The sequence below is a fragment of the Herpailurus yagouaroundi genome, unplaced genomic scaffold, assembly GCF_014898765.1.
Source record: "Herpailurus yagouaroundi ecotype Mexico unplaced genomic scaffold, PumYag 184, whole genome shotgun sequence".
Taxonomy (NCBI): Eukaryota; Metazoa; Chordata; class Mammalia; order Carnivora; family Felidae; genus Herpailurus; species Herpailurus yagouaroundi.
In genome coordinates, this window is record NW_024412415.1 from 28,126,992 (window position 1) to 28,199,080 (window position 72,089).

The window sequence follows — 72,089 nt, forward strand, 5'->3', positions numbered from 1 at the left end:
GGAGGGTTTTAGAGACGGAGGGAATCACTTGCATTTTACCAGAGAGATCCTCGAGCAGAGCCAAGTCCCCTGAGTCCAACATGCTGGTGGCCACAGCCATCTTGCTGGGTCCTGATGGGAACTTCTTGGGAGACACTGGACTCCCCACTCGGTTCCTGACCAGCCAGCCCAGCGATGGCCCCTCCCTCTCCATGCCTGCCCAGAGGGCACCCCCTTCCCCGTCCCTAAAGTTTGTTACCCAAGGCTGAGAAAAAGGTCTGGTGGAAGAAACAACTGGCTTCAGGCTTGGCGAATCTTGGGATAAAGGGGCAAGATGAACCAGTATGAGTAAGACTCATTGAGCTAAACTTAAGGCGGAATAGAGCTCCCATAATCCAGGAAGCTTGACTCCCGTCCTGGGGTTACTTTCTTATTATAAGGACAGAGCATATTCCTCAACATCAATTTCAAACTGGGCCTGATCCCTTGGCATGGCTGCAGGATTCTTCAGGGTCTGACCCGGAACCTTCCAGACTTCATCTACTCCTACACTCTTCTTTCCTGCTGCTTCCATCACACTGGTGCCCTCGAGTTCCCAGGAGGAGCCCAGGCCCTTCCTGACCATTCCTCCTGCCAAGAAGACTCCTCTCCCAGATCTCAGGGTGCCTGTTTCTTCTCATCATCCGAGTTCCTGCTCAGATTTTACTCCCTCAGAGATGTCTTCTCTAAACACCCTGTCTAAACTACTACCAGATCCAGCCACCTCTATTCCCTTGTCTTGGTTTATGTTCTTCAAAGTGTTAAAGTATAGCCTTTAAAAGTGAAAACCATGGCTCTCACACAAAAATACAATAGACACTGGGACGCCTGAGTGGCTCCGTCGGTTAAGCGTCCGACTTCGGGTCAGGTCATGATCTCAAGGTTCCTGAATTCAAGCCCCACGTGGGGCTCTGTGCTGACAGCTCAGAGCCTGGAGCCTGCTTCAGATTCTGTGTAGTCAAAAGTTATCCTTGGAGACAAAGTAGAAGTTACTAGGGGCTGGGGCAAGGGGAATGGGGAGTTATTGTTCAATGGGACAGAGGTTCAGTGTGGGATGATGAAAAAGTTCTGGAGATGGATGGTGGCGATGGTTGCACAATGTGAGCATAGTTAATGTCACTGAGCCGTCCCTCCAAACATGGTTAAAATGGTAAATTTTATGTTATGTGTACTTTACCACAATAAAAGTCCACAATAAAAGTATATGATCATAATAGCAGCCTCTTGTCAAGGGCTTGTTCTCGGCCAATACTCCTCTGAGCACCATTGCACCTAAGTCCTGTACTTGCCCACAACTCTATGCAGTGGGCATTTTCCCCTATTTTCATATTCTATGCAAAAGAATGAGGTAAAGAGAAGTTAAACAACTTGCCCCAAGCTGCACACCTAGTTAATGGTAGAGCTGGGATTTGAGGCCAGACGGACTGTGCACCTCACTATGGGTACGTTTATGGTCCAGGTTATCCGTACTGTGTGATTTTCCAAGAAGGAGCACTCTCCTTATCTAGAGAAGTCAAGGAAGTCTTCCTGGAGGAGGTGGAATATGATCCAGAAACTATCACACAGAGGTGCCAGATGGATTTGCCCTCTGCTGTGGTTGCTATGCTGGACTCATTCCTGACTCCAGCTCACTGACACCAGGGCCCTTTCCCTGAAGCCCAGAAACTACCAAAAGTAGTGACTGTGTTGTGGTTGGGGGGGTGCGGCACGATACAGGCACAGCCTGTGCCTCCTCCTCTTGCTTCTCATTTAGGGATAACGAGCAGACCGAGCCAAACGGAGTGGCCAGCTATGCTGGTGTCACCTGCGTTCAAGACGTGGCCACCACTTCCATTCCCTACAGCTGCGTAATGAGATTGCCGGGCCCCAAGGGCCGGGGTCCGGCAGGCAGCACTTAAATACTTTATTAGTCAGACAATGCCCTGCACCTGGTCCAGCCCAGCAGCCCAGCAGCACCACACCTGCTTCCAGGGCCTGGGCGAGAAATGTAGGCGTGCGCTCATGAGCGTGGGTTTGTTCTTCTCTTTCCGACCCAAGCCAAGGAGGCGAGTTCACGACAGATGGCTCCAAGTTGGAGTTCTCAAAATATTTACGCAGCACTGCAGCTGTTGGACTTCACAGACCCGCCCCTGGAGCCTGAGGCCAACAGGTCCAGCCCATGGAGAATGCTGGCTAGTCTGAGCCTCAAGCACCCATTTTAGATCCAAAGGAAAGGAGGGTAGGAGCCTGGCTTTAATTGCAAGGTATGTGGTATTTCTATGTTCCCGAAGGGGAGGGATGTCCCATCTGAAAATATGACACCTTCTCAGCTGCTCCAACCGCCACGGGGGCAAGTCGCCTGACACAGGGGCTCCCTGAGCACCCACCATTCGCTGTAGGGCTGGAGAGGGCCTCTTTTGGCCAGGTGGACAAGGATTCTCCAGGGATTGAGAGGGACGATCTCAGAGCTCCCACAAGATCTTAAGGAAGACTGTTGACCAAGCAGTTTCCCTGAGGCAGAGTTTGTAAAATAAAATAATATTTGTGGGTCATACAATGACTCTTTCTCTCGAGTAAAAATAATGAAGCTGGCAAAGACGAACGCCATTGTCTACCAATTCTGTTTGCTTAACAGGAGGCAAATCTGCCTTTGGGGAGATTGAAAGCATTTTATTACAAGAGCAACCATGCAATCCCTCCATCTATGGCAGCCTGTGGTGGCGCTTTGTGTCCTGTACGGCCACAGTGCCCACAGGAGCCTGCAGGACACAGGACCCCTTAACAGGTGCAGGAATGGAAGCTGGTGCAGGGCTCCCACTAGGTCGTGTAGATGGTCAGTGACAGTCCCGGGGATGGGGAAGGGTGTTATGGCCATTACAAGTTAGTCCCCACGTTTTATCCCTCACTTTCTCTCCTCCGGGATAGTAAGCCATCACTTCCTCAATTTTGCACACAAGAAACTGAGTCACAAAGTCAGTGTCCTTATTGGCTTCTTTGGAACAGGAAACCAGCCCGTGTCCTTCCTCTTCACTCTCTCTTCTTTAGGGTCACAGGAGAAATGGCTATTTGCCCTGCCTGTTGTGCCCTCCCACCCCCATCAGGGACCAGCTGGTTGGTGGTTCATTGGAAAGCATGGGGCTGGGTTTGTAGTAAAATTCCCAGGAAGCACTCCAGTAAGATGGAGACAAGTGGGGAGGGGGAGAATGTCTTTTTGCCACTGGAAATCCCAAGGAGGCTGGGGCCAAGAGAGGGAGGAGTGTCTAGGGCTGGTCTCCAGACCACCAGGAGGGATTTTGGCCGAGCCGCTCTGAGCTGACAAAGCCATGGGCCTCATGCTCTGAGATGTAGCATCTCAGCCTACAGAACTCGGGGAGGTGCTTCTGGGGGAGGAGGGGCCAACCAACAAGGCACCCAGCTCTGCTCTGGGCCAAGCCCAAAGCCTATGGGTGCTTAATATTCCCTGGGGAGCTCTTGCTGGGTCACTTGCGGCCCCGAGGACAGTGACATGAGTACTTGTAGGATGCCTGTCCTTTCCGCCAAGGTGGGCGAATGATAGACCTGAAATTTCCACTCACAGCACAAGCATTCAGGGCCAGCCATCGGTCTGTCTTTGGCCAGACTCTCCTCGGTCCAGACACTATGGCCCACGAGGGAATACGTACGCTGGTCTTGTACCCCAGTCCCTCTGGCCCCACTGTCTGTGCAGAGAGGTTCCTGGGTGCACATTCCTCCACCTGCTTGGTTCCCCCTCAGCCCCAGCTTCCCTCAGTTCTTAGAGCCTTAGTCCCAGAACTCAACGTTTCCCTCCAAGAGCAAAAAGCACACACAACTGAGAAAGGGGTTTGTTGACTCTTGGGGTGAGGAGGTACATGTGCTCTAGAAGGCCAAGGTCAGAGGCAGGCAGGACCCCTCCGTTTGGTTAAATCATCTGCTGCCACTGTCCTGGCATTCTTAATCATTTTATCTTTCCATTTGTGTTTTGCAAGTGAAGCCCGGGGAGTGCTCTTGAGCGGAGATGTGCAAGCAGAGGAGAGCCTGGCAGTATGTGTGTGGCTGTTCCTTGCTGTTCCACATGCATAGAGCATTCCAGCCACCGCACCAGCACAGCATTCTGGGGGATAAAGCCTGGGAACCCAGCGAGAGTCAGTGTGAGTGCAAGGTAAGCATGTTCTGCTGATGACACTGAAAACCCCGAGAAGCCATGCTTTCCAATCGAATCAGAACTCGACTTCAGATGCAAAAAGGAGCCAGTGATGTTCTAAGAAGCAGGAACATCTAGAGAGTTCTGTCATCTCCTTTCTCACTCGTGTTACTCCCCTGTATTAGCCAACCACTTATGCTGAGAACGAGTTGGCGATTTGGCGATTCCACATACAAATTGAGTATCTTCATTTGCCTGTAAGACCGGGATTGTACTATGTAAAGACTGGTAAAATTAGCACTGATCCCTTAGTTTTTTAATTTTTCACTTAGAATGACATTAAATAGCAAATTAAAGAAACTGAAGACGGTCAAGAAGTAGACAGTGGTCGAAAGGAAAATGTTTCTATTTCTGGCCTTTTGAGAAAGGGGTCCCTTGCTTCCATTTTGCGTGAGGCTTTGCAGTTTGTGTGTCTGGCTCTGGAGGCCAAGCTGGGGTCGAAGTCTCGTTTGGCACTGAGGCAACCTTGGGCAGCTCTTCAGTTCAAGTTCCCGTTTTCTGTCTGGAAAAGGCGGATAGTACTTCAGAGTTGTTGATAGCTGGGACAGCTACACCCTGGTGATCTCTTGGACAGGACAGGGTGCTGTGCTACGTGTTTCACTGCTCTATCTTTCTTCTTCCTCAGAACACCCCCGCCAGTGGGTACGTTGTCCACTTTGCTGCCCTTCTGTGGTATTTGGGCCTAGCAGCCGCTCACATGTCCTTCTGGAACTGCATCCAGCTCTGACCTGGGGACAATCTTGGTCTTGTACAGATGGGTGGGGCTGTCTCCTATCCTTTCTTAGCCACAGGGCAGCCATGTGACCCCAAAAGCTCAGTAAGTCTGTCTCCCAGATCTATATTTTTGAGAGGGCCTCATCTACCCTCTTACTGTACGCGACCTCAATTGGTTCTAGCTTCTGGGATCTCTGAGTAACTCGGTAGCCTGAAACTTCTGAGCCCCCCTTTCTGGGACAGTTTCCTTCATTCTGTGAGCTACCTACCACCAGCCCCCAAGTCTTCCTATGTTTAAGTGAACCAGAGTCTGTTTCAGATGCCCACAACCCAAAACCCCAAAATGCTTGCTCCTCCTAAGTTTCCAGATGGGGAATCCAGGCCCAGAGAGGTAAAGTAATTTGCTCAAAGCTCCACAGCAGGTGAGTAGCAGAGCCAGCATTTGAACCCAATAATCTCAGGATCCATAACTTTTACTCTCTTCTGTCCCTACAATGAGGTGCCCAACGGATGCACTCCATTATGTTAGCTCCCTTCCACCCACCGTGAGGCACTGGCTGCTGTTCCAGGCTCAGACCACAGATCCTCACTCTGTGGACCCCTCACAGGAGAGGCAGGAAGGGAATAGGGCAGGAGGCTCCAGGCCTGCACCCACCAGGGGAGGCCTTGCCTGAACTGAGTTGAATGGTATAGGTTCAGTTCTCTCTTTAGGGCACTCGGAGCCCTGGAGGAAGACAGAGCCCCCACTCTGCCCCACCCTAGGCTGGCTTGGTGGCCCCTTGGGCTCCAGTGGGAGGTCAGGCCCTGCATGGGTAAGAAGAGAGAGTAGTCCTGTGGCTGCCTTGGATGAAGAAAGGCACAATCACCCGTCCTCCAGCCTCCCTGGCTGGGTGCAAACAGGGGGACTCATCCTGGCCATGTGTGACTGACTGCTGGCCTGGCTGGCCTCACATCTCCTGCAGGAGGAAGTCTGGTGGTTTGTCTGCTACACGGAGCAAACCCTCATTTCTGCCTCCTCCCGCTCCCCACACGTATTTCCTTTGCTGCTCTCTACTCTCCTTGCTTTTATGGTTGCAAATGCAAATGGCTAATTTCTGGACACAGGATTCCAGACACAGATTTGCAGCCTGCAGTAGGTTCCATTTTCTTTACCAGGGAAAAGTAATGCTTGAGGGAGAAAATGAGCAGAAAGAGGATAATGTGATGTTAACATACAGACAATGAGATGGTCCTGGAATGATACCATTTTCGTTATTGCTAGATGTTGCCTTTGTGTGTGTGTGTGTGTGTGTGTGTGTGTGTGTGTGTGTGTGTTGACTCAAGGAAACCTCTTGTTCTTTTATTTGATCCTCATAAAAATCCTGTGGTTGGTCAAGCCAATGATGGTCTCGTTGGAGGATGAGGCCACTGAAGTGCAGAGAACCAGGACCATCCAAGGTCACCAGGCAAAGTCATTGCAGGATCTAATGGAAACCCAGCCCTTGGCGGCCAGACCAGGCCCCAGCTCAGGGCACAGCACCACCATTGGGCTCTCGGTGAAGCAGGTGGCCAGGCACCTCCCTGCGTGGCTCCATAAGGACCCGAGGGCAATGCACTTAATTCCCCTGTGCTGCCAGCTGCTGGTGAGACAACTTTCCAGACCACACATCTCTTCTGTCTGTGGAGCCCCTATGGGCATTCTGTTGGGGGAAGCCTGAGAGCGACCATTTCACGTGGCAAGCAAACACTGGGAGCAGACTAAGACTTAAACCATGACTTAGTTCTCTCCCAGATGTCAGACAGCAATTAAAATAAGGCAGGAAGTTGTAAAATAGAGCCATGCCAACTATGCCACGTCAGAAGAACAGGGCCAAGTCCACATGCCGCATGAAACTTCAGTCCCTTGTGTCCTTGGGAAGAATCCTATGATAAAGAAGCACCGAAGCTGGAAGATGAACGTCAGGAGAGCAGGGGCCTTGCCGGTTTGCTCACAGCTCTATTCCACATCTGCAGCTGTGCCTGGCCTACAGGAGGCACACAACGAACGCTTGTAGAATGAATGAATGATGGGCTGCCACTGTTTCTAAACAAGATGAATAAGATTCCCCGGGCGGTAGACAAGGGGAGCTTTCTCTGTCTAGTGCTCCACTGTCAGAGTCTCATTTAATTCCTCGGATAGATCTCCGAGGTGGGGGAACCTTTGCAGGCAGAGAATGTGAGGCTCAGTCTTGCTGAAGGTAACACAATAAAATCCCTATCTGGAAGGGCTGGTCATCAACAGCCCGGGTCTGACTGTCTCCAGGCTTCCTGCTCCCCCTAGTGAGCCACACCAACAACCTCAAAGGCCTTTACAGGTTCCCGTGTTGACAGCACTGAACCATCCATTCTCTGCAAGGCCGCTGTCTGCGTGTCCTGCTAACTGCAATCCCAGGGGGCCTCTGTGCCCTACGCCAGGGTATCTCAGCTGCAGACAGACACAGAGTCACAACGGGGAAGGGAGTGAGGACATGTGTGTGTGTGGTTTTACATGTCAACTCTGGATTCCAAAGGTCGATGGAAGTGAAATGTCCTTTGTTTGTCAACTCCTACATCTACAGCCCATAAGTGCTTACACGGCACTTACAATGCAGTAAACTTGAAAACAGAAATCATGTGGGGGTGCCTGGGCGGCTCAGTCAGTTAAGGGTCCTATGTCGGCTCAGGTCATGATCTCATGGTTTGTGAGTTCGAGCCTGCGTCAGGCTCTGTGCTGACAGCTCGGAGCCTGGAGCCTGCTTTGGATTCTGTTTCCCCCTTTCTCTCTGCCCTTCCCCTGCTCGCGCTCTGTCTCTCTCTTTCTCAAAAATAAATAAAGTTAAAAAAAAGAAAATAGAAATCATGTAAACTTCATCTTTATATTCATCTATATATTAGCCATTACAGTGGCTAATACAATTCCTGGCACATAATAGGTTCTTAACACACATTACTAGTAGGTTGAATTTATTGGGCCCTCCATGTGTACCATGTTAAGTAGCAGAAGAGTTCACGAGACAGAATAACCTGACTTTGACCATGCAGCAGAATAACAATAATCCTACCACCTTTCAGCTTTCAAAGTGCCCTTTAACTTATCTTGACCCCAAGGGGTCAAGGCGGACATCAACCCCATGTTAACAGATAAGCTAAAGAAGAGAAATGATATGATCTGGCCAAGGACCCAAGAGGCAGAGCTGAAATCAGACACTGGCTGTCTGTCCTTCTCACCCCACACGTTGTCCCACACCCTCCTCTCTCCCACACTGGCACTCCCAGTGCACCTCTGTAGAGACTTATGGGGACATTTAAAAAGAACACCGGAAAGGGGACGCCTGGGTGGCTCAGTCCCTTAAGTATCTGGCTCTTGATTTCTGCTCAGTGAGATCAAGACCCACGTTGGGCTTTGAACTGACAACATGGAGCCTGTTTGAGATTCTCTCTCCCTCTCTCTCTCTGCCCCCCCCCCCCAGTCTCTCTGTCTCTGTCTCTCTCAAAAAAGTAAACAGCAAAGAAAATTTAAAACAAAAAACAAAAGAGCACCGGAAAGAAAGGCTTCACCTAGAGAAGAATTAGAACCTCGGAGAAATTTTTCTTTATTGCTTTGTAATCAAGAAGCAGTTTGTCGTATAAGCACGGACTATTCTGTAGTGTTGAAAACACTTAACTCCCAAAGACGTGCCTGACGGAGGAGGCCCTCAGATCTCAGGCTTGTAGGTAGGGAGAGAAGCCACAGCTGTTAATCTGCTGCCCTGCGAGAATGTGAATTGGCAACTCCACAGGGCAGGACGCAAAAGGCTGTCACCCCAGCTAATGTTACTGGGGATGACTTTGATTGCGCAACACCCCCCCCCCCCCCCGCCCCCGGCAAGGGTGGCCTGGTCTGGTTCACTCCTAGGTTTGTGTGAGCCCCGGCAGATCACAGATCGGGCCTGCTGAATTGAGTTCCTTCCTAAAATAAACCGGTTCAGATGTAATGCGCAAAGCAGCTGGGAAAAGCAGGCTGGCCCCGCCATTCCCCCAGCACAGAGGGGCAAAGGCTTCCTAGCAGGGGCCTGAGACCCACTCTCGGGCATGAAAGACCTCTGTCCGTCACACCTCCCCAAGGGAGGAGAGCTCCCTAGCCTGGACGCTTCAGTTGTCTGTACCTCTGTCCCTGGTCACTCCCCTCCCCCACTCCCGCCTGCCGCCCACCCTAGAAACCACAGGTTTCAATCATTACAAGGATTTGGCAAAATGACCTCATTTTCCTGTGAGCCTGCCAAGTCTTATGCATGCCAAAGAATTGCGGGGCTGAGAATCATTCCAGCAATTATGATGCCCTGTCAAAAAGGGGGGACTTTGGCCAAAGAAGAAGAGGAGGGAGGTGCAGGATGAAGATTTCCAGGAGGTATTGATGGAATAACTATTGGCATTTATCTCTCCCATGCCACACACACAGAGAGGCAGAAACAACTGCCCTCTCGCTTTTGTTTCTAGACCCCTGTGCACACATTTCAGTCACAGTGCTTCTCCAAGAACTACTGCATAGCCCAGCTTCGGTACAGGCATACCTCGTTTTACTGCTCTTTGCTTTGATGTGCTTTGCAGATACTGCGTGTTTTACAGATTGAACGGGTTTTTGTCGTCGTTTTGTTTAGCACAGATGATACACAATGTTACCTTAGTTTCAGGTGGACAACTTAGGGATTTGACAAATAGATACATGACGCTGTGTTCACCCCAAGTGTAGGTACTATCTGTCCCATTACATTACTATTACAATATAATATCATATCCTTATCATTATAATATCACTGACTATATTACTTATGCTGCGCTTTTATTACCGCAAGTTATTCATTCCATAACTGGAGGCCTGTATATCCCTCTCCCCTTCACCTATTTGCCCAGGCCCCCACCCTTTCCCCTCTGACAGCCGTTGGTTCTGATTCTGCTTTTTGTCTATTCATTTGGCTTTTTTTTTTTTTTTTTTAAGATTCCGCCTAGGAATGGAATCATATGGTATTTGTCTTTCTTAGTCTGACTTATTTCACTTGGCATAATACCTTCTAGGTCCATCCATGTGGTCTCAAATGGTACGATCTTATCCTTTTTATGGCTGTGTAATATTCCATTATGTATGAATATACATGTGTGTGTATATCCATAAACACACACACAGACACACACACACCCGCCACATTTTCCTTATCCAATTGTCTATTAATGGACCTTTGGGTTGTTTCCATGTCTTAGCTATTGTAAATAATGCTGCAGTAAACATACAGGTGCATTCATCTTTTCAGTTAGTGTTTTTGTTTTCCCTAGGTAAATACCCAATAGTGGAATTATTAGATCATATGGTATTTCTATTTTTTAATTTTTTGAGGAAGCGCCATACTGTTTTCCACAGTGACTACCAATTTACATTCCCACCTACGGTGCACGAGGGTTCCTTTTTCTCCACATCCCCACCAACACTTGTTTCTTGTCTTTTTGATTTTAGCCATTCTGATATCTGTGAGGTAATATCTTATTGTGGTTTTGATTAGGATTTCCCTGGTGATTAGTGATACTAAGCATCTTTTCCTGTGTCTATTGGCCATCTGTATGTCTTCTTTAGAAAAATGCCTATTCGGGTCATCTGCCCATTTTTTAATCAGATTGTTCATTGGTGTTGAGTTATATAATTTTTTTTTTTTACATATTTTGGATGTTAACCCCTTATCAGATACATCATTTGCAAATATCTTCTCCAATTTGGTAGATTATCTTTTTGTTTTGTTGATGGTTTCCTTTGCTGTGCAAACGCTTTTTATTTTGATTTAGTCCCAATGTGGTTTTTTGTTTTGTTTTGTTTTTTGCTTTTTGTTTTTTGGGGTTTTTTTTGTTTTTGTTTTTGTTTTGCTTTTGTTTCCCTTGCTTAAGAGACGTATCTAGAAACATGTTGCTATGGCTGATGTTAGAGAAATTACTGCCTGTGTTCTCCTCTAGTATTTGTATGGTTTCAGGTTTCATATTTAGGTCTTTAATCCATTTTGAGTTCATTTTTGTGTATGGTGTAAGAGAGTAGTCCACTTTTATTCTTTTGCGTGTAACTGTTCAGTTTTCCCAGCACCGTTTATTGAAAAGCCTTTCTTTTTCCCATTGTATATTCTTGTTTCCTTTATTGTAGATTAATTGACCATATAAATGTGTATTTATTTCTGGAGTCTCTATTCTCTTCTATATTTTTAATGTTTATTTGTTCATTTTTGGGAGACAAAGAGGGTAATCCTTAGGTTTGAGATGAGTCTTTTGGAGGTGCATATAGCTGGGTCTTGATTTTTCATCCTTTCTACAACTATATCTTTTGATTGGAGCATGTAAACCATATATATTTAAAGTAATTATTGATAGGAATGTACTTAATGCCATTTAAAAAATTTGTTTTCTAGTTGTTTTTGTACTTCTTTGTTCCTTATTCTCTTTCTCTCTTTCTTTATTTTCAATGAGTGTCTATAGTGTTTTGGTTGGCTTTCTTTCTCTTTATTTTTTGTGCATCTATCATAGGTTTTGGGTTTGTGGTTACTATAAGGTTCATATATAGCATCCTAATTAAATAGCATTCCATATTAATTTGATGGTCATTTAAGTTCAAGTACATTCTAAAAAGAAAAAAATCTTCTTTCTTTTTCTTTTTCCCCTCTCTTCCCTTTTTTACTCTCTTCTATATATTTTATGTATATACTGTCACATTTTACATCTTATTATTCATATTTTTCTTATGTGTAATTATGGCCATTTTTTCCACTTAAAGAAGTCCCTTTAAGATTTTTTTAAGACTGGTTTAATGCTAATAAGTTCCTTTCTCTTTTGTTTGTCTGGGAAACTCTTTATCACTTCTTCAAATCTGAATAACCATGCTGGATAGAGTATTCTTGGTTATAGTTTTATTTTGTTTTGTTTTGTTTTTCCTTTCAACACTTTGAATAGATCATGCCATTCCCTTCTGGCTTGCAAAGTTTCTCCTGAAAAATCAGCTGATTGGGGAGCCTGGGTGGCTTAGTTGGTTAAGTGCCTGACTTCAGCTCAGGTCATGATCTCACGGTTTGTGGGTTTGAGCCCCACGTTGGGTTCTGTGCTAACAGCTCAGAGCCTGGAAACCACTTCAGATTCTGTGTCTCCCTCTCTCTCTGCACCTCCCCAACTCATACTCGGTCTTTCTCTCTCTCAAAAATAAATAATAAAAAAAATTTTTTTTAATTATCTGAAAGCCTTATAGGTTTTCCTTTGTGTGCAACTTTTTGTTTCTCTCTTGCTGCTTTTAAGAGTCTCTCTTTATCTTGGGACACCTGGGTGACTCAGTCAGTTGAGCATCTGACTTCAGCCCAGGTCATCATGATCTTACACTCCATGAGTTCAAGCCCTGCATCAGGCTCTTTGCTGTCAGCACAGAGCCCACTTCAGATCCTCTGTCCCCCCTTTCTCTCTGCCCCTTACCGTCTCACATGTGCTCTCTTTGTCTCAATAATAAAAAATAAAACACTAAAAAAAAGAGTCTCTCTTTATCTTTAACCTTGACATGTTTTTAATTAAAAATTTTTAGTGTTTATTTTTGAGAGAGAGAGAGAGAGAGAGAGAGAGAGAGAGAGAGACAGAGTGTGAGCAAGGGAGGGTCAGAGTGAGAGAGGGAGTCACAGAATCCAAAGCAGGCTCCAGGCTCTGAGCTGTCAGCATAGAGCCCAACGTGGGGCTCAAACCCACGAACCGTGAGGTCATGACTTGAGCCGAAGTCAGACGCTTAACTGACTGAGCCACCCAGGTGCCCCTAACCTTGACATTTTAATTATAATGTGCTGTGGTGTGGCCCTCCTTAGGTTCATCTTGTTGGGAACTCTCTGTGTTTCTTGGACTTGGATGTTTATCTCCTTCCCTAGGTTAGGGAAGTTTTCAGTTATCTTTCTTCAAATAAGGTTTCTACACTTTTCTCTCTCCTCCTCCTCCCCCTCCTCCCCCTATGTATATAATGTGAATGCTTGTTCTCTTAATATTGTCCAAGAGGTCTCTTAATCTATCCTCATTTAAAAAATTTATTTTCGGGGCGCCTGGGTGGCGCAGTCGGTTAAGCGTCCGACTTCAACCAGGTCACGATCTCGCGGTGCGTGAGTTCGAGCCCCGCATCGGGCTCTGGGCTGATGGCTCAGAGCCTGGAGCCTGTTTCCGATTCTGTGTCTCCCTCTCTCTCTGCCCCTCGCCCGTTCATGCTCTGTCTCTCTCTGTCCCAAAAATAAATAAACGTTGAAAAAAAAAATTTAAAAAAAGTAAAATAAATAATTTATTTTCTCTTTTTGCTGTTCAGCTGTGTGCTTTCCATTACTGTGTCCTCGGGATCACTAATGCACTTCTCTGCATCCTCCGACCCACTATTGATTTCCTAGTGTGTTTTTTATTTCAGTTATTGCATTCTTCAACTCTGATTGGTTCTTTCTAACATTTTCTATCTCTTGATTGAAGGTCTCACTGAGTTCTTCCACTCTTTACTCCAGCCCAGTGAGCATCTTTATGATCATTACTTTAAATTCTTTATCAGACATGTTCCTATTTTTTTTTTTTTTTTTTTTTTTTTTTTTCTGAGGTTTTTTTTTTTTTTTTTTCTCATTCTTTCTTTTGGAGCATATTCCTCTGGCTCCTCATTTTGCTTGACTTTCTGTGTTTGTTTCCACAGAGTAGGCAAAATGCCTGCTTCTCCTAAAGTCGAAGGAGTGGTCTTGTGTATGGTGTCCCCTGTGCAGCTTTGTGTCCCTGGTGACTCTTTTTTTTTTTTTTCAACGTTTTTTTTATTTATTTTTGGGACAGAGAGAGACAGAGCATGAACGGGGGAGGGGCAGAGAGAGAGGGAGACACAGAATCGGAAACAGGCTCCAGGCTCTGAGCCATCAGCCCAGAGCCTGACGTGGGGCTCGAACTCCCGGACCGCGAGATCGTGACCTGGCTGAAGTCGGACGCTTAACCGACTGCGCCACCCAGGCGCCCCATTCTCGGTATCTTTAGTTGCTCAGTGGCTGTTCGGTCAGCCCTCAGTTCTCTTTCAGGAGAAATTATTCTATTTTAAAAGGTTTGTCCCATGGTGGGGGTGAGTTCAGAGTCTTCCTACATCACCATTGTCAGCTGGAACTCTACAGACTGGAGCTTTTATGGCAATCTTGTGTCGAGTAACTCTCTTGGTACCATTTTTCTTCTCTTTCTTTTTTTTTTTAATTTTGTTAATGTTTGTTTATTTTTGAGAGAGAGGGAGAGATAGAGTGTGAGCCGGGGAGGTACAGAGAAAGAGGGAGACACAGAATCCAAAGCGGGCTCTAGGCTCTGAGCTGTCGGCACAGAGCCCAACGTGGGGCTTGAACTGGCGAACCGCGAGATCACGACCTGAGCCAAAGTCGGACGCTCAACCGACTGAGCCAGCCAGGCGCCCCTCTTTTCTTTCAATAGGAGTATAGTTGACATACAATGTTATATTAGTTTCAGGTGTGCAACATAGTTATTTGACAATTCTGTACATTACGAAATGCTCACCACGTGAGTGTAGTTACCATCTGTCACCATATAATGTTATTAAAATATTATTGACTATATTCCCTATGCTGAAATTTTTATCCCCATGACTTACTTCCTTTATAACTGGAAGTTTGTGCTTCTTAATCCCCTTCACCTACTTTGCTCATCCCCCCCACCCTTCCCTGCTGGCAACCACAAGTTGGTTCTCTGTATTTATGATTTTCCAACAGCACTTTCCCACTTCATGTCCCTGTCAGTTTGGTAATTCTCACAATATTTCAAACCTTGTCATCATTATTATATTTGTTATGGTGATGTGTGATCAGTGATTATGACCTGCTGAAAGCTCAGATGGTGGTTAGCATTTTCTAGCAATAAAGTATTTTTAAGTTAAGGTATGTACGGGTTTTTTTCTTTTTAGACACAATGCCATTGCACACTTAATTAGTGTAAACATAGCTTTTATATGCCCAGGGAAACCAAAAACTTTACTGGTCTCCCTTTATTGCGATATTTGCTCCATTGCAGTGGTCTGGAACCAAACCCACAATATCTCTACGTTAAGCCCGTACCCATCATTCACAGGTCCGGGGGTCTGCGTGACCGGAACTTGGAGCTATGAGTAGACAGCCAACACAGTCACATCCAGTGACCTTAGTCTTACCTCATTGTACTAGCAACTGTGATCCTACCCTGACCCCAACCCCCTGGACCCCTCTTTACCCAAGACTGTCCCGCTGAGCACAGATACTATAACAATATTTCTTATTCATTTTGGAGGTCACAACATTCACATAACGCGTCTTCGTCTCTACCATAACCCAGGTTTTTGCCTGCATGTCTTACAGATTTTGCTCTACTAACCCAGATCTCTCTGTGTCACCGGGTCTGACTCCGCTGCTACAGCAGAGGTTGCAGCAGGAGGCTGGGTCCCGCCTAACTGAGCCACAAGTGTTTCTCCCCAACACACAAATCCTGATTTTCTTCCTCCTATACATTGTCCGTTTGGCTTCCCTCCATGCATAATGTGTAGATGCTTACCCTCCGTGGAGGAAGATGGATGGTGAAATGTAAGAACCCTCTGGAAGACCAGGAGCATGTATCTAGCGGCCATGGTGTTTTGCTCCAGATGAACTTGAGGCAGAAGGGATTTTTTTTTTTTTTTTTTTTTGCAGTTTGTGCTTGAAACAGGCAATATTGCATTATTTAAGCAGTCCCTATTTTGAACTAGTCCCTAGCTTAAAGTCTTTGAATATATTTTCTTACCGAATATATTTCTTATCCAACCCTATAGGATAGAAAATTATTATTCCCATCTTACGGATTAGAAAAATGGAGGCTCAGAACAGTTCGGGAACTTGCCTAAAGGCCCACAGTCAGTAAGGGAGCAAGGAAACAACTCCAGAGCCTCTGGCTCTACAGCCCAGGCCCCTTCCATCCTGTAGGTTTTAAGCTACAGCCTTCCCTTGCACACCTGTGGAGCCAGACACAGACCTGTGGGACCACAGACCCCCCTCAGCCCTGCTCCTCTGGTGAAGTGGGTCATATCTCACTCGGGTCTGATTGTCAACAGCTCAGTGTAGGGGGTGACAGACCATGTGACTCCCTAGTGAGAGGCTCAGTACCAAGCGGCCTCTCCAGGCTAATGGATAGGAAAGAGCCACTTGGACAGGGTGAGGAAGGTGGGATTCTCCGTGGAGAGAAAGAAAACTGAGTGATGGAGGTCAAGAGGCAGGAACACTGCTCCCGGGCCTACCACAGAAGGATCCACACCTGCGAGTGCCCCAGTAAGACAGTCAGGGTCTCATCCTACTCTGGGCCTGGCCCCCTCCCTTCCCTCAGCCTGTCCTGGGTCCGCACCATGCCTTCTGCTCCTTTTCCTCCAAGAGACACCAGGAACAGGCGGGAGCCATGACAGATTGGCTGCCACCTGGGCCGGGCCCCGCTGGTCCCAACACAAGCTTTCCTGTGCCTCTGTTGTCCGTCATTCAGGGAGGTCTGACATACCACCCTCTTTCCCTACTGCCATCTCTGGCCCCTGACCTTTCAAGACCACGGTTGCCAAAGTCCTCTTTCAGGCGCTCAGTGTCTGAGGTGATCCGTTCATTTTACTCCCCTACCATCGTGTTCTTTATATTATCGTTTACTGTTGTTATTCTTTAAAGCACTTGGCGATCCTAAAAGACCTATTGCTGAGACCCCCAAGTAGAGCGAGGAAACCAATTGTATTACTCTTTAGACTCCTAATGTCTTCAAGCTGAATGACTCCTCAGATGTCATTTCCCAGAGGAGGGAACGGAACCCAGAGAACTGGCTGGCTTTCTAAGGGCCCCGCGGTGTGTGCATAGCAACTCAGGACCTGTGATGGGAAATGGTCAGAAATAATTTCTGTAAACAATTTTCATAAAATACTCAACACTGCTCCTGCCCCTGACTTCTCTGTGGGGTCAGGCGCCATGGGGCAGTCACCAAAGCATTCACCCTTGGCAGACGACAGAGCTAGGTTTGGGCTCCACCTCTTTATTGACTATAGGCAGGCCCACCACCAACATTTGCGGGACCCAGGGAAGGGCCCAGATGAAGGCCCCAGGCCATATACCTCAGTACGGAAGAGTTATAAAATATACATATAGCAAACTATTAAAAACAGGATTTTTTTTTCCTCCAACCTTGACAAATAGACCTTCAGAGTGACCTGGAAGACCACCTTTGATTGAGAATTCCCAGACTACTTGGAATTTTGTTCTGACGTGATAGAATGAGAAGACCCAGCCTCGAGCTCCTACCTTCTCTGTCGCGTGACCCTCCCTTCTCTTCCTACCCTCTCCCGCTCAGCACTGTCGTGCGTCATGAGAAGCCTCACGTGTATGTGTGCAGACAACTAGCTCACACGGCCCTTTCAGCATCACCTCCTTGGTCACCCTGGGGCCTGGGATTACATATCCACATCCCAGCACCCACTCAGGAGAATGAACCCAGGAAAGAGGCCTCTGTGGTCCTTGAAAGAAGGCGGGGCCGTCTGGACAGAGAATTCCAGGGTTCCCGGTACCTGGAGCATTGTCCACTGTGGGGGGAGGCACACATCTCTTGCCCCTGGAACTTTTTACTTCATGGAGAGCATTATGGCCAGAGTAAGACCAAAGCAAAGCCTTCTAGAGCCTGAGGCCCGCAGCGGGGGCCCCACTTGCCTAGGGGAAGGGGGACTGGCCATGTGATTTTAGGCAAGCATTTATTCCTTTGCCCATAAAAATAGGGATACTATTAACCTACCTTGCAGAGTGGCTTTGAGGATCAAGTGAAACACTTTATATAAAAAACTTAGCACAGAGTAGGTGTTCAGTTTCCTCTTCCTTTCTACCAACCCCCCCTCCCCGCACCCCCATCCTCACCCCCTTTCTTTTCTCTGTAAGGCCCAACAGGACTGGGCTCGGCACAGGTGACCGCAGCCGCCCTGGGAAGGGCTCACTGTCCCCCTTTCCTGCAGGAGAGCTGTGACAGGCCACTCTGAGTTCTTTGTCCATTTAAAAAGCGGTCTTGGGTTTTTCTGATGTTAAGTAAGGGGAGATACTGCGGTTCACAGAGTGGGTTAGAAAACTCATATTACTCTCTGGCTTGCTAATGAGAAGCTTGAAAAAGTCCTTTGGGTCCTGACCAAAAACTCTTGGCTTTTCCTTGGCAGAAACTTGATTTCCTGTGAGATGTCAGAACTTGCCACTGAGCATAACTCACAGAGGTTTACATTTCGTTCTATCTGGCTTGGAAATGGACGAGAGACGCTTCCTTTGTGTTGCCCTCCTCAGAAATGCACACATCTGTGTAACTTGCTCTCTGTCGGCTTAGGCCTGAGGGTGTGTTGAGGGATTCAAGACACTGTCAAGTTCAGATTTCTTTTGAAGACTTGCCTTTCTCCAAAAAAATCCCTTTCAGGAAAAGCCTTGGCGTCTCATCTTTGTTCCCTGTGACTTAAGCCTGCCTTTGTGAATGTTGTTGCTGCATAGACAGAGAAGTTTGGCCTTATTCCTAAAAGCTGGAGCCTGGGCCAGGGGTCAAGCCCCCACTGACTTGTGTCCCTACCACCAGCCCACATCTTACCTGGAGTTTCTGAGGTCGGGTCTCTTCGAGAGATCCACTGTCTTTGGTGTTAATGAAATTTTCCAAATCTTCTCCTATGCATCTGGTTATTGAGGAATGAAGTTCAACCTTCAGTCACTCAAATTCATCCACTCTTCAGTTTTACATTGTTAGGGATCAGGAAGAGAGAGCCAGGATTTCTCTGCTTTGGGAGAAGTGGCCAGAAAATTAATAAAACACTTATGTTCCGTCCCTTACGTGAAATGTTTTCTGTGGGTTAGATTAGTGCACGTTTCCCCCACACCCCCCCGCCACCCCCGAACACTTACCCAGTCTGTATTTGCTTTCCCATATCAAAATGTACTTTCCTTGGAGCTGTACGTGACATGACCAATCTATGATCATTTCCATCTTGATTCCATTCATTTGGCAAATATTTATTGAGCACATCCTATGAGGAAGGCACTGTGTTAGGTACTGTGACTGATAGATTTATGAGCCATGATCTCCACTTTAAAACCCGTCTTGGCTTAGTTATTCTTTCTCTTGAGCTGTTTTGTCTTTCCCATGTGTGTCTGAAGTCAGTGACTCTTTCCTGGAAGCAGAACTGTGTCTATGCAGTTCTTTGTACATTTGAATAAGAAAGGATTCACGTAGCAGGTACTCTGTACCCAGCCCCAAGCCCCCAGCACCATAGAGATACAAAGCAGATGAAGTCATGAGCCACTCCTTGATGATGTAGCTGCAAAGACAATTATACAGCAATAGAAGACAAATGCCCAGATACAAACAAATACAAAATTTTGTAGTCAGGTGATTTTTTACATTTTGATCACCCGAATTCAAATACGACAATTAGATTATCTACTAATCCTTTTTCTTTTAAGTTTATTTGTTTTGAGAGAGTGCACAAAAGCAGGGGAGGGGCAGGAAAGAGAGAGAGGGAGAGAGAGAGAATCCCAAGCACGTGCTGACAGCATGGAGCCTAATGCAGGGCTCCATCCCACAAACTGTGAGATTATGGCCTGAGGTGAAATCAAGAGTCAGTTGCTCAATCGACTGAGCCAAGCAGGGACCCCTCCACTAATGCTTAGCATACACATATCCTAAAACTCAGCGATTCTAGTCCTAAATATGTATCCAGTCGAGCTGTGTACTTGTATTCATCAAAAGACACCTAAAAGAATTTCATGACAGCGTTCTTTACAAAAGCTTTGCATTAGAAACTACTCCAGGGTCCTTGGCATCTGGTAGAAGAAATAAATAAGTGGTTGTCTGATGAAATAATGGGACACGATACAGCTCTGGGGATGAATAGTCTACCTGAATATGCACGCAATGATATAGATGAAACTCACAAAAATAATGTTTAACTACAACAACCAAAAGCAAAAGAAAAATTATTTTTCCATTTCTAGAAAGTATAAAAACAGGCAAAGGTATTCCATGCTTTGGGAAGTCAGGATAGTAGTTACTTTGAGGGGATAGTGACTGGAAGGGGACAGGAGTGGACTTCCGGGGCTGAGAAGGCTCTCTTTCTTGATCTGAGCTCTAGTTATGTTGGTGTGGTCAGTGTCTGATCTTTTGTTTGTTTACTTCCCTGCCTATATATTATACTTCATTTAAAAGTTTTAAAGATCCATCAACTTAAAAAGAGCTAGAGATCTGAATTGAGGTCAAGAAACCTGAGTCTTAGACCTGATTCCGATTATCATTATTTGCTCGTATCCTTGAACAAATCATACTCTGCATGCCTTGGATTTTTCGTCAGTGAAAGGGAGAGGATCCTTTCTCCCAATGTTCCCAGCTAGATGCTTTATTACATGTGGAGAGACCTAGCATCCCAGGAGGCAGATGTGGGTTTCTTTGTGCTCTTTGTATATTTAGAAGCTTGATTTACATGGATTTCATGCAGTCTAGCCTTGTCAACGTAGACTCTAACTTGGTCTTTGAATCATGCCTTCCTTTCACTGTGTTTATTCCCTCCAGCTCCTCAGTCTCACATCTGAATGTCTCACCTAATGACATTATGGTATTTGGCCTCAAAAATATCAACTGCAATATGGCATCTGCTGGGAATACGGAAGCTGGTTTGGTTCTGTTCCGGGATAATACACATGAAGGCTGAAGGCGGAGCCTGTAAGAGGGGATTCTACAAAGAACCCTTTTGCTTCTCTTCAGTTCAGTTCTGAATCTTAGAAATTGTCGCTGTTCAAGGCGGGCTTTGGCCTCTTCCTATGTCCCCTGGCCCCGCAGAGCTGCCCAACCAGGGGGTGGTACCCACATCCTGCCCAGGTCCCTTCCCAGGAGTTCTCCTCATGGGTTGTCCTCACCTCTGTGTTCCCCACCCCATCTGTCCTTCTCTAACAGTACCAACAGAAAGCACACGGTGCCTCCTCACTTACCATGTCCTCCTCCAAGTAGAATCACACTACCTCACAGGTGCTTTGAGAACTTCACAACAGAACGGCTCCATTTCTCTCCCCCCACCCCAGCTTTGGTGCTGTTGTTACGCACATGCGTCTACATATTTTATAAACTCCACGCTGCATTGCAATGATTTTCACTCAGTCCAATGTCTTTTTTTTTTTTTTATTTTTTTTTTCAACGTTTTTATTTATTTTTGGGACAGAGAGAGACAGAGCATGAACAGGGGAGGGGCAGAGAGAGAGGGAGACACAGAATCGGAAACAGGCTCCAGGCTCCGAGCCATCAGCCCAGAGCCTGACGCGGGGCTCGAACTCACGGACCGCGAGATCGTGACCTGGCTGAAGTCGGACGCTTAACCGACTGGCGCCCCTGTCCAATGTCTTTTAAAGAGAGTTAAACAATGTTAAAATCTTACTATTTAGCCATGAAGGTAAAGTTCCTGGAACTGTCTGTTCCTTTGCTTAGGTCCATCTTTCCAGCTTGTGTCCTGTCCCTTCTACCCAAAGAACTTCCTTTGACATTGTTTATAATGCACTTCTGCTGGTGATGGATTCTTTCAACGTTTGTACATCTGAAAAGGTTTTCATGTCACCTTCAGTTTTGGAAAATATTTTTGCTAGTTATAGAATTCTAGGTTGACAGATTTGGCTCCCCCGCCCCGCCCTGCCCCTCAACCCTTAAAAGACATTGTTCCACTCTCTTCTCACATTGTTTCCAAAGAAAAATAACTGCTGTCATTCTTATCCTTGTTCCTCTGTCCATGACTTCTATTGTTCCGCTGGTTGCCTTTAAGAGCTTCTCGCTATCCCTGATTTTGAGCGAAGTGATTACGGTGTTATTTGGCATAGCTTTCTCCATGTTTCTCATGCCCGTGGTTTGTTGAGATTCTCGGACATGTGGTTTTACAGTTTTTATCAAATTTGGCACATTTTGGGCCATTATTTCTTCAAGCAATCTTTTCTGTTTCCCAGATTCCTCCCATTCTCCCTCAGAGACTTCTATTACACATATAATTAGGCTGTTTTAAATTATGTCATGGCTCACCAATGAATGCTCTGCCCGTTTTCTCCTGGTCTTTTCTCTCTCTGTCTAGTCTCTATCGGTTCATTTTGGATAGTTCCTACTGCTGCCTTCAAGTTCACTAGCCCATCTTCCACAATGTCTAGTTAATCCAACCTTGGACATGGCAGTTTTCATCTCTAGAAGTCTGATTTGCCTCTTTTTTTTTTTTAAATATATCTTCCACCCTAGCACTTGACATGTTCCTCTAGCTTCTTGAACATCTGGAAAACCGTTATCGTAACAGTTAATGTCCTTCTCTGCTGACTCTACCTTCAGTGTCAGCTCTGGGCAGTCTCGACCAGTCAACGTACCTCCTCCCTGTGGTTCTTCTTTTCCTACTTCTTTGCATGCCCAACAACTTTTTGTTTGCTGCCAGACATTGTTGGGCACTGGACCTTCCTGTATTCCTATAAATATTCTCAAGCTTTGTCCTGGGACACAGTTGAATTAGTTGGCAACAACATGGTGCTTTTAGGTCTTTCATGATTTGTTAGGTGACAGGGGAACAGTAGTCCACCTAGAATTAGCTCTTCCCCACTACTGAGGCAGAACTTTCCTGTGTATTTTGCCCAGTACCTTGTGAATTTTGAGCTTTCTCAGTCTGGCTTATGGGAATTGGTCCTATTTTCATCTCTGTGTGACCTCTGAGAATTGTTCCTCTTAATCCTTCAGGGTGGTTCTTTTTCCAGCCATGACTAGTTTGTTTGTATGAATGCACAGTTCACTACTTAGAAGACTGTTCTATAGATCTCTAGAATTTTTCTCTGAGCAGCTTGCTCCTGTCTGGTACTCGGCCCTGTGGAATCTAGTCACCTTGGCCTCCCTGAAGTTCCTGCTCCATATTTTTTTTTTCAATTTTTTAAATGTTTATTTATATTTTGAGAGAGAGAGAGTGCGAGGGAGGGAGGGGCAGAGAGAGATGGAGACCGAATCTGAAGGAGGCTTCAGGCTGTGAGCTGTCAGCACAAAGCCTGATGCGGGGCTTGAACTCACAAACCGTGAGATCATGACCTGAGCCAAAGTCGGACACCTAACCAACTGAGCCGCCCAGGTGCCCCCTTGCTCCACCTTTTCAACTCAGAGAGACCACCAGGGCTCCTCCTGGGTGCCCTCTCCCTGTGCACCTGGAAACTCCATGTAGCAAGCTGGGTAATTATAGGGCTCACCTCCACAGTGGTTTCCCAGCTCTTAGAGAACACTGACCTTCAGTGCCTATTGTCCAACGTCTTGAAAACCATTATTTCATGTATTTCACCCAGTTTTTTAGTTATTTCAAATTGGTGGGTACAGTGAGTCCCTGCGACTCCATTTTGGCCAGGACAGAAAGCATGTATAAACCTGAATGTGTTTATGACTTCAAGTATTTTCCCCATAATCCGATAGTGTTCACAAGGCGAGTGTTGCAAATATAGTGAAGAGAATTCTGGCACACCCTTCACCCAGTTTCCCCGAATGTATTTTTTATTTCTACTTCTTTTCAGTGTACAAGTAATGAATGCTAATAAATGTTATAGTTGATATTTGAGAATATAAATAATGTAATAATCACATCGTGTATTTTCTTGTCGTGTTAATATGTATCAGGGAAGACGGGACACTGTTCTCCTTCTTGTCATATTCCTACCACAGCAAATGGAGGAGGGAGCTTCTCTGCCTCCTTGGAGAGTGTTGGAGGGACCACAGCCTTCTGGGTTTTTCTCTCTATACTTACCTACTCGCATGAGCAGAAACAGCTCTTTGGGTGAGGCCCAACATTGGGCCACATTTTGCTAGTGGGCAGGGCTTAAAGTGTTAAAAGTTCAGCTCTTATGAGGTGGGCTCACTGGACTCTTCTTAGCTTCTTGTCTCTGGTTGGTGAACGCGGGGCCCCCCCCCCCCCCGCCCACCCAGGGCAAGGCCCAGCAGCTGCTTCTTTTACGCTCTCCCTTCAACCATAATTAGGCAGATGAGACAGACCAATAGTCCAGGAAGGACGCTTGCTTGGGGTCTGGATACAGAGCCAGTTCTGTGGGTCCAGCTCTCCCCATAGTCAAGCACTCGGGTCTTTATCCAGGGGAAGGAGGCTCTACCCTGGATTCACTTCCAAGACCTGTTCTCCCAGCCAGTTGACCAAGACAGTCCTGCACTCAGGGCTGTTGGTGTTTGCCTACGTAGTAATAAAGCTAATATTTCAATTCCATTTGCCCAGTGATTTTCCATTGGCCAGTATCCTAGGGAAAGAGAGTCAAGTGTATGATGGGCGTACCCAACCTCTCATCCAAACCTCCAGAAATATAATTTACATAATTATTTTTTTAACTTTCTCTTTTTTTTAATAAATTAATTTATTTTTTTTTATTTTAGAGAGAAGATGTTAGCCAGGGAGAGGGGCAAAGGGAGAGAGACAGAGAGAGAGAGAGCGAATCTCAACCATTAGCGTGGAGCCCTAAGCGGGGCTCCATACCAGGACCCTGGGATCATGAGCTGAGCCAAAATCAAGAGTCTGAGCCACCCAGGGGCCCTTATGTCATCATTTCTTAAAGTTTGTTTACTTTGAGAGAGACAGATACGGCACAAGTGGGGGAGGGGCAGAGAGAGGGAAAGAGAGAGAATCCCAAGCAGGCTCCAAGTTGCCAGTGCAGAGGGAGATGCAGGGCTCAAACTGATCTGAAACCAAGAGTCAGATGCTTAACCGACTGAGCCACCCAGGTGCCCCACGCCATCATTTTTAACAGCAATACAGAACTACTTTGAATAGTTATATCTGTGATAATTCGTTCACTTCTCTCTCGTTGTACATTTAGTGTGTTTTCATTTTCTCATTATTATAAACACTATCATGATAATAATCATTTTTATGCATATATGTTTTCATAGTTGTTTAATTATTTTCTTACACCTGCCGTTCACATAAGCTTCTGCCAACTGAGTAGTGATACCTAGAGCTAATCTTGAAATCTCACAGATAGATTTCCCTTAGGCCTGAGCAAATAATCCAAAGAGTCTACTCAGTTATGTTTTTATACAAAGATCATTTTTAAATGTCAGAATAGCAGAGAAGGAACAATTAAAAATAACTTTTTACTCTATAATATAAAAAAAACACAATTTTAAGTGAGGCTTCAACACACAACTTAGGGAAAATTAAAAGAAATACAAAATCATTGGCTCCATCTGATAAGTTTCTTGTTTAACCTTTGATTGTTTCTCCTTCACTGCAATATCTAATATCCATCGTTACTCAAACTCAAATATAATCCAAACTCTTATTACTGTAAAAATAATCTTCCCAGAGACATTCCTATTTTTAAGGTTTGGAAATTGGGGGTTTGAGGCGAGGCTGACAACCAGATTTCTTTCATATGGTGTTCTTTTTGCTGTTTTGTTTCTCTGTAATGGATTTGCCTCCCTCACTGTCCACTCGGCACTTACCTAAGATGGGCTTCCCCGGCCCGTACAGACTTCAAGTCTCTGCCATACCTCTGCTTGGAGCAGATAGAAAGAAAATGGCAGCCAGGCCACTTCCCATCCCCAGGGCGTAGCACAGCACCTGACACAGGACAGACACTTGCAAACATTTGTCCAGGTTCTTACGGTGAACACTGTGCACCCGGCCACAGGCTGGGACCTCAAGAATGTGCTCTTCCAGGAAAGACTGTTCTCTGTCGACCGGTTTCTGAGCATTACCCTGGCTCTGTTCCCATGAGGAACCTGGTCATGAGTTCTGAGGCCACACTGCAGGCACAGTGCGAAACTGTCTTTTGACGTGCATTTTGGTTTGAACAAGAGAGAGACATAAGACCCCAATTTTAGGGTAGGGCTTTTATGGGGGGAAAAACCCAAGCTGACTGCTTTGAGGCATTGAAAATTACAGATTCCCATGATGGGGGCTATTTCTTGAGAGCTGAGGGGCACAGGGATCCTTCCATGCTGTTCACCCTACAGGCCAAGAATCGCTGCTGGTTTGGCCTGTGTGTGGAGCAGGGAAGGAGCCCCAGAGCTGATCTCCCCCTCGAGAACCAGGAGTCCATGATCCACACCAGGGCAATGTGGGAAAGAACATAGAAAGGTCAGTAATGCAGAGAGATCATGGGAAAAGCGGTCACGTAGGCCACGAACCTGGGACCATGTTGCCAATAAGGGGGATTGCTTTCATTGCTAAGATGATAAGACCTGCTTTTCTAGGCGAACTAATCTCTCCACGTCTTCCACTGTCTTCCTCTGCCCTCTCATATGCTCATTCCCACTGTAAGCTTTCTCCCCAGGTGGTCCCTGTGACATTCCCACAAGGACCCCCAACATGACCAATGCCAAACCCATCTCAGGCCTGCTCCTCAGCCTGCGACCTCTGTGTCCTTGACTCACCCTCACCAGAATCGCGTGGTTCTCTCTGGCTCTCTTTTTCCATCACCCGAATGACACCAAGGTGTCAGCTCTGTCCCTAACATGCTTCTCAGACCGGCTCTTCCCTTCACCCTCCCGCCCCCACCTTGGCACAGACTCATCCTGTCTCTCCAGACAATTGCATTCTTTTCCCACCTGGCCTCCCTGACTGCAGTCCGGTCTTTCACTGCACAGGACAATGGCACCATGATTGCCTATAAAATGCCAGGTCTCACAGTACCCAGCTGGCTTCCAAATCTGCTGTGGCTAACGTCCAAAATCTTCAGTAGGCGTTCACAATGTACTCCCCAGCGTAGGGCTCACTATTGTAGTATGAATACCCTGCGTTACAGTGTTCCCGCATTGGTTACCACTTGTTCAACATTCTGTATCTGGTATTTCTTTTATTTTTTTTTATCAGCCCCATAGGATTTCAATCTTCTCAGTTTGAAAGGTTGTTTTCTCTCTTCACAATAGATAAAGAAGGTCCTTCAATTGTAGAGTTTCAGATCTGTCTTGCAGTCTATCTGTTCTCTGCTCTCATGCTTAATTAATATTTCTGCCACCATTTCTCAAAGCTCCTGTCATAGTTTATTTTTATACTTCTTAGCACGTTCAGATCCATAATTAAACAAATAAGAGTCCAGAAGGCACAAAATTCTTTGGTTAAGTAAATACACAGTCAGGAATACCTGGATTTCACACAAACACTTTCATGTGCTGTTCAAAAAAAAACAACAAAAAACAAAAAACAAAAAACAAAAAAAACCCCACGTTACGTGGAGTGGGAAATCTAGGTTTTAATTCAAGAAGGTTAACTATGTAAATTGTCAGAAATGTATACGCTGCTTATAAACAGCTCCGTACTCACCTGTCACCTCTCAGAGTCAACATTTGTAACTCAACAGACATGCTTCTTGTGTGATCACGGGACGTTTTGTATTCTTTGGCATGAGTGATCAAGGTAAAACATGTGCTCTGAGAAAAAGGACACGGTGTCTCATGTAGTCATATCACAGCATGGAGCCCATTGTGTTTCAATGATGAGTGGCTCAGCCTGTCTCCTGTCACCCAGGTACAGTCTGGGCATTAGAGGGAGCTCCGTAAATGCTGTGGGGCCCTGGAGAGGGGCAGTGTAAACATATATATTTACACATATAGCCAAGCTTGCTGTCTCTAACACAGTACTAAGACACAGCTCTTCCAAAAGGATAATTGCTCTGCCTGATATAACTTCAAAAGTTGGGGGTCTTTCCCCAAATGTCTGTGTCTTTTTTTCTAGCCCAGGCATCCAGGAATTTATGTTGTAAGCATTTACATCCCCCCACCTTCTCTAGCACTTGCCGTGACAGATCAGGTGGTATGACAGGTCAGGTGCTTCCTTTCCTTGATCCTGAAACTACATCTTTCCAAACTCAAGGAGACTCCTCTAGAACTGAGTGATATCTTGAGACTATCACTTCTACCGTATCTGCTTCTTCCTGAACAACACCTACATCAACCTTGTCTAAGACAGTGACATGACTTTCCCCTGCTGGATGCTGACCCTGGTATCAGGGTCAGGGCCTGCCCACTATTGGCCCTCAGTGCCTGCTTGTTGAGTGAATAACTGAACACTAAGTGACGATCCCTATGACTCGACGCAGACCGTTTCATGTGTGAACCCCAACTTCCTTGGGCTTTTCCTCATGGCTCAACCACGACTAGGGTTAACTTGACTCAGAATGAGTCAATGACCTGATTCCAAGCCTGTGGAGGCAGGAAGGCGGAAATGGAGACTTTCTGCCTGAACCACTAGGCCACAATTTGCCTGTGCAACAAAAGACTGTCTGACATTTCTCCTCCTCATTTCTGTGTCCCCTGGAGCCCATGGAGGAGAGACAAGCTGGTGTCATCTACCAGGCAGCTGGGATCAGTAATTTGATGTTGGGTCACAAGCAGGGAACCATAAACTGTACCCCAAACCCTGGGGCAGTTGTCATTGTTTGAAGTTTCTAGAGGTGCCTCTCTAGACCAGAGCTGGCTCCACGCAGGAACATTTCCCTGGCAGTTCCTGCCAAAGACCATCCCAGCAAAGATCGGTATGTTGAAAGCTCTAGAGAGTGGAGTTGCTTAGTCATGAGGCTGCCGACCAGCCGAGCTTGTAACTTTCAACTACAAGTTGTCTAATAGAACACAGGCGGTGAGACGAGGCCTAGCAGGGTCAACTAGATGTGTCCTCTGCCTCTGCTCCGTCTTCTGCTTTCCGCTAGTCACAGAGTCGGCATGCAGGTAAGGCTGCTGCTTGAGTCCTGTCCTGTCACTCCTGGGCAAAATGTTAAGCGAGGCTGTAAAATCAGACGCTGTTTCATAAGCCCGAGCTTAATTTTCAATAGCAGCAAGTTAATGGTTGAGCAACTACCAAGTGTTCGGCAAGGCTGCAAGGATACATTAGACGGGACTCCTGCTCTCACGTAACTTGGATTTGAAGGTAACCTGGTGATAAACACTCTGACGGAAGAAGTGCGGAATGGTATATGCTCTACCCTTTTTCCTCTTTCATCGGGTCATATTCGTATAGAAAAGTCCATCTACCATACGAACTAACAAATAATTACAGAGTAGGTGCTGATAGAACCATGACCCACGTCTAGATTGAGAATATTTGCTAATAGCCCGGATGCCGTCTGCCTGCTTCCCCGTGATCAAAAGCACATCCCACCCCCCCACCCCCCCGCCCCCATGGGAACTGCTCGGCCTGCCTTTTGAACAATCACTTTCTTGCTTTGCTTTGCTTTTACCTCCTATGTATGCATCACTGAAGAGTGTAGCTCGATTTGTTCTGGGTCTGGAGCCCTCCTCTGTATATTCCTTAGTGTCTGGCTTCTTTCAGGCAAGCTGTTTGTGAGATTCGTTCATTTTGTTTTGCAGACTTAGCGTTTGTTCATTTTTTTTTTTTTCAACGTTTATTTATTTTTGGGACAGAGAGAGACAGAGCATGAATGGGGGAGGGGCAGAGAGAGAGGGAGACACAGAATCGGAAACAGGCTCCAGGCTCTGAGCCATCAGCCCAGAGCCTGACGCGGGGCTCGAACTCACGGACCGTGAGATCGTGACCTGGCTGAAGTCGATGCTTAACCGACTGCGCCACCCAGGCGCCCCTCGTTTGTTCATTTTTAAATGCTATATAGTGTTCGATCATATGAATATACTATGGTGTATCTCTTCAGCTACTGATGCACATTTGTGTCGTTTCCTACTCTTGCTTACCTGCACACTGTGGGGTCACGTGACACGCATGTGTTTGGCTTTAGTGGCTCCTTCCAAACACTGTTCCACAGTGGATGTCCCAACTTTGTGCCTTCATCCTCAGTGTATGCGAGTTCCTGTTGTTCTACATCCTTACTCACACTTGATACTGTCTCATTTTTTAGTTTTTGCCATATTTTTGGCTGTAAAATGATATTTCATTGGGATTTTATCTAACACATCCCTGATTACTAAATGGACGGAGAGATTTTTTTTTTTCATATACTTTTGGACTGTTTGTGTTTCTTTTCCAATAATGTCTGTTATATATTGGCCCATTTTCCTATTGAGTTGTGTTTCTTTTTCTGGGTGATTCATAGTTATTTTTGTATTCTGGATACGAATCATTTAATGATGATTGTATGTGTGGCACATGTCTTTTCTTCATTTTTATTTTCTGTATAGCATCATTTCATGAAGAATTTCCTAACTCTACAATGTAATCTTATTCATTAACCTATATTTATGGTTTCTGCCTCTCAATCTTGGCTAATGGAACTCTCTTCCACCTCGAGGTCGTAAACATTTTATACTGTCTTCTAAACATTTTATAACTTTTCCTTTCTCTTTTTTATTACTTTTAATTTTGAAATAATTGTAAACTCACAGGAATTTGCAAAAACAGTGCATGGTGGCGCCCTGGTGGCTCAGTTGGTTGAGCATCCGACTCTTGGTTTCAGCTGGGGTCATGATCCCAGAGTCATAGCATTGAGCCCCCTATCAGGCTCCACACTGAGCATAGAGTCTGCTTGAGATTCTCTCTCTCCCCCTCTGCCCCTCTCCCCCGCTCCCTCCCTCTCTCTCTCTCTCTCTCTCTTTCTCTGTAAAATAAAAAATTAAAATTAAAAAAATACTGGGGCTCCTGAGTGGCTCAGTGGGTTAAGCCTCCAACTTCAGCTCAGGTCATGATCTCATGGCTCGTGAGTTCGAGCCCGGCGTCAGGCTCTGTGCTGACAGCTCAGAGCCTGGAGCCTGCTTCAGATTCTGTCTGTCTCTCTCTCTCTCCCTGCCCCTCCCTCGCTCGCACTCTGTCTCTCTGTCTAAAATAAACACTAAAAAAATATTTTTAATAAAAAAAAAATAGTGCATAGAGGTCTGTGATCCCTTTCCTCAGCATTCCCCAATGGTGCTATCTTATCAAACTATAGTACAATATAATAACCTAGAAACGGACACTGGTAAATACCATTAACTGTACTATATCCTATTTAAGTCTTCACCAGATTTTACAGGCACTTGTGTGTGTGTGTAGTTCTTATTCAATTTGATCACATGTATAGATCTGTCTTTCATTATTTAGTGCTTAATCCACATGGAATCCAAAATGGAATTCCTTTTGCACAGAGTGTGAGGTAGGGATTCTGTCCACACCTTCCCTCCGCATGGATAACCAATTGTCCTAACATCATTTATTGAATAGCCCATCCAAGTTTCCACATATGTTTAAGTCTGTTTCTTATCTCTCTCTTCTACTCCATTGGTCTATTTATCCCTGCTCCTGCCCTCTGTCTTAATTACTTTATATTAATAATGCCCTGCTCTATGGCAGTATGATTCCCAAAACTTTATTCTTCTTCAAGAGTGTCTTAGCTACTCTTGACCTTTTTCTCTTCAGTATAAATCTGGAATAGGTTTTTCAAGTTTTACAAATGATCTTGTTAGGACTTTTAGTGGCACTGCATTGCGGAGAATTGACATGTTTACAATAGTGAATCTCCCTACCAAAGAACATGATGTAGCTCTTAATTTATCTAAGTTTTCTGTAATGTCTCTTAGGAAATTATTGCAATTTTCTCCATAAAAAGCCTGCACATATTTGGTTAGATTTACTCCTAAGTAAACCTTTACTCTGTACCTTTCATTTCTCTTGTCAATCTTATCATTTTAATTACATTTCAATCTGATTGTTGGTGGTGGGTTGAAATATAATTAGACTTTGTGTATTGATTTTTTATCTGTTAATGTTGCTAAAAATCGTATTAATGCTAATAATTTGTTTATAAATTCTTTTAGGTTTTCAGAGAAGATAATCATGCAATCTGCAAATAAGGGTGGTTTTACTTCCTCCTTTCTGATCCTTCTTTCTTTTATTTTTTCTGGTTGTTTTACAATTGGCCTGAACAAAATTAACGTTTATTTATTTTTGAGACAGAGAGAGACAGAGCATGAGCAGGGGAGGGTCAGAGAGAGAGACACAGAGTCCGAAACAGGCTCCAGGCTCTGAGCGGTCAGCCCAGAACCGATGCGGGGCTCGAACTCAGGGACCGTGAGATCGTGACCTGAGCCAGAGTCGGACACCCAACCGACGGAGCCACCCAGGCGCCCCTGGCCTGAACAAAATTAAAGAGAAGTAGCGATGGGACACATCCTTGCTTGAATTTGTTTCTAAAGAGCCAACATCTGACATTTCACCATTAAGTATACTGTTTGCCATGAGCTTTTGTAGTTGCCTTGGGTCAGGTTAATAAATTGCTTTCCTGGGGTGCCTGGGTGGCTCAGTCAGTTAAGCGTTTGCCTTCAGCTCAGGTCACGGTTTGTGAGTTCAAGCCCCACATCGGTCTCTGAGCTCTCTGCTGTCAGCGCAGAGCCCACTTTGGATCCTCTATCTCCCTTTCTCTCTGCCCCTCCCCTGCATGCTCTCATTCTCTGTCTCTGTCTCTCTCTCTCTTGATCTCAAAAATAAATAAATAAACTTAAAAAATGAAACATAAATTTCTTTCCCTTCCTGGTTTATTTGCTTATCATTTCTTTTAGCATCCTCCACCTTCTCACATATTTTTTCTTCTTGATAATGTATGTCTTCAGGGTGCCTGGGTGGCTCAGTTGGTTGAGCGTCCGACTTGGGCTCAGATCACGATCTCACAGTTCACGGGTTCGAGCCCCACATCGGGCTCTGTGCTGACAGCTCAGAGCCTGGAGCCTGCTTCGGATTCTGTGTCTCCCTCTCTCTGCCCCTCCCCCACTCATGCTCTGTCTCTCTTTGTCTCTCAAAAAAAAAAATAAACATTAAAAAATTAATATATATGTATACATGTCTTCTAAAAACTCCTTTAATAAAAAAAAATCTGTTGATCATCACCTCTCCTAGTTTTTGTTTATCTGAAAACATTTTTAATTTGACTTTTGCTCTTGTTCTGAAAAGAAAGTTCAGTGCATAAAAGTCTATGTCTTTTAACCTTTATTTTTTATAGTGGGATATATTTTAATAGCAAACTTACAGGAACAGCACAGAAGACAGACAACATTAGAAACATGTGCTTGCATGTAAGATACCTCACAAAGTACAGTGAATGGATGGAATCTACTGTATGATAAAAATGCTACAAATACCATTTAGTAGCTATCCATAAGAAATTTACTTGTGTTTGAAATAAATCCAGGGGCGCCTGGGTGGCTGTCGGCTAAGCAACCGACTTCAGCTCAGGTCATGATCCCGTGGTTCACGGGTTCGAGCCCCACATGGGGCTCTGGGCTGACAGCTCAGAGCCTGGAGCCTGCTTCCGATTCTGGGTCTCCTTCTCTCTCTACCCCTCCCCCACTTGTGCTCTGTCTCTCAAAAATAAATATTTAAAAAAAGAAAATAAATCCAAATGTTGGCGTTGTCCAGAAAAATGTAACAGGTTTATTTGTCGTTGTTGTAAAGTTGAATTGCTGAGATGTGTTCACAGAAACATTTTGATTTGCATTAATGCTTTAAGTCCCTGAATTTGCATTAAAAATTCACGCATGAATGAAAATGGAAATACTGCCAGTGCCTGATTCCCACTCGCAGTCAGATACTTAGGTACCTTTTGACCCCATGGGGGAAAAAAATGTAATATTCAGAACTACCAATAACAAAAAGAAGAGAATTTCTTTTTTTTTTTATTTTTTTTTAACATTTATTTATATTTGAGAAAGAGAGAAACAGAGCATGAACGGGGGAGGGGCAGAGAGAGAGGGAGACACAGAATCGGAAGCAGGCTCCAGACTCTGAGCCATCAGCCCAGAGCCCGACGCAGGGCTCGAACTCACGGACCGCGAGATCGTGACCTGAGCTGAAGTCGGACGCTCAACCGACTGAGCCACCCAGGCGCCCCTCTTTTTTTTTTTTAAAGAATGAAATGTTTTCCATCATAGTAGATTTTTTTTTAACCTTTACTTATTTTATTTTTGAGAGAGAGAGAGAGAGAGCAAGCAGGGGAGGGACAGAGAAAGAGGGAGAGCGAATCCCAAGCAGGCTCCTCACTGTCAGTGCAGAGCCAGATGCAGCACTCACACTGCTGAACCCTGAGATCATGACCTGAGCAGAAATCAAGAGTCAGACACTTAACCAACTGAGCCACGCAGGCGCCCCATCCTAGTGGAATCTTAATCACGTTCTCCACATATGCAGTGTGCCAGCTGGATGTCTTTGGGCATAATGGTTACACGTTTGGCATGGATAGCATGCAGGTGGTGTCTTCAAAAAGGCCCATCAGATAGGCCTCACTCGCCTTCTGCAAAGCACCAATAGCTGCTCTCTGGAAGCACAGATCTGTTTTAAAGCCCTGAGCAATTTCTCGCACGAGCTGCTGGAAAGGAAGTTTGCGGGTGCGAAGTTCAGTGGACTTCTGATCACGGCTAATTTCCCAGAGGGCCAGTTACCAGGCCTGTAACGATGATGTTTCGGCACCCCTCCAGGAGAGGGCGCCCTCTTGCGAGTAGCTTTTTGTAGCAGGTGGCTTCCTCTGGGCTTTACCCTTGGTGCATTCGCAGGGTCTGGTGGATCTGCTGGATAGGAGCTGTCGTTCGTGGACACCTCTTTATTTACCTACCCTTGTGCTTCGGGCGGAGCTCGGCGAGGCATTAGAAGCCATGGCAGCCTAACAGCGGCTGCAAACGTGGATCTTTTCACTTCATTGAGATATCGTTTACATTCATAAAATTCACCCATGTTAAGTATGCAATTCAATGGTTTTTAATGAGTTCACCAAGTTTTGTAACCATCACCATAACTGAGTGTTAGAACTTCTATGTTACCCCAATAAGACCTTTTGTACCCATGTATCCTACTCTTGGGCCCAGGCAACCACTAGTCTATTTCCCGTCTCCCACAGTTTGCCTTTTACGGACATTTCCCATGCATGGAATTGCATAACATGTGGTTTTTTTCTGTGTGGCGTCTTCACTTCGCATTCCACTTGGTTCTCCATTGTATGGATGCAGTTCATTTGGCGTATCCCTCCACTAATGGCCTGTTTCTCCTTTTGGCTGTTATGATTAAGGATGCTGTGAACACTTCATAAGTCTTTGGGTGGACACATGTTTTCATTTCTCTGAGAGTGGAAATGCTGGGTCATAGGGTAAATTTAGGTTTTTAGGAGACTGACACATCGTTTTCCGAAATAGCTTCCTTCCTAATATTTGAGGATTTTGATTTCTCCACCTACTTGTCAGCATTTGTTATTATCGGTCTCTGGTGATAGCCGTGGTAGTAGGCTATTTGTGGTTTTAGTTTGTATTTCCCTAATGATTTTGAACAACTTTGCGTGTGCTCATTTGCTATGCGGTTCTCTTCTTTGGTGAAATGTCTGTCCAAACCTTTTGCCCACTTTTTAATTGGGTTGTGTATCTCATCAGTGACTTGAAAGGGTTCTTTGTATATTCCAGACACACGTCTGTTGTGGACTGAATGCTTGTGTCCCCTGAAAGTTCATACGTTGAAATCCCAACCCCCCAATGTGATGATATTAGTAAGTGGGACCTTTGGGAGGTAATAAGGCCATGAGGGTAGAGTCCTGATGAATGGAATTTACAAGTGCCCTTGTAAAAGAGACTCCAGACTGCTTTCTAGCTCTCTCTCTGCTATGTGAGGATACAAGAAACTAGCTGTCACCAGAATCGAACCCTGCTGTTTTTCCGATCTTAGATTTCCAGCTTCCAGAACTTTGAGTATAAATTTCAGTTGTTTATAAGCCACCCAATCTATGGTACTTTGTTATAACAGCCCAAACTAAGACAAAGTCCTTTGTCAGATACGTGATTTGCAAATATTTTTTTTTTTTCTCAGTCTGTGTCTTGCCTTTTACTGTGAGTATATGTGCCTTGGAACTTTGTGGAATTCATTGAGGCCTAGAGAGTCACTGCATCGTTCCAGAAATGAATTGTGTTTGCTTCCGTCAGTCACCTGGGGCACTTGTGTGATCCACAGTGAGTCGCCCACCAAGTTTGCTTTCTAGACAACAGGAAAGGGGGGAGGGCAGGACATACTTCTTCACTTTCTGGGCAGATGAGGAAGCCAAACACCTACTCTCACTCACAATCCTGGAACTTAGTCATGTGGTCATGTACAGCCATGAGGAAGGCTGAGAAACATAGCGTTTACCTTGGTGGCTATGTGCCCAGCTAAAAATCCTACGTAAAAGCAGTATCGCGCATTCCAGTAAATAATAGACTCACATTCGAACTCCAATCTGTAGGATTCCAAAGCCATGCCCTTTCCACTACGTTCTGCTGCCTTCCTCGGAGGGAGCCAACAGGAAATTATTTTTTATAGACTCCTAAGAACCCTCAGGTCCCCCAGCCAGTAAATGGCAGAACAAGAGCCAGGACTTGAAAATGGGTCTTCGGGGCGCCTGGGTGGCGCAGTCGGTTAAGCGTCCGACTTCAGCCAGGTCACGATCTCGCGGTCCGGGAGTTCGAGCCCCGCATCAGGCTCTGGGCTGACGGCTCGGAGCCTGGAGCCTGTTTCCGATTCTGTGTCTCCCTCTCTCTCTGCCCCTCCCCTGTTCATGCTCTGTCTCTCTCTGTCCCAAAAATAAATAAACGTTGAAAAAAAAATTAAAAAAAAAAAAAAAAAGAAAATGGGTCTTCTTCTCAGAGGATCATCTTCTCATTACTCCACACTGCTCTCTGGACTGTTCCTGGAAGGGGATTTGCAGGGTTATCTGGGTGACGTGGGATTCATTCTGTATTTTTCCACAGAGCTAGTAATTGTCCTCCCACACTTCATCCCTTCTCCTCTTTCCAGGCAACTCTGCCCTGCGGCCCAGCATTGGGAATTTTTCCTGCCTTGTGGCACTCATCCCAATTTTGTGGCTTCCCGAGCATCCTCTGAGCCGTGGGGCCGGGAGGCTGGGAGTCAGCCTAGAGCCTCCCTGCTAGGGACAAAATTTGGAAGTCGATGCCCCAATGGAATGTCCACGGCCACGGTCAGTCAGGAAATGCCGCTGGCCTCGAGGCTACACGTAGAAGCATCTATTTTGGCCGAGAGGATGACTGATTCTGAAAATTATTGTTTCTTTTTCTTTCCTTTGAAGATTTTTGCAGAAGTTTGAGAACCAGCTCAGTGGGAAAAATGTCTGATAATTTCTGTCCTGTTGACAGAGTTCCTATTAGCTGTATATGCATGCTTTGAGTTCGTTCCGCTTCACTCTTTTGTCTTATGTATACCCTGTCAGGTCTGTTTCATGGGTGGTTGGTGTCTCCCTAACCAGAGGTGACAAGCTCCTTTCAGGGCCCAGAAAAAACGGTTAGAGACGCTGACTTCATGTGGGATAGCTGCCACCGAGAAAATGAAGCAATTTAAGCTGCTCGAAACCAAGGAAATCACTTTGCCTCTGTACAAAATAGACATCCGTGCCTTTTCTTCCCGCCTTCATTAGGTTATTAGCATATTCCCAAAATCTGAGGCCATAATGGACTTGAATTGTCCCAGAAGGAAACTTGAAAATTTGAGGTTATTCATCTCTCACCAGGATACCAGAATCCATCCGCTAAGCCAGTTGCCAGCACTGGGGTTGGTGCTGTGGGGGGAAGCACAAAGGAATTAGAGGACTCTCTTCGGTCCAGCAAATATTTATGTGGCACCCACCGTGTGGCAGGTACCCTTCCAGGCACCATGAATAAAACAGCCATTCCCCTCCAGGGAAGCAATGGTTTCCTGTCAGAGTTGGTCATGCCAACACATACTTACAGTGAGATATGCTAACGCTCTGTGGAAGAATAAAATGCCCATTGGGGAAGCCATCTTCCTGAAGCCCCAAGAGGTCCAGAATCCAGAAAGAACATCTGTGGTCTGGGGAAAGCATTCAGAGTCCTTCACTGTGATTAAGCCCTGTGCTGGAGGAAGGTAGAGAGGGAGGGAGACACGTGTGGGAAAGCTGTGTGCTGGCTTGTCTCTGTGGCCTCTGAGGGCTCGTTCTTGGCCTTTCTCTGCCCTGCTCTTGCCCTGGAAGCTGACCTCAGGGACTGTGTTACCTGGGCTTTCACACTCCTGCCTGCCAGCTGGGTTCAGCCAATAGGGGGGTCCCAGTAGAAGGTGAGATGGAACACGGAGAGTGAGGGTGGAATACTGATTCCTGCCACCCACCGGCTCCCTCCCTGCAGGCCATGGTGGCAGCCTCCCGCCTTCCTTCCTAGGCCACAGCTTCCACCGGGTGGCCTGTCCTCTGTGGCTACAGCTCTCTCCAGGTTCCAGTAACACTGCCCTTCCCTTTTAGCCTGGAAGTGGGAACATCTCTCTGGTGAAGCCTTGGATGCTGCAGTGTTGGTTTCCTTAACTTTACCAACCCTTCGGCAAACAGTCCCTTTATTAAACTCCTTTCCGTTGACCTTCATGAGGGGTCATCTGTTTCCTGCCAGAACCCTTGTGGACACTGCTAGGCTGGGTCAAATGTAAAGAACCGTCACACTCAGGAGTTGCTTTTGGTCTTGTTTTGTTTCACTGAGAGATAATTTCGGGGCTCCTGGGTGGTCCAGTCGGTTAAGCGTCCAACTCTTGATTTCCTCTCAGGTCGTGGTCTCACAGTTCGTGGGACTGAGCCCCGTGTTGGGCTCTGCACCGGCAGGGCAGAGCCTGCTTGGGATTCTCTGTCTCTCTCTCTGTCTCTCTCTCTCTCTCTCTCTCTCTCTTTCTGCCCCTCCCTGATCATGCTTCCTCTCAAAATAAATAAATAGAACATTTAAAAATAAGGGAGATGGGGCGCCTGGGTGGCGCAGTCGGTTGAGCGTCCGACTTCAGCCAGGTCACGATCTCGCGGTCCGGGAGTTCGAGCCCCGCGTCGGGCTCTGGGCTGACGGCTCCGAGCCTGGAGCCTGTTTCCGATTCTGTGTCTCCCTCTCTCTCTGCCCCTCCCCCGTTCATGCTCTGTCTCTCTCTGTCCCAAAAATAAATAAACGTTGAAAAAAAAATAAAAAATAAATAAATAAAAATAAGGGAGAGATTTCGTTTACGTACATTGTATAGGCTTACGGTGCACAAGGTATTAGTCTGATACGTTTATATATGCCGTATGACATACTCTATCATGTCACATTATTATTTCCCTTTTGTAGGGAATATACATACTTTGTTTCTGTTTTACAACAGCTGTAGCGAGCTATTTTAACTCCTAAGATTATACATTTAAATTAACCAGATTCAAAAGACCCTATATTTTACAATTCTATTTACATGAAATATCCAGAAAAGGTGAAATCTATGAGGCAGAAAAGCAGAGCAGCTGGTGCCTGGGGCTGGGGTACAAATGAGGAGTGACCACAAAGGTGCATGAGGGACCTTTTCCTGGAGATGGATTGTGGTGATGGTCGCACAGTTCTGTCAGGGTGTTAAAAATCATTGAATGGGACTGCCTGGGTGGCTCAGTCAGTTGAGCCCCGACTTAGGCTCAGGTCATGATCTCGGGGTTGATGAGTTCAAGCCCTGCATCGGGCTTGCAGCTGTCAGCACAGAGCCCACTTTGGATCGTCTGTCCCCCTCTCTCTGCCCCTCCCCCGCTTGCTCGTGCATGTGCACTCTCTATCTCTCTCAAAACTCGATAAATATTTTTAAAAATCATTGAATGGTAGACTTCACATGGGTAAGTTTTATGACATATAAATTATACCTCAATAAAATTGATAAGATTATAAACAAAACGTAGCCACGATATATAAAGTCTGGAAAAGAGAGGAAAAGATCGCCTGTAAACCCCACCCCCCTAACAGAACTATTATTATTTTTTCATCCTCTGTTCTAGCTATTTATTATCTGCAGTTGACAATTATGAACATAACATTAGCCAACGGTTACTGCAGGCTTCCCATGGCTCATGCCAGGTTAAACACAGAGCACGGGCCATCTCGTTCAGTCCTCACAACATTTCAGGAGGAAGGTACTATTACCATCACATTCCATTAAGAAGAAACCTGAAGCTCAATTGCATAATGTGTAGAATCGTCAAATCACTATGTTGTATACCTAAAACTAATAGAACGTTGTATGTCAACTGTACTTCACTTAAAATAACAAAGTAAAAAGAAACTTGAAGCTCAAAGAGATTCACTGAATTGTTATGTAAACTTAATTTTCTACCTTATTACAGTTTTTTTTTAGTGTTTATTTATTTTTGAGAGAAAGTGAATGGGGGGGTAGGGGGGTAAGGAAGGACAGAGAGAGAGGGAGACACAGAATCCGAAGCAGGCTCCAGGCTCCGAGCTGTCAGCACAGAGCCTGACGCAGGGCTCGAACTCACAAGCCATGAGCTCGTGACCTGAGCCAAAGTCGGATGCTTAACAGACTGAACCACCCAGGTGCCCTGAGCCACCCAGGCGTCCCACCCTTGCTACAGTTGGGAATCTTTTTTTTTTCATAGTGTTCCAGAGTTCTCTATTATTTTATTTTATTGACATATAGTTGGCATGCAATCCTATGTTAGTTTCAGGTGGCCAACATTCATTCAACATTTCTATATATTACAAAGTGATTACTACAATCAATTTAGTTACCATCTATCCCCATACAGAGCTGTTTTATGTTATTAACCATATGTTATTAACCATACTCTCCATGTTACACGTTGCGTTGCGGTCTTGATTCTCTTAATGTCTGCAAAACAGTTTATTGGGTCAGTGTGCCACATAATACTTAACTCTTTCCTCTTCTGTAACACGTATGGTGTTCCATAAAAAATGTGATGAACTTCTTCATTAGAAAAAGCTTTATCTATATTGAACATTATCTTCTTAGGATGCTTTCAAGCAATTGCCCACCCCCCCCCCAAAAAAAACAAAATAATTTTAAAATTTCTTGAAGTGAAATCAGTTTCCAAAGGGTTGGGATTGATATTCACCTCTATCCTCGTCAGTACTAGACATGCTAGGATTTTCATGTTCTGCTTCAGTTAGTGGATCTCGCCCTTATTGTAATTTCCATTCATTTCACGACTAGAAGGGTTGGGCTTTTTACCATACCAGTTGAATTTTCTCTGTTGTAACTTACCTATGATTTATGCCCCTTTATTTATTGGAATCTCATGGGTTTTCTTAGTAATGGGTATGAGTTCTGTATAAATATATTAACAAAATGTTTCCCCTTTTTGCCTATTTCTTTTTTTTTTTTTTAATTTTTTTTTCAACGTTTATTTATTTTTGGGACAGAGAGAGACAGAGCATGAACGGGGGAGGAGCAGAGAGAGAGGGAAACACAGATTCAGAAACAGGCTCCAGGCTCTGAGCCATCAGCCCAGAGCCTGATGCGGGGCTCGAACTCCCGGACCGCGAGATCGTGACCTGGCTGAAGTCGGACGCTTAACCGACTGCGCCACCCAGGCGCCCCGAGCCTATTTCTTTATTTTACAAATACCTTGCCTATTTTTACATATGGAAATTATTGTTCTTTTCCTTTGTGAATTTATCTGTAGCTTCTAGACTTCACGGACACCTCTATCCGAGGCTTTGACAACATTCAGTTATATTTTCTCCCGACTTTCCTTAGTGCAATTTGTTTTAAATTTAAGAATAATCCATCACTGGGGCACCTGGGTGGCTCAGTCCGTTGGTTGACTCCTGATTTCTGGTCAGGTCATGATCGCATGGTTCATAGGATCGAGCCCTGCACTGACAGCGTAGAGCCTGCTTGGGATTCTCTCTCTCCTTCTGTGTCTCCCTCTCCCTCCCTCTCTCTCTCTCTCTGTGCTCCTCCCCCATGCCCGCTCACTCACTCGCTCTCTCTCAAAATAAATAAATAAACTTTAAAAAAAAAAAAGAATAATCCACCATTTATTTTTTGAGGTATAATTGACATACATTATATTAGTTTCAGGTGTACAACATAGTGATTCAATATTTGTGTATATAGTAGTCCCCCCATTATCTGTGGTTTTGCTTCTCATGGTTTCAGTTACCTGTGGTCAACCGTGGTCCAGAACATCTGATGTATCATTAGAAGGTCAGTGGTAGCCTAACGCTGTGTCGTGATGCACACACCATTCACCTCACTACATCTCATCATGTAGGCATTTTATCATCTCACATCATCACAAGGGTGAGTACAGTACAATAAGGTATTTTGAAAAAGAGAAATTACATCCATCGAATTTTCATTAGAGCATATTGTCATAATTGTTCTATTTTATTACTAGTTATTGCTGTTAATCTCTTACTGTGCCTAATTTGTAAATTCAACTGTATCATAGCTATATATGTATAGATAAAAACTCAAGAGAGTTTGGTATTCTCTGTGGTTTCAGGCATCCACCAGGGGTCTTAGAACATATCCTCGCAGATAAGGAGACTACTGTTTTGTGAAATGATGGCCACAATATCTCTAGTTAACATTCAGGACCATACGTAGTTACGGAATGTTTTTGCTTCTAACGAGAATTTTCTGTATCTACTCTCTTAGCAGCCTTCAAATATATAATACGGTATTATTAACGGTAGTCCCCATGTTATACACTACAGCCCATGAGCTTATTTCTTTTATACCTGGAAGTTTCTACCTTTTCACCCCCTTCACCCATTTCACCACCCTCCTCCCCCTGCCTCTGGCCACCACCAATCTGTTCTCTGTATCTATGAGCTTGTTGTTGTCATTATCATTGCTGTTGTTGTTGTTTAGATAGTTGCACATGTAAGCGAGATCATAATGCTATTTGTCTTTCTGTCTGTCTGACTTATTTTATTTAGCCTAATGCCCACAAAGATCCAACCTTGGTGTTGCAAATGGCGAGATTTCACTATTTTTTTTTACGACTGAATAATATTCCATTACATATATTATATATAATTATATAACATATATTAACATATATTACATACGTGTGTATATATTAATATATTATATGTATATATACACATACACACCACATTTTGTTTGTTCATTCATCCATTGGAGAAACTTAGGTTGTTTCCATAGTTTGGCTATTGTAAATAATCCCGCAGTGAACATAGAGGTAATATATCTTTTTGAGTTAATGTGTTAATTTTCTTTGTATAAATACCCAGCAGTGGAATTGCTGCATCCCATGATAGTTCTGTTTGTAATTTTTTTAGAAACCTCCATACTGTTTCTCATGGTGGCTACACCAATTTACGTTCCCACCAACTGAGCATGAGGGCTCCTTTTTCTCCATATCCTTACCAACACTTGTCATTTCTTGTCTTTTTAATACTAGCCATTCTGACCGGTGTAAGATGACGATACCTCATTGTGGTTTTCATTTGCATCTCCCTGATGATGAGTGATATGGAAGCTCTTTTCATGTACTGCTGGCCATCTGTATGTCTTCCTTGGAAAAATGTCTATTCATATTCTCTGCTCACTTTTAGTCAGATTATTTTTCCCCTGCTATTGGGTTGTACGAGTGGTATCCTTATATATTTTGAATATTAGCCATTGATCAGATATATGTTAAATGTTTTCTCCCATTCAGTAGGTTGCCTTTTCATTTTGTTGATGGTTTCCTTTGATGTTCAGACGTGTTTTAGTTCGATGTAGTCCCACTTGTTTATTTTTGCCTTTGTTGCTTTTGCCTTTGGCGTCAAATCCAAAAAAAAAATCACCACTCAGGATGATGTCGGAACTTATCACTATGTTTTCTTCTAAGGGTTTTATGGTTTCAGGTCTTACATTCAAGTCTTCAGTCCATTTTGAGTCAAAATTTGTGTATGCTGTAAGACAGTGGTCCAGTTTCTTTGTTTTGCATGTGGATGTTCAGTTTCCCCAATATTGTGTATTGAAGACACTGGCTTTCACTCATTGTACATTCTTGGTGCCTTTGTCATAAATTAATTGACTGTATACACATGGGTTTATTTCAGGGCTTTCTCTTTTGTTTTTTTCTTTTTAATTTTATTTATTTATTTTGAGAGAGAGAGTAGGAGTGACAGTGTGGAAGGGACAGAGAGAGGGAATCCCAATCACATTGTCAGTGTGAGCCTAATTGCGGGGGCATTGGGGGGGGGGAGCTCGATGTTTTGGGGCTTTCTATTCTGTTCATCTATGTGTCTGTTTTTTTTGCCAATGTCATACTTTGCTGATACGGTAGCTTTGTAATATAGTCTGAAATCGGGAAACATAATGCTTCCAGCTTTGTTGTTCTTGCTTAAGATTGCTTTGGCTATTCAGGGCCTTTTATGATTCTGTGCAAAATTTAGGATTATTTGTTCTATTTCTATGAAAAATGCCGTTAGAATTTTGGCAGGGATTACATTGAATCCATAGACTGCTTTGGTTAGTATGGACATTTTAACAATATTAATTCTTCAACGGGCATGCAATATCCATTTATTTGTGCTGTCTTCAATTTCTTTCCTCAGTGTCTTATAGTTTTCAGTGTATAGGTCTTTTATTCCTCGGTTAAATTTATTCCTGTGCACTTTATTCTTTTTTAATACAACTGTAAATGGAATTGTTTTCCTAATTTCTTTTTCTGATAGTTTGTTACTAGTGTATAGAAATACAACAGATTTCTGTATTCTGATTTGGCATCCTGCAACTTCACTGAATTCATTTATTCTAACAGTTTTTTAATGGAGTCTTTAGGGTTTTCTATATGTATAATATCATGTCATCTGCAAATAGTGACAGTTTTACTTCTTCCTCTCCAATTTGAATGCCTTTTATTTCTTTTTCTCGCCTCATTGGGGTGGCTAGGATTTCCAATACTTGCAGAATAGAAGTGGTAAGAGTGGGCATCTCTGTCTGGTTCCTGATGTTAGAGGAAGAGATTTGAGCTTTTCACCATTCAATATGATGGTAACTGGGGGTTTGTCGTATATGGCCTTTATTATGTTGAGGTATACATATATTTTACTGTATAGTTTGAGATATGAGTCTAAAAGACTTTTTCCCAAACTGCTACCCAACTTTTCCAGCGCTGAACGTCACTTCCTTTCCCGACTGTTTTTTTGTGATACTGCCTTTATCATATATTACAGTGTTATATGAGAGTCTGTTTGCTTCAGAACCACATGGTCTTAATTATTGTTTGAATATATACCTTTGGATTTAGTAGGTCTAAGAAATTTCATCTGTTCATCATGCTTGTACGGCATCCAAGTCAATAGCAGGAAATGTGGGTCTCCTGCTCAACCCAGGACACAGGGGAGGCTGTTGATAAACTTTGGGGGGCATGCTATGACCCTGGGGGTGACAGAGATACCCAAGGAAAAGCGTGAACAAGAAGCCTGGCCCTGAGATGTTCAGAACTAACGATAAGAGCCTCTCAAGACAGTGTCACCCAATCCCTTGGGTGATAGAGAAGAAAACCTAGGTGAGGCGATTAAGCCTTTTGTCTAAACTCACAGAGGCAGTTAGTCCACCGGTCAGGGGCCCTCTAGTGTTCCCCAGGACAGAAGGGTTTGTGAGTGGGGGAGAGGGGCATGTGGGTGCAGTATATGAATGCCACTTCACTAAAGCCTTTCACACCTGGTGTCTACACTTGATCCTCACCTCAATGATCTGTCCAGTCCTGTGCAGAGCCTCTTAACCAAACTCCCCTTAACCAACTGGTCAGATTCAGCAGCCCCCACTCCCTGGCATAAATCCACCAACCGCTGCCCCCAGCTAGGAGCTTATCTGTGATACATCCCTGTACTTCTGCTCCTATCAAATGTTTACCAAGAATCAGTTATTTTTGTTCCCAAACCTGTTTATGCCACTTACACTTGACATTTTAATTGTGCAACTTAACCCCAAGAGAGGGGTATGGAACAAAAGAAACTCATTGCTGTTTTATGACACACATGTTGCTTTGGGAAAACTTGACAAAGGTGAGTCACTAAAAATTCTTACAGAATAAAATGCAGACAAGATGACTGTAACACACACACAGAGGAGGAGCTTTGTACAAACATAGAAGGATTCTGCACTCGCATTCTTTTGCGAGTAACTTGAGTTTCTCTTCTCTTTATAAAAACAGAACATGGAAATCATGAGCTTATATGAGACAGACGGAGGAAAATGGTCATCCGAGGGCTCTTTTTTAAAAGAGAGGCCTTGGATTCACATCAAAATAAGATTATATGTGTCCTGTTTTATGATTTCCCGGAACAACCAAAATTTTTTATTAATCAACCAACTACCTGTCCCAATCACATCAGATAGAAGGCTTCCTTCCATTTGCTATTCCTATAAAAGAATCCTCATTTTCAGAAGAGTTGTCTAGGCTTCCAGCACCATGGTCAGACTTTGAGAGGGAGACATGTGACTGTGACACTGGGCATAAGGCCACAGAAGCCATTGGTGTCCAAATTCCAGCTCTACCCTAACCAACAGTGTGGCCTCGGGCAAATCACCTACGCTCTTTGAACTCAACTTTCTCATCTGCTAAACAATTTCTGTGTCTTAGGATTGCTGTCTACTTGAAAGGAAATGATGTTGTTAGCACCCAGCATAGTGTCAGACCAACTTCTGAAGTGTGAGCTTCCTTTGCTGATGCTACAAGAAGTGGAAATGAAATGAGTGAGCCTCAGTGGGTGGATTGGATGTGAGTGGCCAAGAAGGATAGGTAGCATCCCTCCTCATTGTCAGATTCCAATTCACAGAATGAGGCGGTCTTTGGAGAGGGCACCTGGTAAGTGATTCAGCCAGGTGTATGTTCAGACCCTGTACCTGAGGGTCAAGACAAGAGGACCCTGGTAACAGATCATGCAGGACCACACAGGAGCCAACTGAAGGGGTAGTTTCTGGGTCCTGTAAGAGGGGAGCAGCTACCCAACTGGAATCAATTTTCTTTTTTGCTTTTAAGGGTTTTTTTTTAAATGTTTATTTATTTTTAAGAGAGAGAGAGAGAGAGCGTGAACAGGGGAGGGGCAGAAAGAGAGGGAGACACAGAATCCGAAGCAGGCTCCAGGTCCTGAACTGTCAGCACAGAACCAAACACGGGGCTCGAACTCACGAACCGTGAGATCATGACCTGAACCTAAGTCGGATGCTCAACTGACTGAGCCACACAGGCGCCCCAACAGGAATCCATTTTCAGAGGATGGTAACACCTGGCAGGTGTGCTTTGCAGTGCCTTGGAGGGCATTCTGAGTCCTGGGACCTAGAAGCTGTTTTCAGTGGAAGTCAGCATCCTGTGACTTCCCCAGCTGCTGGGCCAGGAACTGAGGTACTTGTCATCCTCAGCACTAGAGGAAGCCCCACTTAGTTCCAGAGCATCTCTCTTCCTCCCTCACCATCCCTCGCATCCACTCACTCCCTTCCTCTCCCCCTTCCTCTGTCTCTCTCTCTGTCTCTGCCTCTCTCTCTCTCTCTCTTAGTGGCTGAGTCAGATGGAGGAGTCCTCACATTTCACCGGTTGGCAGTTTTTGCCCTTCCCAGGATACCCGTCTTCAGCCCATAAGTTGCAGAAAGAGCTCCTGCCAGCACGAGTTATTTTGGTTAGCTGAGTCACCACACCAGAAAACAAGATATGACCCCACCTTGCGTCTGGTCAAAGGGGCTGGAACCAGCTGGAACCACAAGATCTCCAAAAGCCCTAACTGAGGCATCACCCATTTGAGTCAAGGGTCCGGTCCCGGCCCTTGTGAGCCAACCCCTAACCGGAAAGGGGCAGCCAACCCTCTGCCCTGGTGATGCGGATTCTCAGGGGGCATTGGCACCCATCCAGTGCAGCCCGTCTACAGCCTCCGGGCTTTTATGTTCAGACCACTGCTCCCTGATGCTTCTGGTTCGTATTATTGTGAACGGTACCCTGGGTCTTGGCTGCCTGGCCCGCTAGACCCTGTGTTCCCTCAGGCGAAGGACCACACCTGTTTTTGTCCCTCTAGAACAAATCACAGTGACTAGAACATAGATGTTGGACAAACATTAGTTTTCTTCCCCTCACTGTTCCTCTGCAAGCGAGCCATCTGAATCTCAGCTCCTTCGCCTTCAAGAATCTCTCCTATCTCGAAGCACTTCTCATTTCCTCTGTGTAGCCAAGTCCCCAGTCCCCTAAGGGGACTCTCCCAGTCCCCTAAGATTTCCACCCTTCTGGCCTCCTTCAGTATTTGCTGCCTCGCACTCCACTGTATCTCCTGAGATCCCAAGCAGAAGTGGTCCACACGTGGGCATAGGCATACTCTTCCGGGAAATCTCAAAGGAGTCCTCGATCCCCAAAAGGTTCAGAACCATGGGGGAGGGGATGAGGAGGCCCGGGAAGGCTTTGGACAGAGCAGCGCTTTGGTAAGACTGGCCTGGCAGTGTGCAGGTGGGCTCTCCTTGTCCCTTTGGTAATGTTCCCTTTTTGGCTGGGGAGACTTTGGGGGAGGCTCCAGCATTGTGGCATTCAATGTGTGTCTGCCCTTCCTGTGGCAGCATTCAGATGTCATGAGTAATGGTGGCTATCAGAGTAGCCACTCGTTAGGCTTGTCGTCTCTGTAGTTCTCCCCTTTTTCATATTCTTCACACTTATAAAGCAGAAATCCTGTTAGCTCGGCTGGAGTTGAAACTAGAGATGGAGTGAATTACCCTGGCCTCATCTAAAATAGATGAGGAGGCTGAGTTTGGTGAGAGCTGTAGTCAGCCATTTGCATGGACACCACTCACAGCGGCAGGAAATGATACCCCCTTGTAAATAAATCACCCGCTGGCAGCCTCACCTTGGAATATTTATAAGGAAATGGACCTGGGAAGAAGAACGGTATGTCTAGGCTGCAAAAATTATTGGAAGAAGGGCTTTCTGGTATGTCTAGAAAAGTTAGATTCTTGGTTGCCTGTAGGAAGAAAGGAGAAAAAGAAAGGAAAGCTGACGATTCCATCAGGAGAAAAATGGTGTGTTGAATTCTTATTTCGTTTTCAACACTGTCCGGTCCTTGTGTGCGTCTGGGAGTATTTCTCGCTACAGGAGAGTGGAACTTAGTGGGGGAGTCTGATTCTCTCCCTTCCTAACCTCCGAGCTTTGGTAGGGTAACCGGGGGCAGGATTCCCCCAGATGTTGGAGGAGAATCCCCAGGTTTGCTCTCAAAAATACCAAAGCCCCGTCTGCGCCGTGGGCCACAGGGACACTGGGACGGCCCCCCTTCTCTGGGTCTAATATTGAGGAAGCACCTTGGGTGAAAGGGAATCTGCCATTGAGAGGAGATACAATGGACGTGGTGAAGTATCAGTGTGCACTTATCTCGATACAGAGCCAAACACTGCAAGGGGACCCCCAAGTTCAATGAGCACAGCGTAACCTTAGGTATGCCGCCTCCTCTGGGAGCACCTTCCCCACCTGCACCCCTCCAACTGAGCAGTTTGTCTCATCTATTAAACTCCTCCAGGGATGATGGGGAATCACATCCTTCCCCCGCCTCCACCAGGAAAGCCTCAGAGAACCCAGGAGAGGAGTGTGTTGGTTGAGGAGGTACACTGAGCAAGGAACAGGGAGCATTGAACTTTGTGGTCTTGAGCCATTGATTTTGAGCTCACTGAGTCCTCATAAGCAACAGCGGATTAACAGCAATTCGTGTATTCATGCATCCTTGAACCACATGCACCACTGTTCTAGGTATGGATGGTGGGGTCACAAGATGCAAAAGGCAAGAGCCCATGTCCCCTGGGAATCGGAGATGTACAGGAAAGCTAACACAGAAGTTACAGTACTATAAAGTAAACTACTGACAGAGACACGTGGAAGGTTCTAGAGAGCTGGGGGGGGGGGTGCACATCACCCAGCCTAAGGGCAGGGGGTTATAACAGGGGGTAGCATCTGGGCTGGGTGCTAAAGGGTGAGTAGAGATGAGCCAGGCCAAAGAGGAGTGACCTTCCAGGGAGAGGGACAGTGGAGAGACTCCCAGAATGGGGAGACATCACAGTACATGAGAGCATGTTGCTGTTGCCGATAGAAGTAGCAAGAAACGGCTGTAGAACAGTAGTCAGGAACAAAATATAAGGGATCTTGAACCCCAACCTAAGGAGCACAAATCCTGTAAATGGTCGTGTTAGAATGTGACCCAGAGCCTGTCATTCCTCTGCTCATAGCTCTGCAGTGGCCTTCATGTTCCCCACGGTAAAAGCCAAGGTCCTTATAGTGGCCCACAGGCCCCACATGCCTGGCTTCCAGCTGACTCTCTGACCTCATTGTTTTCTCTTGCCTCCGCCCTGCACTGCACACTCTGACAAGCTCTTCCTGAGCCCTCCAACACCCCAGGAAACTCCTGCCCCAGGACCTTTGCACTGTCTATTCCTCTGCCCAAAACACTCTTCTCCCAGATACTTATGTGGCTCATTCTCTCACCTCCTCTAAGTCTTGTTGAAATGTTACTTCTTGGTGAAGCCTGCCCTGACCCTCCTTTCAAAACTGCCACACCCTCCTTCTCTCATTCCACACTCCTAAACCCCTGACCCTGTTTGATTTTGTTCTTCCAGAGCACTTATTAGGTCTCTCCAACTAGAATATAAACTGGACCAAGGCAGGGGTTTTTATCTACCTTCTTTATTGCTATGTCCCTAGCACCTAGAGCCGTGGCTAGCCCATAATGCTTTCAAAGAGTTCTTTTTTTTTTTTTTAACATTTTTAATGTTGACTTATTTTTGAGAGACAGAGACAGCATGCAAGCAGGGGAGGGGCAGAGAGAGAGAGGGAGACACAGAGTTGGAGGCAGGCTCTAGGCTCTGAGCTGTCAGCATAGAGCTGGACTCAGGGCTTGAACCTATGAACGGGAACATCGTGACCTGAGCTGAAGTCAGACACTCAAGCTACTGAGCCACCCAGGTGCCCCAAGAGTATTTCTTTCTTTTTTTTTTTAAGTTTATTTATTTATTTTGAGAGAGAGGAAGACAGCATGAGTGGGGAGGAGGCAGAGAGAATGAGAGAGAGAGAGAGAGAGAGAGAGAGAGAGAACGAACATCAAGCAGGCTCTGCACCTCCAGTGAAGAGCTCGATGCAGGGCTCGAATCCACGAACCGTGAGCTCATGACCTAAGGAGAAATAAATTGGTCGCTTAACCAACTGAGCCACCCAAGTGCCCCTCAAAGAGTATTTCTTAGTTAACAAGTGACTAAGCTAGAGAACCATGAACAGGCATTAGGCGAGGGGAGAGACGTACTCTAGCTAGACAGCATAGACTCATGGCGGTTTTCCCTTTCCCCCTCTTTTTAACATGACCCACAGTAAACACATACTACATACACACAAATATACTTTAAAAAAAGTCTAACAGAAACAAAAGTTCCATGAAATAATAGTTACCCTTTTCACCTTTTACCATGCTCCATGATCTATTCTACTTGATCTATTCTATGGCTACTTTGTTTTAAAAAAAAGACATAATGTGGGGCACCTGGGTGGCTCAGTCGGTTAAGCGTCTGACTTCGGCTCAGGTCATGATCTCGCAGTTTGTGGGTTTGAGCCCTGCGTTGGGCTCTGTGCTGACAGCTCGGAGCCTGGAGCCTGCTTTGGATTCTGTGTCCCCCCCTCTCTCTCTGCCCCGCCCTCATGCTCTGTCTCTCTGTCTCTCTCTCTCTCTGTCTCAAAAGTAAATAAACATTTAAAAAATTTTTTTAAAAACCATAATGATCCAAGACTATTAAATTTTTTTCACATCCCACCAATAGGTGAAGGACCAGAATTGCAAAAATACTGCTCGAATATTCTGGAATTAGATCATGAGGATGGGTGTATAACTTTGGAAATATACCAGAAACAACTGTACACTTTACAATGATCGAAATGATGGCTTTTATGTGATATAAATTTCATCTCAAAAAACCATTTCATTGATATGCAGGATTATTTTGAAAGAGGCCAACCTGGAGACAGAAGACCAATCTTAGAAAATGATTGTAATAATCCCGGTAGGAGGTGATGAGTGGACAGAGATAGTCAAAATAGAGAAGGACAATTCCAGAACTATTTAGGAGGTTAAATTGGAAAGCACAGAAATAGGGAGAGTCAAGGAGGATTCTAGACTTCTGCCTCAGTTAGTAGGAGATGATGGTGCTCTCATTAGAAATCAAGAGCACAGTCCATACACCTACTAGGATACCATATTTATTAAAAACAAATAACCTGTGTGTGTGTGTGTGTGTGTGTGTGTGTGTGTACTTGTACTTTGTTGATGCACAGAAAAGCTACAAGGCGGCACATCAACATTGGCCAAGCAGGGAAGCCTACAGTGTAGGACTAGAGGCGCACCAGCGTTCGAGGGGTGGGCAGAGGGACAGGAAAGCAGGAAGGAGGCCAGAGGGAAGTGAAACAGAGAGCCCGGGAGTATGCCATGGTGTGGAAGGCAGAAGAGCAGAGACTTCTAGAAGGAAGATGACCAGCCAAGACATCTAGAGATGTGGGTCCTGGAAAGTGAAGGGGGAGCAAAGACAGAGGAAGAAGGACAGGAGGCTGAAAGGTTAAGGTCCACCCGGGGAGTCTCAGTTTTTCAGGAACAGCTTCTCCAAGTGAGGTACACGTTCAAAACCAGCCATCCCTTGGACCGCGACAGGCCAGCTTACCCCTCACTCCCTCCTCCCTCCCATTTGTGGCTTCCCTACATGGAGGTCCAAGTGGCCTCTGAAGGACACCCCTGAAGGAAATTTCCTGTTAATAAGATTCCTCCCTCTGGGCTAGGCAAAGAGCGGGCAGTTGTGACAACACTAAGGGCTGGACTGAAATAGGGTGGAAATAGGAAAATGGACAGTTCTCACTCTGAGGGAAAGAAACGCACAATTATTTGTTCAGCTAGATCCAGTCCTCACTGGTAATAGGTCTTCCACCAGCCACCTAGAGATGTGGTCCGGCTCTAAGACCCCACGTGAGGCCAGAGAGAGGCAGACTGCTGTCCGTGGGGGAGGGGCTGAGATCTTTCCAGAAAGGGGTCGATGTCGGACAGATTTCTTACACGCTGTCAGAGAAGTATGCAGCCTCTTCAGGATAACAAAGTAAATCCCTCAAGGACTTCACAGAGACAGAGCTGGAAAATAGGGTGTGGACATGACCAGTGGCCTTGAATCACCGTGTAGCACTCACATCAAAGAACAGGACTGCATTGATCCCACAAACGTTCAGGAAGCTCTTGTCACCTGCAAAGCAAAATGCTCAGGTGTTGAGAAGGGTACAGACTGGGCCCCTCCTTGTCTGTACAGCGTCTTTACATAAAACAGAAGAAAACCCACCTTTTCCTCTGGGCCAATACAGGCCCTTGCCAGGGAGCACAGCTTGGTGAGCAATGTGCAGCCTACATCAGATCCCACTACCTCGCACCTCCAAGCTGGGGGCTCTTGTGCAGTGTCCAACCTGCACAAGCATACACGGCAGCCCCAGATACAGAGACGAAGATGGCAAAGCCTTCCACCCCCAGAAGCTCATAAATGGGTTGGCCAGCACACACACGTAACCAGCCAACTAACAGAAGCAGCCTCTGGGAAATGCTGACACAGAAGTGCAAAGGATGGTGAGGGCTTCCTACAGACCGGAGAGATTCACTCTGTCAGGGAAATCGGAGAAGGCTTCCTGAGAAGATGGAATCTGAGCCAGGCCTTGAAATGTTGCCACACAGGGGAGTAGAGAAAGGAGGCACAGGATTTCAAGGTGTCTTCTGGGAAAGGGGTGTCGACTGTTACCGCCGCAGATGAAAGCCAGAGGATGGAGGAAGACAGCTGGGAGGATGTTCTAAGAGATGCAAATAAAGGTCATATGGGGGAGAGCATTGAGGGACTTACTGAGGAATGTGAGCTTGGATGGAGCTGGAGGAATCTGGGGAGTGGAGATCCCCTCCAACCCCCTGTCCTGGGCCTTTGTCAGAAGCGGGGTTGTCTTGCAAGAGGAATTCACACTGTGGCCTTCCAAAGGGGGTCCCAGATGCTCTTCACAACAGCTGAGGGAGTCCCTGAGGCGGGCGTCAGCATGACCGCATCCCGCAGACATGACCGCATCCCGCAGAGGGGTGGTTGAGACATGGGTGCAGACGCATCACAGGACAGGGAGAGCCTGGGGAATGCCCATCCAGCTGCATCAGTTAGAGGTCATCTCAGACAGCCCTGCCCTTGTTCCTGTGGAAGAGGGGACACCCTGCCCTGCTTGGGGGCCCTAAGGAGGTAGTGCATTCCACCAGAAGGCCTCCTGGAGAGAGCTTGCCTTTCAGAATCCATAGTAGGGACTAAAGATCATGGCATCACCCGGTCCAGGTAAACCTGGGTACTGTGCGCAGTCAGTCTTCTTGCCCCGGAATTCCTAAATCCAAGAGCCTCAATCCTCCCCACTCCGTGCTCCTGCTGAGACAGACTGGCATTGCAGGGCAAGATCCCATGGCCAACCACTTTCTCCTTCTGAAAAGCCTCTTCCCTGACTTCCCCTACATGCTTGCTTCTCCAAAAATGGTCTGCAGCCCAGTAGCATCAGCATCACCTGGGAGCCTTATGGACCCACAGAATTTTTGGGCTCAGTCCCAGATTTACTGAGTCTGCATTTTTACAAAAGCCTCGGGGGATTTGTGTGGGCTTCGAAGTCTGAGAAGCCTGGCCTACGCCATTTCGTTCCTGTTCATGACGTAGTTCCCTGACCCCCTTTGCTCAGTCTCCTTACCTTGGCTCACGAAGCCTCTTTCGTTGTTGCTGCAGGGGAAGTGGGTGGTGCGAGCCCTCACGCCCGCAAACACTTTAGCCTTAAGCTGACGCGTTACTAAGGCTCACACACCATTGGTCAGAACTGGTCACGTGACCCCATCTAACTTCGATGGGAGGAGGGGGTGGCAGAGGGGGACCCTGCTGGGTCCTGGCCCGGAAGGAGGGGGCATTTGGATTAAGGTGAGCGCTGGAAATCGCTGCCAACCATCTCCTCCCTTTCTCCAGAGCCCTTATCATCGTTGACATACTGTGTATTTGCCTGTTTACCTATTTGGCGTTCTGCGCCCAAGCATATAAGCTTTCTCAGGACAGATAATTTATTTTGTCCATTGCTGTATTGCCAGTACCTGGAACAGAATCTAGCACATAGTAAGCCCTCAACACATATTTGATACATGAGTCACTGATAAAATGAACAAATGAATGGGCTGGATGGTATGTATATATGGGGGCCGGTTGTGGGGGGCAGTGTTGTCGAGGAGGAGCCTGGCAATAAGAAGGGGTCATATCCCAAGAGGCATTGTAAGCCATGTAAAGGAGGTTTTGCTCTATCCTGTGGGGTGTAGAGAACCACTGAGGGGATTTTAAAAGGGTGGTGATGTTCTGGAAGGTCACTCGGGATGCAGTTCAGAGGATGGAGTGGAATGCACCCCGCAGGATGGTGCATGGTGGTTTAAACCTAGATGGCGAGGTGCCTGAAGGAGGAGAAACGGGACTCGCTGAGACCTTGAATGTGGGTTTGAGAGGACTGGAGGTGACTTTAAAGAGGTTGGCTCTGAGGGGCGCCTGGGTGGCTCAGTCGGTTAAGCGACCGACTTCAGCTCAGGTCATGATCTTGAGGTTCGTGGGTTTAAGCCCTGCATCGGGCTCTGGGCTGACAGCTCAGAGCCTGGAGCCTGCTTCGGATTCTGGGTCTCCTTCTCTCCCTGCCCCTCCCCCACTCACACACACTCTCTCTCTTTCAAAAATAAATAAACATTAAGAAAAAATTTTTTAATTTAAAAACAAAGGCGGGGGGTTGGCTTGGGGTAACTAGAAGGGTGGAGTCCCTTTATTCATCCTCAGGTGAGGAGGCCTGAGCACAGGAGCAGATCCGGGGAAGCTGGTGATGAGGGCTTCATCTGAAACACGTGAACGTTAACATGCCTGTTCAACATGCCCCTGCTTTGCTGAACTCCCCACACATGTGATGCTTTTCCTCGCCACTGAAATTTTGCGCACACCATTTCTGCCCACGAATAGGGTGCCTTCTGTCCCAACCGCTCCTCGCTCTGACCTCAGAGACCAAATCAGAGAACGCTGTGAACATGGGCCATTCTCTCTGTGTCTGTCTGAGAGCTCCCCCCCACCACCCATCCCCAAGTGGGTGTAGAGGTCTCCAGGGCTGGCGGGGACTTGTCAGCTGGGCCCCACGAGGACCAGGATGTGTGGATCGACAGCCTCGAGTCAGGGTGGCCAAGGCGGCCACCCTGTTCAAAGCCAGCCACCGCAGTCTGCCCTGGGTGACACAGTTACTTGTGGGTGAAATGCAGCTGTCCCTGACATGGGTGCTCCCCCTCTGGGTTCTGCTCCCCAGCCTTGGTCCCAGACAGTGCCCCTGTCATTCCCGTTCTTGCCCTGGCCTGGTCCCCCATGCTGACTTCCCTCCCAAAGGCCTGCCTTTTTCAAAGTGGGATGGGATTGAAAGTGATCCCTTGACGCCCTCGCTCAGCGGCACAAGACAGAAGCCTGCAGCCGTCTCTTTCTGCTTGAAGGAAGAGTGTGGGCCTGCTTAATCCAGCCCCTAGGAGATCCTCCCTGGCTGGTTGGATGGTTGGGAACCAGTCTGGGACCATCGTTCAGCTGCAGCCCGACTCTGGTGGTCTTCAGGGTGGTAATTCGGTGCATAGTTAGCTTCTCCGCGGCTTCTAACTGCTGCGCTGGGAGGTGATTGAATATCGCCTCATACATTAACTATGTGCAGGAGAAGGCCGTTCCAGCTCCATTACCCAACCCTCCACCTGTGGCCCCGTGCTTTCCTCACTGGCCATCTGGATTGACACCTTGATTGATTAACAAGGGCTCCGGTATATGGAACTGCCACAAGCACTATGTGGGCAGGGGGCCCTGCTTGTAACCAGCCTGTCAGTCTATACTGAGTGTCCCTCCCCTCTTTGGAGACTTAGGCACACCATCCTGGCGTATTCATCAGAGCCCCTTCGTTTGTGAGCGCGTGTCTCCAGCTTAGGACTGTGCCACCCCGCCATCTGCTCCACATCCTGTAGAAGGGGCTTTGGCAAAGAGAATCACAATTCAGCAGTTTTGATAAACCCCCGGAGACGATCATCCCTGGGCCATTTCCCAGGGCAGGAAGTACCCGCCCCTACTTGTGCCTTACAAAACTCAGCCGCAAAATAAAGGGTTGCTAGCTTGCAGACGAATTGGCACAGCTGGGAAAGAAAAGTGCAGATGGAGAGCGCCTTGTCTTTCCAAGTATCAGTGGGTAAAGAAGAAACGGCAAGCCGCTGCATCCAAAGCCTTTGGAGGAAGAAGAAAGTAACTCAAAACTGTGAATTTGGGTTGAAGTGCAAAGGGCTGTTGCCTGGAGTTGGGCAGGAGGGGAGTAAGAGGAGGGAGGCTCGTATTTGCTGAGTCCCTGCCACGGATCAGAGGCTGGGCAGGCAATTTCCCGTGCATTCTCTCACCACAGCGTGGAGGCAGGTGTTTCTGCGGCCATTTGTCAGGTAAGGTGGCACCATATGCAAAGCAGTGATTCAACAGTGGCTGTCTCGTTCCAAAGTCCACAGTCTCTCCGGTACCAGGTTCTCCCCCACCGCATTTCAGGAAAGCGGGGACCCTGAAAGGAGCTTAACTCATTCAAACAAAATCAGAACAAGAAACTTGAGAGCATGTGTCACCGAATAAGAATAGTTTGAATAATCTGTATTGAATTGAGGGTCTCCCGAGGCATCCATCCAGGAGGAAGCCTGGGGAGTAATTGGGCCTCAGGACACATTATGCTGAGTAAACCTATTCCCCCAAGTACCACAGCTGATGACATTGAACACTCCTACCACGACTACCGTGCCTGAGGGGCATTGGACAGGGTCTAAAAGAGGCACACCATGGGCAGGTGAAAGGCAGGGAACTGAAACCGTGCCTTGTGGCCCTAGCCCTCAACTCTGAGACTCTGACGCCTCCTTAACCACGGTTTGGATGCACGAAGGGCAAGCAGGAAAAGGTTTGGCGGATCTTCTGCCCGGGGCCGTTTTAAATTTTATTCTTCTCGTTTCATTTAAGTATGATTAACATGGTGTTATATTAACATGATGTCAGGTGTACAACATAGTGATTCAACAGTTCTGTGCATTGCTCAGTCCTCCTTTGTTTCCCTGTCTCCCCATCCACCTCCCCTTTGGTAACTACCCGTTGGTTCTCTTTGGTTAAGAGTCTGCTTTTTTGTTTGTCTCTTGTTCGTTTGGGTCTTTCTTAAATTCCACATACGAGTGAAATCATATGTGTATTTGTCTTTTTCTGACTGACCTATTTCACTTCTCATTATCCATCCATGCTGTTGCAAATGGTAAGATCTCACTCTTGTTTTTTTACGGCAGAATAGTATTCTGTTATATTTGTATGTATGCAACACATTTTATTTATCCATTCATCTGTGGATGAACACTTGAGTTGCTTCCATATCTTGGCTATTGTAAATAGTGCTGCAATAAACATAGGGGTGCGTGTATCTTCTCAAATTAGCATTTGTATTTTCTTTGCTAGTAAGTACCCCGAGTGAGAGTTGCTGGGTCATATAATTCTATTTTTAATTTTTCTGAGGAAGCTCCACAGTGCTTTCCACAGTGGCTGCACTAATGTGCATTCCCACCAACAGTGCACAAGGGTTCCTTTTCCTCCACATCTTCACCAACGCTTGCTATTTCTTGTGTTTTTTATGCCAGCCATTCCGGCAAGTATAAGGTGATACCACGTCGTGTAAACCTTCACGGTCTTGTAGAATCGCACTATCATGATTAATATGAGCAGTAACCATTGCAGTGGTCTAAATGTTTGCATCCTCCCACAATTCATATGTTGACATCCTAACCGCCAGTGCAATGGCATTTGGAGGCGGGGCCTTTGGGAGGTAATTAGGTGATCAGGATGGATCCCTCAGGAATAGGATTGGTGCCCTTATAAAAGAGGCTCCATAGAGCTGACTTGCCTTCCTTCTGCCAAGCGAGGAAGTCAGCAACCTGGAAGAGGTTCCTCACGAGAACCCGACCATGCTGGCACTCGGACATTGGACTTCCAGCCTCCAGAACTGTGAGCAATTTCTGTCGTTCATAAGCTACCCAGTCTGTGGTACTTTGTTTTAGCAACCCAAACAGACGTAAGGCACGCATTATTTTTCAGCTGCTCTGAAAGCAATCTGCGACCGTGTTGGGGGGATTTCAGCAGTGGTGGATGGTAGACAGCTTAGCTATGTGTGGTGGCGAAGGGCCGGAAGGAGAGGTACAGAGATTCCCAGAGCCCGAATGTTCTCCAGAGAACAGCAGATGGTATCTGAAGGCAGAGTGATATGCAGACTTGCCAACGGAGGAGACATGTGGAGGGAGAAGTGGGAAGGCATTCCGAATACTTCCCACTCCTACCCACTCATGTAACTGGTCAGATATGTTGCCAAGTAAATAAAGCTCAGGAGTAGTTTACAGCAGCATTGTCCAATAGAACTTTCTGTGATAATGGAAGTGTTCTTTATCTGCACTGTCCAATATGGCGGCCATTGGCCACACATGGCTAGGGAGCACTGCAAGTGTGGTTAGTGTGACTGAGGAATCATATTTTTTTGTATTTCATTAATTGAAATTTTAAATAGCCACATGTGAGGAGTGGCTCCCAGATTGGATGTCACAAAGAGGAAACTAACCTTACATTTAGAAAATTATGGAACGGAGGCCATGTCTGGAGAGGGTTAGCCTTAATCAGGCACCACATTGCAGCATAAATAACCCTGGGCATCTGAGACAAGGAAGGGAAATTCCAACGGAAGGTGTGTTGCTGAGGGGTGTATGAAGACAGCCTCACCAGCTCAAGTTTTTCCAGCAACAGCCATATTCATTCGGCATCTGGAATTTGACCAGATAGGTGTGGCTCCAAGGTATGTGACTGACCTCCATACTTTATGCAAGCTCTGGGAGACACTGCTGTGCAGGGGGCAGTTTCACTTGACATGGAATCTTCTTGGATATCAGGCGCCTTCTGTCCATGCCATTTGATTCCACAAACTGGGAGATTGCTGCCCACTCCATTGTTTCCCTTGATCCTTGTATGTACCTCCCAGAGAGTAGCCACTCTGTGATTTCTCGTTCTTTCCTTCCTTCCTTCCTTCCTTCTCTAAAACACTTTGGATGCAGTGGAATGGGATTCATTCACAGGCCCCAAATTTTGCCTTGTAGGCCCCATTATCCTAGCAACAGCCTCTCTCATTTAATATCTCTGTCATCTTTGCCTGAGGCTTACAATTGCAGTTATAGAAACCAGTTTTTGTTTTCTTTTTAGACCCATACAGGGTGCAATCCACAGAGCATCTTAGAAATCAACGTGTCCAGACCCCTTATGTCCTGTATGTTGTGAAGGAAGCTCAGAGAACAAGGCTCACCCTGTGAAAGAGTGGGAGGGGAGGGATTAGAAACTGCACATGACATACCCAGGCCCTCCCCATCCAGGAACTGCTCGCCCTCCCTGGCTCAGCTGGAGCTTCAGTTTTTGTCAGCTTCTCATGTGTTTTCTACGGTCTCTGGTCTCCTCAAAAAGATACTCTTCACCCTGTGGGCCGGGATGCCCTCAAAGACTTAGAATCCCAGCACACTCTTCGCGCGTTATCCAACCTCCCAGGCACCAGTGGAAGTTAGCCACAGAAGAATCACCCTCCCCACTGTGTTCCATCCAGAGCTGTCTTTCTCTTTTACAGTGCTAATAATCGAGGACAGCCTTCTCAGACTGCAACGTGCGTACACATCTCCTTGGGAGCTTGGTAGCTGCACATGCAGATTCACTGGGACTGGCACGAGGCCCAAGACTCAGCAGTGCTAACAAGATCCCAGAGGATGCTGAGGCTGCCGGTCCATGGACCACACTCTGAGTAGTGAGGCTCTACACTCATGCTCTGGTCCGAGAGAGCTGGAGCTGAAAGGAGCTGTCAAGGTCAGGTTCTCTCCAAGCAGAGCCTGAGCCAGGAATTCTTGTAGAAGTGCCCTCTAGAGAAATTTGGAAGAGCGTGTAGGATGAGACCAGGGAAGAAACTAAGCACAGGGGTGGTGCAGAAGAACGCTACCCTCAGTCTGATCCTCAGGGCAGCTCTGGAACGCAAGTGATACCGCGACGGTATTCCACCCTGAGGCGGGAAAGCCAGGGTTTTGCCCCACCGTCAGTCGGTCATTGGCCATGGGCTGCCGCAGGGAGAAAGGCAGAACCTCCCTGTACGGCCAGGCGTTAGTGGCTCCCGTTTGGTCAAGGAGAAGCATGCAAGTGTGAGCCATCAGCATCCAACACTGACAGCCCCTGGGAGTTGCATACTTCCATAGTATAGGGATCTGGCAGGCCACCAACCGTCTACTCCAAAGGCCTAAAAGTCTTCCAGGCCACCTGCCCCATCCCTACTCATTTTCATATCAGAGATTTTACCTTTGAAAGTATGTATATGGGGGCACCCGGATGGCTCTGTCAGTGAAGCAGCCGACTTCCGCTCAGGTCCTGATCTCATGGTCTGTGAGTTCGAGCCCCGCGTCAGGCTCTGTGCTGACAGCTCAGAGCCTGGAGCCTGCTTCGGATTCTGTGTCTCCCTCTCTCTCTGCCCCTCCCCTGCCCATGCTCTGTGTCCCTCTCTCTCAAAAATAAACACAGTATGTGTATCTGTCTCAAACATAAAAAAATATGTATATGTACATAGAAAAAGAAAACTAGAGCTATATATATACTAAACTGTTCATAGTGATAATCTCAAGTTGACTTCCCTGCATTTTTCTGTATCTTTCAAAGTCCCCACAGTGAACACACGTTAATATCCAGCAACAAAGTAAACCATGGATACCCTAGCTCAGGATCTTAGAAACATTTTTATTTATTTAATAACTATTGATTGTCTATTATGAGCATATAGTTGTCTGGTTATAATCAGTGTTCATAATGCAATACTAATGACAGAGCAGTCTGGAAAGCAATCTGTAGCAAAGAGGAATTATAGGCTCTTTGGTATGATTTTCAGTTTGAATTTATTGACTTGTGTTTTATTTTTGTCCAATTCTTTGAAAACTGCTCATATCCATAACAAAAGCCCTGGTAACAGGAACGGCCCATTCATCAACCCCTGGCTTAGCAATGTGAATGCCTGTGCTTGACATGGGTCTCGGCAGAAGGGCACACAGAACTCAGACCTCCCACCTGATGCTGGTTCGCAGAGGCCACACAGCCTGTCCGTGTGCCAGGAGCCATTTTCATTTTGAGGGTTTCCTCTTTTTCTTTATTTGCGCTACTTAATTAAGCAATCAAGTTAATTGAGATTAATGACTGGCTATTTAATAGGGATTAATAAATTGCCAAAACTCCCTTGGGTTTGGGAACCCAGCTCTGGGCTGCTGAAAGTTGGAGATGTGGTGACTGAGTCTCAGCCCTCAGCCTCTCTGGGTTTATTTTTTTGTTTCTTGTTTTTATTTTTTATGTTTTTAATTCCAGTATAATTAACATACAGTGTTATAGTAGTTTCCGGTGTACAATATAGTGATTCAACAATTGTCTACATCACTCAGTGCTCTTCGGGATAAGTCTACCCTCAATCCCCTTCCCCTGTTTCACCCATCCCCCCCCCACCCACCTCCCCTCTGATAACCGTCAGTTTATTCTCTAAAGTTAAGAGTCGGTTTTTGCGTTTGTCTCTTTTTTCTTTGTTCCTTGGTTTTCTTTTCTTTTTTTTTTTTTTAATGTCTATGTATTTTGAGAGAGAATGAGCAGGGGAGGGGCGGAGAGAGAGGGAGAGAGAGAATCCCAAGCAGGCTGCATGCTGTCAGTGCAGAGCCTGGTGTGGGGCTCAGACTCACCAACCATGAGATCAGGACCTGGGCCCAAACCATACGTCAGATGCTTAACTGACCGAGCCACCCAGGCACCCCTTTCTTTGTTTCGTTTCTTAAATTCTACTTATGGATGAAATCATATGGTATTTGTCTTTCTCTGACTGATTTATTTTATTTAGCATTATACTGTCTAGATCCATCCATGTTGCTGCAAATGGCAAGGTTTCGTTCTTTTTTATGACAGAAAAATATCTATCTATATCTAGATAGATAGATAGATAGATAGATAGATAGATAGATGATAGGTAGGTAGATTTCACATCTTCTTCATTCATCTATTGACACTTAGGTTGCTTCCATAATTTGACTGTTGTAAAGAATGCTGCAATAAACATAGGGGTGCTTGTTTCCCTTCCAAGTTAGTGTTTTTGTATTCTTTGGGTAAATACCCAGTAGTGTGATTACGGGATCATAGGATAGTCCTATTTTTAACTTTTTTTTTTAAAGGAACCTCCATATTGTTCTCCACAGTGGCCACACCAGTTTGCATTCCCACCAACAGTGTGGGAGGGTTCCTTTTTCTCTACATCCTCACCAACACTTGTTGTTTCTTGTGGTTTTGTTTGTTTTGTGTTTTTTTTAGCCATTCTGGTGAGGTGATATCTCATTGTAGTTGTGATTTGCATTTCCCTGATGATGAGTGATGTTGAGCATCTTTTCGTATGTCTGTTTGCCATCTGTACGTCTTCTTTGGAGAAATGTCTGTTTATGTCTTCTGCCCATTTCTAAATTGGATTATTTGGGGTTTTTTGGTGTTGAGTTGTATAAGCTACTAACTCCTTATTGGATATTTCATTTGCAAATATCTTCTCCCGTTCAGGAGGTTATCCTTTTGTTTTGTTGACTGTGGCTTTTGCTGTGCAGAAGCTTTTAATTTTGGTGTAGTCCCAATAGTTTATTTTTGTTTTTGTTTCCCTTACCCCAGGGAAACAATATCTGGGGGGAATGTTGCTATGGCTGAAGTCATAGGATTTTTATGATTTCAGGTCTCATATTTAGGTCTTGAATCTATCTAGAGTTTATTTTTGTGTATGGTATAAGAAAGTGGTCTAATTCCATTCTTTAGCATATGGCTGTCTAATTTTTCCACTACCATTTATTGAAGAGACTTTTTTCCAATGCATATTCTTGCCTCCTTTGTTAGAGATTAATTGACCGTATAATTGTGGGTTTATTTCTAAGCTCTGTATTCTGTTCCATTGATCTATGTGTCTATTTCTGTGACAGTACCATACTATTTTGATTACTATAGCTTTGTAGTATACCTGGAAATTTGGGATTGTGAGTTTTGCTCTTTCTTTTTTCAATGTTGCTTTGGCTGTTCAGGGTCTCTGGTGGTTCCACATAAATTTTAGGATTATTTGCTCTAGTTCTGTGAAAAAATGCTGTTGGTATTTTGATAGGGATTGCATTAAATGTGTAGATTGCTTTGGGTAATATGGACATTTAACAGTATTTGTTCTCCCAGCATGGACTATCTTTCCATGTGTCTGTGTCATCTTCAATTTCTGTCACCAGTGTTTTATAGTTTTCAGTTTATAGTCCTTCACCTCCTTGGTTAAGTTTATTCCTAGGTATTTTATTATTTTGGGTGCAGTTGTAAGTGGGATTATTTTCTTAATTTCTCTTTCTGCCAACTCAGAATTGGTGTATCGAATCGCAATGCATTTCTGTGTATTGATTTTGTATCCTGTGACCTTACTGACTTGATTTATCAGTTCTAGTAGTTTTTTGGTGGAGTCCTTTGGGTTTTGTATATATGGTACCAAGCCATCTGCAAATAGTGAAAGTTTTACCTCTTCTGCTACCCATTTGGATGTTGGGCCTCTTTGCTTTGTTCTCACCGCTCAGGCCTTCCAGAAGCAGTGGAAGAAGGGCAGAAAGGGCCGGGGGGCGGGAAAGCTGCCGGGTTCTCCCTGCCTTCAGCATTGCTTTCTGGGGGGCGAGGCCCTCCAGCTCCTGCCCATACCACAGCCAGTTGCTTCTCGGAGCCAGGCAGAGTGCCCCCACATCCAGAGCCTGGGCCCCCAGCTCATGCGTGTGCCTCAAGGGGCTGGACTCCTGCGCGATAAGGACACTCCCAGTCCTAACTGCTTCTGGGTCTCACGGTCTCAATGCTGGATCTCTCTTAGAACCCCTTGGCAGAGCTTGTGAAAAGTACTGATGTCCCAGCCACACCCCAGAGGTTTTTATTCAAGTGGTCTCATGACTGGGGGACCCTTTTTGTGAAAGTTCCCCAGGTAAGTCTAATGTGCAGACATTGATGATGAGATCAAGGAGTATTTTTGAGCAAGCCAGGGTGAAAGAAAGAAATGGAACCATAGCCACTAATAAAGCACTGGGGGGTTATCAGTCTGAGGGGGAACGGGGCAATCAGAGCAGGGTGGGAGACGCTCCAAACAGTGGCTGCCCCTCTCTGGTGTGTCTGTTGTGGAAGAACTTGGGTGTTTTTTCTCATTCCCAGTGGAAAAAGAACCACTGCATTTTCCTGCCCTTTGTTATCTTGACTGATCCCCTCGACTCTCAGCAGAGGCCTCACAGAGGCAGGGACACTTGTCTCCGGCACACTACTACCAGGCTGCACCCTTTGATGAAGGGAAGGCTGCACCCGCTGCCACCTGGTGCCCTTGCCCGCTGGCCGCATCCCTGCCCTGCCCGCAGTCACTCAGCCAGCACGTGTGCTGTGGACAGCAGAGCCCGACTCCCGGGAGCGGGGTACTTGGACCTGCCAGCCAGGTGTGGATTCTAGCATTACCAGACCCTGGCCTTTTCCTCCTCCTCCGTCCTCCCGCCCCCTCCCTGCAAACAACAGAGGCTTCACAAAACCTACCTGTGTGGCTCTGGGGTCAGGGACCTTTGGAAAGAGGTAGGAGCTGTGCCTGCAGAACTGAATGGACAGGGAAAGCTACCCTGACGGCTGTCAGGAGAAGGAAAGAACTATCCTGACAGGGAGAGGGAACGGTGAGAGGAAAGTTCCAGAGGGTTTGGGGGGACTTGGCGGAGCGATGAGAGATCTTGGCCCAGCCGCCCTGCTCCGATGAGGGGGCGGGGGCAGATAGGCGTGAGCACACAGCGGTCAACGTTTTGCTGTGTTTCACAGACACGTGATCCTCCTGGATGTTTTTCGAGAGACGGCAGAAGCAATTCAAATTGCTTTTCAGTGATCTGTGGATGTAGGGCCACTGTGAACTTCTGGATGTAACTAACACCTTGTGAACGGAAACTGCAGCTCAAAACAGGAGTCCGCAGTTTGCTCGGGGACACGGGCGTCTCCCAGGTGCAGGTGAAGACTGAACTGATGACACGTGTACAGATGCCCAGGCGCACGGTGCCTGCCACCCAAAGGCAGGTGCTCGCTGAGTGCCCGATCTCATTACCCCCTCCCACACCCATTGTTCCCTAAGCTGATCCTGCGGAGCCACGTTTTAGCCTAACTGGACGACACAGGACGTATTTCTTTCAGGGGTGACTCTGAGAGTGAGCCATCCAGGCCCTGGAAACTGATGCAGGTTTTGTGGGGTCCTAGGAAATGACTTAAGGGCAGTTGGGACCTCGCGGGGGTGGGTCCAGTCACACACAGCCAGTGTTGTAGTATGAGGCTTACGGGCAATTTACTCTGTGTGCCAGCATCTCTGGCAGGGGCAGACCCCCCGCACCCCCACCTCGCAGCTTCCTGGGTGTGGGCTTCCTGGGTGACCTCTGTGGCCACCACTCCTGGTCAGCCCTCACCCTGTCCCCGTACCCCATGTGCTCTGACTCTCCTTGCAGGCTGGGCCTTGGCCGCAAGACTGGCGTTGTGGGAGGAGGTGGCGCGTTGCCATTGGTCCCTCGGAGGATGGTGTCTGTAATTTGGCCTGGAGAGGGTGGCCTTCCAGATGCAGACGGTTTTGACTTGGATGCAAACAGAATTACAAAGAGTCATAAAAGGAGCCTACTATTTGGGCTGAAACCCTGCCAACACAGTCTGGTCCCAGCCCTGGATTTTTTCTAGAAAGAAATACTTGGGAAGTCAAAATCCCTAATACCAGTTGGCAGTGGCCTGCGGGACTACCCCCTGCTTGGCTCCCCAGATTCATCCTCTGCCCCCACCATGTCCCGGCGCCCGCATTGGCCCTCCTGGGCTCCTCAGACTGACTCAGCTCTCCACCCCTCCCAGCCTTTGCCACACGGTGTTTATTTTGCCCGGAAGCTCTCCTCCCAGCACTCACCCTATGCCTGGCCACCTCATGCTCTTGTCCGAAGTCCCACTTAAACATCACTTCTCCAGGGAAGCCCCCCTGACATCACCCTCCAGAAGAGTCTGGAAGCCCTAATGTGCTCGCTCTCAGCACCCACCCCACCCCTTCACCGTACCTACCCCTGGTCCAGTCCCATCCCTATTTGGGCAATTACTTCGCACCCTTCTCCCCCGTCAGTCTGCGTTCTCCACAGAGACAGGGACCATGACTATTCTGCTCACCCCTGCATCTGAGAGCTGGCCCAGGGCTGGCACATGGCAGGCACTCAGCACATTTGTTGAATACACGAATGAGGGAAAGTGAACTGTTTTTTCAACAGGGTGTTTTGTGTTACATAAAGGGCTGTGGTTACGCAGAAGTCCCTAGGACAGGGATCTAGGTGGGAAACCTCCTTACCAGAGGATCTAGACTTTGTGAACCCTGAAGCTTGTATAATGGGGTGGGGGGGTCCCTTTGAAGAAAAATAATATAAGATAATTGTGCTATAACCTTTACAGAAACATGACATGGGAGCACGCAATCTAGGCCATTCTCGGGACTTGCCAATAAGGCACCCTTACCGCTAAAGCTTCATTAGTTTCCTAGTAAATCCATCCCCCTCTGGCTCCAAGTGAGCGTGACCCAGAGTGACTTCCAGAACACTTCTGTTGCTGCACAGCTTTGGGGTGTAAGGAGCAGGCAGAGGCCTCCATTCTTAGTGGACCCTCCCCATTCCTGAGCCTCAGTCCTGTCCATTAATTCAGGCCCTGAGAAGTCGGAGGTGCAGGGGTGAAGGACAAAAACACACAGAGTCACCCCAGCGCTCCTTGAAACCTCACCTACCTACTGTCACTACTGTCTTCTATCTTTTTAATGGGGCCGGAGATCCGCACAGCTTTCTGGGCTAGCTCAGCACTTCGCTGAAGTCTCACTTCTCTGGGGGCTCTCTCCTCTCCTGGGCTCCACACAACATGTTCCCTGAATCTTCGGCTCTCTTTTCTCGATTCAAGGAGATTCCGTTCGGCTCTATTGGGAAGCCCTCCCCACACTGTGGCCTGGAAACCCTCCAGCGAGCTGAAACACCTCATTTGTGACCCTTCCCCGAGAGTCACTGTCCTGAGCTGCCTATCGCCCAGTATCTGAAGGCCATTGTTTCCTATAGTTTGTCTGGCTTTCTCTGTTTTTCAAGTCGTATTAGGTAAGAGGATAAATTCAGTTCCTATTCCTCCGTTTTGGCCAATAGCGAAAAGCCACTTCATCCATCTTCAGGAAATTGTCTGCCCGATACAGGGGTAGAGAACCAGAGTTTGGATGTTCGTCATTCTCTGCGGTACAAATTGCGTTCCATAAAACAGCGGCCAGTTCACCTTGCGATTCAAAGGGTTCCCTGAGTGCTTCTCCTAGGGAGAGCGCTTTACGGGTGCACCCCGTTTCACCACACAGAACAGCGCAAAGACATCTGCTCAAGGACTGAGACTTAATATAATTAAGAAGTTTGCTGCTTCATCGAGGACACTCCTAACTGTAACTGGCATTTTTTTTTCTTTCTTCCCTGTGAGGGTACAGCAGCCAAGAGCGGCTACACCCGTTTTTGTACACACATTTGCTTTTGTACCCGCAGTGCAAATACCAAGCAGCCTTGGTATTGTTATGAAAACGGTTTGGCTGGGGTGCCTGGGTAGCTCGTGGGTTGGTTGAGTGTGTGACTTCAGCTCAGGTCGTGATCTCGCGGTCCGTGAGTTCGAGCCCCGCGTCGCGTTCTGTGCTGACAGCTCAGAGACTGGAGCCTGCTTTGGATCCTGTGTCTCCCTCTCTCTCTGCCCCTTCCCCTCTCGGGGTCTCTCTCTCTCTCTCTCTCTCTCTCTCTCTCTCTCTCTCTCTCTCTCAAATAAACATTTAAAAAAATTGAGGGGCGCCTGGGTGGCGCAGTCGGTTAAGCGTCCGACTTCACCAGGTCACCATCTCGCGGTCCGGGAGTTCGAGCCCCGCGTTGGGCTCTGGGCTGATGGCTCAGAGCCTGGAACCTGTTTCCGATTCTGTGTCTCCCTCTCTCTCTCTGCCCCTCCCCCGTTCATGCTCTGTCTCTCTCTGTCCCAAAAATAAATAAAACGTTGAAAAAAAAAATTTTTTTTTAAATAAAAAATAAAAAAAATAAAAAAATTGAAAAGAGGGGCACCTTAAAGGGTCAGTCAATTAAGCATCCATCTCGGTTCAGGTCATGATCTCACTGTTGGTGGGTTCCAGCCCCGCATCGGTCCCCACGCTCTTGGAGCTCCGTGAAGGCTCGGGGCCTTGTAGCCTATTTCAGATTCTGCGTCTCCCCCTCTCTCTCTCTGCCCCTCTGCAGCTCATTTTCTCCCTCTCTCTCTATCCCAAAATTAAATAAACATTAAAAAGAACTTAAAAACTGGGCCTTTCAGATCCCAGAAAGAGTCTCAGGCACCACCCAAGGGGTCTGCAAAAATATTCTGTGAGAACTTCTAGTTGGGTTCCCCCAAGTAACCCCTAAACTGCTGGCTTGTCGGGCCTGAGAGAGAAACAGCCTCATCCTGGATGGGTTACAGGTTTCTTGGTCTGTTTCTCATTTTTAGAAATGAGTTTCCCTCCCTGTGTGAGTCTGCTGGTGCTCCTCCTGCCCCTGCTCTCTGTTTCCACCTCTGGAGCCAGGACTCGGGGTCCCAAGGCAGCTGTGTGCTCCATGGAAGCACCCCATGCGACTGTTCACGACTTTGGCTCATTCCAGCTGAGTGGATTTATGGACATAATAGCAAAAGCCAACACGTCCAGGTTCCTGATCCTGTGCTAAGAAATCGCAAACATTACCTCGTACACTCTGTTTACTCTTGAAGGGCAGCCGGCCGAGCCTGTCGGTCTCTACTGAGGCAGGGCCTGCCCCTGGGAAGACAATCCAGAAATTACCCCTTTCTTTCATGCTGTGCCTGAGACGTGTGTGAGTGTGTGTGTTTGAGTTTATTGGGTTTTTTAAAATTACAAAGTAATTCATTCTAGGAAGTAGCAAATGTATTTATTTTCTTGTCTGCATTTTAATTTCCTCTCTGAGTGCATTCAAGAGCAAAGAAAATAATGAAATAGAAATTCTGTACAGTGTGTTCTCAGGGCTGATAGCTGTTTCCCCACTCTTTGTGAGGAAAGAATGATCAAATGCTACCTTTTACACCTATCAGATCTTTGTTGGAATGGACTTTTGGATATATTGAATGAACAAATAAATCCAGACTCTCATTTAAATAATGCCACAGGAGGTACTAAAAGTGCCTGAAAAGGGGGCACCTGGGTGGCTCAGTCAGTGAAGCATCCAATTCTTGATTTTGGCTCAGGTCACATTCTCACAGTTCATGAGTTCAAGCCCTGCATCAGGCTCTATGCTCCACTGTGGAGCCTGCTTGAGATTTTCTCTCTCCCTCTCTCTGCCCCTCTCTTGTTCATGCTCTCTCTCACTCTCTTTCTAAAAAATAAATAAATAGGAGCACCCTGGTAGCTCAGCCGGTGAAGCGTCTGACTTCAGCTCAGGTCATCATCTTGCGGTTTGTGGTTCGAGCCCCATGTCAGGCTCTGTGCTGACAGCACAAAGCCTGTAGCCTGCTTTGGATTCCGTGTCTCCCTCTCTCTCTGCCCCTCCCCCGCTCAAACTCTGTCTCTGTCTCTCAAAAATGAATAAACTTCAAAAAAATTAAAAATATATAAATAAACACTCTTTTTTTAAGTGCCTAAAATGAGCATTCTTCGTAGTTGGGGGCGGGGGCAGGGAAACAGCTATTACCATTGTACATCCATTTCAAAGATGGTCAAATGAAGGTTTCCAGATGTGAAAGGACATGAGAGTCCAGGGAAGCCACTGGAAAGCCAGATTGTGTTTCTTGTCAACCTCTCTTCTTGATTCTGAACTGTTTTTCCTGCATTTTTACCATCCCTTCGTCACAGGACTGTCCCCTGGACTCATGAGAGGGGAAAGCCCTACCCCAGCCTCCGCCTGCTGAGGTTGGTGTCTACCGTGGCTGAGAGTGGGTTTGAATCAAACAGACCTAGAATCAAATCCAGCCTCTGCACTTCCCAGCTGAGCACCCTTGAGAAATTAGTTAACCTCTCTGAGGCTCAATTCCTTCCCTACAAAAGGCATAATAGCAATACCTAGTTCACAGGGTTGTTGTGAGAATTCTACATGACAGTGTAAGTCAAGTACATAGCCTAGTGCTTGCACACTAAACCAGGGGCTGAGTCATTGTTGCTGCTCATAAGGATCTCAAGCTTCTGGTAATTCTCTAGAACAGTGGTTCATAAACAACTACAAATCCAGCCCTTTGTCTGTGTTTGTATGGCCTGTGAGCTAAGAATGGTTTTTATTTTACACATTAAAAGGGTCATAAAAAGGAGGAGGAGGAGGAGGAGGTGGAGGAGGAAGAGGGGGAAGCAGAGGAGGAGGAGGAGGAGGAGAAGGGAGATGAAGAGGAGGAAGAGGAGGAGGAGGAAGAGGAGGATGAAGAGGAGGAGGAAGAGGAGGAGGAAGAGGAGGAGAAAGAGGAGGAAGAAGAGAAAGAGGAGGAGGAAGAGGAGGAAGAAGAGGAAGAGGAGGAGGAAGAGGAGGAGGAGGGGAGCAGGGGAGGGGAAGGAAGAGGAGGGGGAGGAAGAAAAAGAGGAGGACAAGGGGGAAGAGGAGAGGGGGAGGAGGGGGAAGAGGAGAGGGGGGGAGGAGGAGGGAGAGGGGAAGGGGGAGGAGGAGGAGGAGGAGCACGAGAGGGGGCAGGGGAGGGGAAGGAAGAGGAGGGGCAGGGAGAGGGGGAGGAGGACAAGGGGGAAGAGGAGGGGGGAGGAGGGGCAAGAGGAAGAGGAGGAGCAGGAGGAGGAGGAGGAAGAGGAGGAGGAGGAAGTAGCAGAAAGATCACATTTCCTGTCTAGCCCTTTATCGAAGAAGTTTGTGAATCCCAGCTCTCGAAGCCCAAAAGGAGCTTATTTTCAGATTATCGACACCAACCACCACCACCAATATCTGCTCAAATACTTCCATCTAAGAATGCAGAATTCAGTCAGACGTGGGCACCTCCCCTGAGGAACTTTCCCTAAATTGCCCAGGTCTGGGTGTTCCTCTGCTCCTGCAAACTTCTTCACCTTATACTGCTCTGGACACGTCTCTTGTCCCTGAGGACAGGGACCATCTGTTAGATGTCTGTGTCTGTGCAACCCCTTCTAGCATGTGATCCTGATCGTAGTAGGTGCCCAAGAAACATTTGTAGCGTGATCGAACTGATGATCTAGCAGACACTAATAGTCTGCCCCCTTCCCGATTCTCCTAAACGTTCAAAATCTCTGTACATGGCAGGCAGACACGTACAGGTACAAATGTTGATTCCCGGGGGCTCGAAGCA

The 72,089-nt window shown here is 46.4% G+C and overlaps 1 pseudogene; it reads right to left on the reverse strand.

The window, feature by feature from the left end:
- Positions 1 to 33,985: 33,985 nt before the first annotated feature.
- On the reverse strand, positions 33,986 to 37,368 carry LOC121041413 (histone H3.3-like; annotated as a pseudogene).
- Between the last annotated feature and the right edge of the window lie 34,721 nt (positions 37,369 to 72,089).